The sequence below is a fragment of the Malania oleifera genome, chromosome 11, assembly GCF_029873635.1.
Source record: "Malania oleifera isolate guangnan ecotype guangnan chromosome 11, ASM2987363v1, whole genome shotgun sequence".
NCBI classification, from domain to species: Eukaryota; Viridiplantae; Streptophyta; class Magnoliopsida; order Santalales; family Ximeniaceae; genus Malania; species Malania oleifera.
The window spans coordinates 47210425-47271372 of NC_080427.1; the positions used below are offsets into that span (position 1 = coordinate 47210425).

General features: G+C 35.5%; 1 protein-coding gene across 1 annotated transcript; it reads left to right on the forward strand.

Annotated features, from left to right (window-relative positions):
- Nucleotides 1-32199: 32199 nt before the first annotated feature.
- LOC131168326 (protein NUCLEAR FUSION DEFECTIVE 4-like) lies at nt 32200-37226 on the forward strand. The gene is made up of 3 exons (XM_058127662.1): nt 32200-33167; nt 35268-36199; nt 36290-37226. Exons 1-3 carry the CDS (start codon nt 32832-32834, stop codon nt 36795-36797), a joined length of 1776 nt encoding a protein of 591 aa, XP_057983645.1. The 5' UTR covers nt 32200-32831; the 3' UTR covers nt 36798-37226.
- The last annotated feature ends 23722 nt before the right edge of the window (nt 37227-60948 follow it).

Consider the following 60948-nt stretch of genomic DNA (forward strand, 5'->3'; position numbering starts at 1 on the left):
CTGCTTACCTCAACCCATATCTGGATGGGGAGCCTAACCTCTTCAAGGGCCTAGGTGGTCGACCGTACCACGTATATCTGAATAGGTGGTTGCACTCATAAAGTAACATAGTATCTGTAGAAACGGTATCGTGCTTTGTAGCTGCAAGTCCAACAAGGTCTGATATCGTATAATATATTTCTATATACATGTTTGTCTGATTTACCATGATTCTGAAGTACTGAAATAACCATGATACTGCATATCGTACTGAAATCTGAATAATCATAACATGGAACTGCATATTCGTAATACTGGAATTCGTGTTATCATGGTATTGAAATTCATAAGATCATGGTACTGAAATATCGTAAAATTATGGTATTGGAATTCGTATAATCATGGTATTGAAATGCGTAATCATAATACTGAAATTTATAAAATCATGAAACTAAATTCATAAACATATCCCCATACCATATACATAATCATAAGCCACACCATACTAAAATACATAATTTTTGTAAATAAATAAACTGCGTAATATTCAGAACTTTCCTAACATAGCATATTTCCCTTACCTTATCTCTGAAAAGCCCCTACTGTACTCTAACCTGATACCTACAGGGCCTCCTACAAAACACCCTAAAACCAATATTTTCCAGAACTAAACATTAGTATTTCTCTGCCTGTAACGTTTCCTCTAACTGCCAGGAAGCCAAAAATTAGCTAAAAGACCTTACCCTGAATTTGGGATGATTTCCAAATCCGATTTCACGACGATTTGCTCCGGTAGATGTGTAGAGAACTTCACCAGGAGCGTCATGGTAGCTTCGGATCTTCGATCCGGCGACTGGTGGGGCCGAAAATGAAGAGAGAAGGGAGAGAGAGTCATAGGAGAGAGAGAGAGAGGAGAGAGGAGAGAGGAGAGAGAAAGCGGTGAGAGAAATGAATAAAATCCTGTCTTTCCACTATTTATATAGCCAGGCTCGTTGATGAGATACATCACCTCGTCGACGAATTCTTTATTAAATTCATCGACGAAGCCCTGTGTTTGTCGATGAAATTCAGGCTATCCCAAAATCCCTCTCGGTACTTTCTCGTCGACGAAGCCCTGTGTTCGTCGACGAAATTCTGAAGACCTTCATCGATGAAACCCTATGTTCATTGACGAAGCTTGGCAATTTCTGAAATCTTCATTATTTAATATTATCTCTAAAATGCAATGTCGTCGACGAACGCAAAGTTTACGACCTCCTTCTGTTTCTGTATCTATTTACTCTCCCCCTTATTATTAAAGTGCTATTATTCTTCGGGTCACTACACTTATAACTCCTTGCAATGGAGCTATCTTCAAAAATACGTGATCACTCACATTGAACTCCAAATTCCTGCAGTGATTGTCGGCATAACTCTTCTATCGACTCTGAGCTGCACTAATTCTTTCCCTGATAAGCCAAACCTTGTCATATGCCTGTTGCACTATCTCTGGACCCACAACTCGCTGCTCACCCATCTCGTCCCAATACAAAGGAGATCGGAATCTCCTACTGTATAAAGCCTCAAACGGTGCCATGCCAATACTAGACTGGTAACTGTTATTATATGCGAACTCTACCAGCAGCATGAACTGAGTCCAACTACCCCCAAAGTCTAATACACACGCTCGGAGCATATCTTCTAGTATCTATATCGTCCTCTCAGTCTGCCCGTCTGACTGAGGATGGAATGTTGCGCTAAAAGATAGCTGAGACCCTAAAGCTTCCTGCAGGCTTCTCCAGAACAGTGACGTGAAACGCGGGTCTCGATCTGACACTATGGATACTGGCACTCTATGAGATCGAACTATCTCCTGGACATAAACCTCTACCAATCGATTGAGGGAATAGTTGATCTTGATGGGGATAAAATGGGCGAACTTAGTCAACCGGTCTATTATCACCCAAATCACATTCTGGCCATGTGATGTTAACGGCAGCCTTGAGACAAAATCCATAGATATATGATCTCACTTCCACTCTGGGACAAATAGCGGATGCAACTGACCCACTGGCCTCTAGTGCTCAGCTTTTACCTGCTGGCAAGTCAAGCACTGGGCTACATACTCGGCAGCCTCCTTCTTCATACCACTCCACTAGTAAAACTCTCGCAGATCCCTGTACATTTTCATACTGCCGGGATGGATTGTATACAAAGATCTGTTAGCCTCCTCTAAAATAGTCCTCCTTATGTCAGCATCAACAGGAACACACAGTTTGGAACGGAACCGCAAAGCTCTGTCATCTGAAATGCAGAATTCCTCTCCCTGACCACTCTGCACTCTGTCCACTACCTCTACCAATTCTAGATTTCCTTTCTGGGTGGCTTTAATTCTTTCCTGCAGAGTAGACTGTGCCACTAAGATGGCGATACATACTGGAGTATTACTCTCTATCAATTCAATTCCGAGTCTCTCTAGATCCATCATGATTGGACGCTGGATCTCCATAGCTGCCAACGCTGATACCCCAGACTTCTTGCTCAGTGCATCAGCTACCACGTTTTCTTTCCCTAGGTAGTAACTGATAGTACAGTTAAAATCCTTAATCAACTCTAACCACCTTCTCTGCCTCAAATTCAATTCCTTCTTGGTGAAGAAATATTTTAAGCTTTTGTGGTCGAAGAAAATCTCACACTGCTCACTATACAGGTAATGCCTCCAAATTTTCAATGCGTGTAATACTGCAGTCAACTCAAGATCGTGGGTAGTATAGTTCTTTTCATATTCTTTCAACTGTCTGGACGCATATGCCACCACCCTGCCATGCTGCATCAGTACACAACCAAGTCTCTTTAAGGACACATCACTATAGATAGTATAACCCTCACCCCAGACGGGATGATCAATACAGGCACTATGACTAACTTCTACTTCAGTTCCTGAAAACTCTGCTCACAGCTGTCGTCCCATTCAAATCTGACATTCTTCCTAGTCAGTCATGTCAGAGGCCCTGATAAAGCTGAGAATCCCTTAACAAAATGACATTAATATCTAGCTAATGCCAAGAAACTCCTGATCTCCTGGATGTTCCTTGGTCTAGCCCAATTCACTACTGCCTCAATCTTATTGGGATCTACAGAAATTTCGTCTCCTGAGATAACATGCCCCAAAAACACAACTTTCTAGAGTCAGAATTCACATTTACTGAATTTTGCCTACAGCTTCTTCTCCTTAAGCATCTGCAAGACCTGCCTCAAATGTATCTCGTGCTCCTCATGGCTCCTCGAATAGACCAGTGCATCATCAATTAAAACAACCACAAAATGATCTAAATATGGATGAAAAATCCTATTCATCAAATCCATAAATATCACAGGAGCATTTGTCAGACCAAATGGCATAACAAGGAACTCATAATGTCCATATCTGGTCCTGAAAGCCGTCTTCGATACATCTTTTGCTCTCACTTTTACTTGATGGTATCCTGACCTGAGATCGATCTTGGAATACACTCGTGTACCCTGGAGTTGGTCAAACAAATCATTGATACGGGGTAGAGGATACTTGTTCTTGATAGTCACTTTATTAATCTCCCCGTAGTCTATGCACATCCTTATAGACCCATCCTTCTTTTTCAAGAAAAGTACTGGAGCTCCCCACGGAGATGCACTAGGTCGTATGAAGCCCTTATCAAATAAATCTTGCAACTGATTTTTAGTTCTACTAACTCTGCTGGCGCCATTCAGTATGGTGCTATAGAGATCAGCGTTGTACCTAGAAGTAAATCAATGGGAAAATCTACCTCTCGATCAGGTGGCAAACTTAGTAATTCATCTGGGAACACATCTGCAAACTCCTTTACCACTAGCATACTGGTGAGCTTCACTTCATTCCCTGTTGCTTCCTTTACGAAGGCCACAAACCCCTAACAACCACTCAAAAGTAGTCGCCTCGTTTGAATAGCTAAGCTCATCTTAGGTAAAGATTGCACTCGTGACCCTGTAAATCTGAATTCTGGTTTCCTTGGAGGTTTGAATATCACTTCTCTTGTACGGCAGTCAATAATAGCAGAATTAGCTGTTAGCCAATCCATGCCGAAGATGATGTCAAACCCATGCATATCCAGCACCACCAAATCAACAGATAAAACTCTTCCTTGTACATCAACTGGGCAACCCTAGAGCATCCTACTACATCTCATCGCTGACCCAATCGGTGTAGCCACTAACAGTTCAACATCTAATGATTGCATTTTCGCCCCACATAATTTAACACACCACAAGGATACAAACGAATGTGTGGCACCAGAATCAAAAAGTGCAATAACTTTAAATGAAAACATGTTAACCGTACTTGTCACCACGTCACCGGCCGCCTCAGCATTGTCCGGCATCAAAGAGAAAACCCTAGTTGGGGCCATATTCCTTTGCTGGCCTCCACGTGGCGCCTGCTAGCCTCCTCGAGCAGGTCTAGGAGCAGGAGCAGCACCAATTTGAACCTAGCAATCCCTCATCATATGCCCTGTCTCCCCACATCGATAGCAAACACCTCACCCAACACAACACTCCCCTAAGTGCCTCTTCCCATAAGTCGGGCAAACTAGAGGTGGTTGTACACCCTAAAACTTGCGATTCCCAGTCTCCTCTCTCCGATCTCTATAATAGCCACCCCTCTTCCACGAACCACGTTCGACCCCCTGGTGGGAACCAGAAGGAGTGGACCTCTTCTTCTGTCTCTGCTCCTCGGCCTCCATCCGATCACCAATTTCTGCTATAGTGGCTCGGTCAACCAGTTTGGCGAAGTCCTGTAACTTCAGTATCGATACTTGCCTGTATATTTCTTTTCTCACGCCTCTTTCAAACTGTCGTACCTTCTTCACCTCATTTGGAATGATGTATGGGGCGAAGCGAGATAGCTCGATGGACCTTTCCGTGTACTGCTGTACTAACAGTTGTCCCTGCTTCAAATTCAGGAACTCCTCAATATTAGCCTCCATGGACGAGGCTAGAAAATACCTGTCGAAGAATGTCTCCTTAAACCAATCCCACGTCATCTCCACAGGTACTGTCCTCTGCCGCTTTAATAATCTCACCGCTGACCACCATCTCTCGGCCTCTCTAGTCAGCTTATAAGTAGAAAACAACACCCTTTGCTCCTCTGAACATTGCAGTACTGCAAATACTTTCTCTATTTCCCGCACCCAGTTTTCAGCGATGACAGGGTCTATCCCTCTTGAGAAAGCTGGAGGACTCATTTTAATAAACTTCTCAATCGAGCTACCGTGGCCTACAAACAGACCACCCTGCTCCCTCGAACTTCTGGCAATCTCAGCCATGACTTACTATGCTACGCTACATAAGACTGCATCAGAATCACTACCTGCAGCGCCTGAGGGTCCAGCACCCTCACTCCTACTAGCGTGGGCACTATTACCACCACGGTCCATCCTAAAAAACAAATAACTTAACTCAGAACCCCCTTCTCTATACATATCATCCAACTCATATAATATATTCTCCTAATTAATTCATCTCTCATGATCTTAATTCAAGGTTCAATCCTGTAACCTAGATACCCAATTCAGCGATAGTTTACCATGACTTTCCTAAAATCGTCACCCCAGGAAAATCACATAAACCACCACAGAAGTCCTGCATCTAGACTACAAAACCAGATCTCAAATTCGCTTATCCTATACTCAGGTATTATTACTGTTGCACTCTAGAGTCTACAGAACCAAGTCTCCTAGGTTCTGATACCAAACTGTAACGACCTCAAAATCTAAATATAAAATGTAACATAATAAATAGAAAAATCAACCCGAATCCGTGGGTAACGGGGACACCTATCAATCATAGTGGAAACCTAAGCAACAGTAAGTATAAAATCTCAATCATCCAACCATAAAACATAATACCAGAGTTTACTACGTCATCAAATACTGTATTTATATACATCCTCCAAAACATCAAAATAACCCTAGGATCATATAACAAAAATAATCCTGATCCTAATACAAAATCTTACCCTCCTAGTGGGGTAACTTAATAAGTTTAATAGCGGCCACGACCCGTCGATCTCTCAAGATCTCCTGAAAAATCATTTAATGTTCGGGGGTGAGACACTTATTGGTAAGGGAAAATAAACTAAATACAGCAGTGTGGCAATATGAGTAAATAATGTAGTTATATATATGCAATATATTTCACATATCTATAAACACTCGTCATAATATAATGAATCATCATATACTTTCATATTTTTCTAGTAACTCATATCATTCATAAATCGTCTATTATATCTGATAATACTGAAAACATACCTAGGATGAATAGTTAGCTAATGTCATGTATTACCCACCATGACGGGTTGTGTAGCTCGAAGACGGGACCCGACAATGGCTGGCCAACCACTACCTAGTCAAAAATGTCTGTAAGTACGATGGACCCACCGCACACTGGTTTGGACTGCCAGGTGGACGTCTACAACTCTACACTGAAAGTCACATCGACTATCCATCTCCCACCCCCTCGTGGGGTGGTTAGCACAAGTCTGAACATATATATCTAATCTATATAGCTACGGTACTAAGCTTATGAAACTGAACTAAACTGACATCCGGATTCTGATAACATATAATACATGATATTATAGCAGCCTCGTGTCGATCATTTCATAAATACGGCCTCGCGCCAAACATTTCATAAATACACGACCTCGCACCACAATCATTTCATATATACATGGCCTCACGCCGAAATCATTCAAAAATAAGCCCTCGCGTCGAAATCATACATAAATACGGCCTCGTGCCTAATATTTCATACATATCATTCTAAAAATAAATCAATTATCAAGTATTTCAAAATCATCATACACTGCATTATTACGTAATTCCTGAAAACATGTTTTTCGTAAAATTGTCGTAACGTAATACATTTCATGAAAAATAATACTCATGCCACACAATGCTGAATTAAATCATACGTTCCATCTAAAATTTTAATTCCCTTATACAATAGTATTTTCCCAAATATACATTTACTCCATAATATCCGTATATAATACATGTTTTTTTGAAAATAATTTATTCATACGTAATAATAATTTGCATGGAAAATATCTGCTTTAGTTTATTCCCTTACGTGGCTACTGAGAAAGCCCCTATAGATTCTTGTCTAACACCCGTATGATTTCCTACTCAATACCCTGAAAATAAAAACTCTCTGTACTAAATTTCAGTATTTTCACGTGTATATCATTTTCTATAACTATCGTAAGACCAAATTTGGCTTAAAAAACCTTACCTCAATTCAGGAATGATTTTCAACTTGCTTTCACCAACGATCCGCTCTAGTAGATTTGGAAAGAACTTCCTTAGGAGCATTATGGTGGCTTCAAATCGTCGAACTAGCGAAAATCCGACCCAAAATCGAAGAGGCAAGAGAGAGAAACCGTAGGGAGAGAGAGAGAGTGAGATTTTTTCTTAATTTTGAAGTTTAATCCAGGTTTTTAATATTTATAGGAATGGATTCGTCGACGAGCTACGTCACCTCGTCGACGAGTCCTTCAATAATTTCATCGACGAAACTCACTCTTCGTCGATGAAATTCAGACTGCTCAAAACCTCTCTCGGTATTTCCTCATCGATGAAACTTGGCTTTGTCGACAAGGCCCTCTTATTCCCTCGTCGACAAATCCCCTGTGTTCGTCGACTAGGCCTCTGATAATTTCCCTTCCTCTTTATTATTTCAATACCATTTTTATTCGGGCTGTCACATATAACCTCATTTCTTGAAGCATCTTGTTTTGTAGTACCTTCAAATACTAACCTTGCAAGTGATCCCACTCCTTTCCCCACTCATAATGAACCTGAAAATCCAAAATTGCCTTTACCTCCACCTTTACTCATACCTAAGAACCGTGATGAAATTGAATAGATCTTGGATGACAAGACAACGTTCACACTAGCAGGATCATACCAGAAATTCTTGGTCAAGTGGAGAGGTAAACCACTTTCTGAGCGAAGCTGGATTCTGAAAGAAGACCTCCTTCTTCTTAACCCAGAATTATACTCTGAGTACTTCACTTCTCATTCTTTAGAGAAGAATTCTCTTGGACCCAAGAGAGATGATGGGGATTAGCAGCCCTTACCCTTGTCCTTCGCAGACATGGTGACACGTCGAAGGCCATTTGATGTCCACATTGGTTTATAACTCTTGCAGGTATATATGGTGTAGCTTGAAGATTTTTAACATGAGGAGACCCGAGTTGACATACTATTGCAAGTTTGAGTTCAAGGCCCATGAGCGCCCTACACAACTCAATGGGCCCCACACGATTTTGGTCTTCCTTTTGGAATATGTTTAAATTTCAAATTTGAATTGTAATAATAGAAGACAACTAAGCTTGACTTGTGTGCTTATGAGTTGGAGTTCCTTATTTTTTTTAGTGAGTATTAATTGTATTAGGTTAATAGTTGTTAAAATTTGTTGAGATTTGTCATTGAAAGTTGTTGAGAGTTGTTGAGTATTTAATGTTTCGTCTCCCAAGCAATTGATTACGAGCCAAAATTGCGTAATTGGGCATCTTAATCCGGGCTTTATGGCTTATATTTTTAATTAATTGTCCAATTATGTCCAATATTTTAATAAAGTGCCTTATTTATCATTTTTGAGTTTTATTGCATAATTAATGAATTTTTGGTACTTTTTTATCGCAGGAAAATTCCCGTGAACCAAAACCATCACCTATTCGTAATTCGAGCATAACTTTTCCGTTCAATCTCTGATTGAGACGATTCAAATTTTTGGAGAAAGATGAAAGAATTATCTACAACTTATATGTTTTGAGTTTCACGAGAAACAGGCTCCATGAGGGTCAAAAAGGACCGTGTTCGTAGAGATTAAAAATGAAAAAAATGAAAAAAAATAATTATAAGGACACTTGGTGTGACCCAGCCATACATAGCCGGGTCGGGTTGGGATAGCCGGGTCTAGATTTCCCTTTCTCCCCCTTATATTTATTAATTTTTTTTTCTTCTTTCTCCCCTGGTTCGGTGGTGCCTCTGCGCATCTCCCTTCCCTTTTCCTTTCTCTTCTTCAAATCCCTTCTTCCTAACTCTTTTTTCTCTCGATCTCTCTCTTTCTCTAACTTTTCTCTCTTCCCCTGTTTCCTTCCCTATTTCTACCCTCAAGCTCTTCCATTCCCTCTGTCCTCTCTCTCCCTCAGTTCTATTCCCACACATTCCAGCCTCTCTCCAGCAGCTGTTCAACACACGAGCCTCCCAAGCACAGCAGCTCCCTCTCCAGGCCCCTCCGGCCAGCCATTGCTGCATCCCCACACCGAAGGCAACTCGAGGCCATTCACCAGTCTAGCCATGCTACTCCGGCCACCCTGCACAACACCAGCAGCAATCCTCTGTTTCTCTTTCCCTTTCTCTCTTATTTTTTCTTTGTTTTTATTTTAGTTGAATGTTGATGCTATTTTATTTTGAGGTTTATTAAAAGTTTAACTTTTAAATGTTATTTAAGGTGTTTCATATTTACTGTAGTGTTCACTCTCTCTCTCCTTTGTTTCTTTCTTTTCTTTTCTCTTTTATTAAGTAAAGTTATTTTTATTATTGAAAAAAAAATAGATTTTGGATGTTAGTTAAATTGTTTTAATATTATTGAGTTTCAACTAGTTATTTGATTTTTTTTTTTTTTGGGAAAATTTAGTAGTGAATTGAATCTGATTGAGTTTCCATTGTGTATTTTTAATTCCATGATTAATGTTACAATGTTTAGTCAAAGCGTGTTTTGATGTTTCCTTGAGTAGATTAGGGTTTCCACTCTTACTTTTTAATTCGAAGCATGTTAGTTTTAAGACTTTAATTTGTATTTTTGTTTAAGTCTCCACAATCTTGAAAATCCCCAAATCTGAACTGAATTCAGTGCATTTTTATTTTCGATTAGAAGAATATGAAATTTGAGATTAAAACGCATTCCCTGAGGAGACGATCTAGCCCTTGGACTGAGTATTACACGACGTAACTCCTATACTTGGGATAACTTCCGAATTGCTCATTTTTCGTGTGAATCGGCTATGCCTATATATAGCCTTCTTATTTTAAGAACAAGATATAAAGTTGAAGTTGAATATAGAAAAAACATTTCTTTACTTGAACTTGTATAACTTTTCCCTCTCCATGTGCGTAATAACTCGAAAAAAAAATTATTAAAAAAATTAATTAATTAAAAAAAATTAAAATTAAGAGTAATTATTGATTAGTTAATTAATTGAACATTATTAAATTAATTAATTAAATAAAAAAATAAGAGGAATAAAAAAATTAAATTAAATTAAAATTATTTATTATTAATCAATTAATTAATTAAGTATTGTTAAATTTTATTTTTTGAATAAATAATATGATATATATATATATATATATAATATAATATAATATAATATCATTAGATAAAGTAAGTAAAAAAAAAAAGAACAAAAAAAGGATAAGGAAGCCTAGCTTCCTGCGAATTTCAGAGGGAGAGAGAGCTTTTGCGCTCTCTCTCAGTCATCTACTCTCCGTCTCCGTCTCTCTCTTTCTCTCCAATTTTGTTGGCTTAAGGAGCGTCAATCGGGAAACGGAACGTGTCGTTGGATTTCCAACTCCACCACCGACATTTCTATTGTAGCGAATTTGTCGTGGAAGCTGCATAGGTACCATTCCTAGGATAAGACAATTTTTTCTAATTTCTCAATTTCTCGTTAAATTTGCGATTAAATCGATGATCAGGCACAACCATAGGGTCCTAGTCATGATCGTCGTCATTTTGGCCGGAGTAAATTTACAATTGAGATTTTCTAGGCCTCACTCCAAAGCAAAAATGGGATTTGAGAAATTTAAAACATTGGTTATATTTGAGGGTATAACCATTTATTTGAAATTTATGACCCTAGGAAATATTAAAATATTATTTTATTTATGGTTGATTTAATGGAACTAGGATTTTAATTTTATGGTCCGAATGAGCGCCGCAGGCATTTTTCGGGATCCTGCTGGCATAGTTCAAGAAACCAAGTAAGGGAAAAAATATATATCAAGTCAATTTTTTTATAAATTTAATGGAAAATGAATTGTGTTATATATACGTGTATATGTTTCAGTATAAGTTTAAAATGCCAAGCATTTAAATTATATTTTTTCGAGTTTAGGACTATTTATTAGATACGTAGATGCGAAAATGAACTGATGAAAGTGGAAAATGTTTTTAGGATAATTATATAAGAAATGAAAGGTATTTTCAGTATATAAACCTTAAATGTTGGTTGACTTATTTTACAGGTAGTGTATGAATTTTATTGCTAAATTGTGTGGCATGAGTAAATGTACGTTTTGTGTAAATATATGTTAAATGTATGAGATGCAAGTTAAGTAAGTAATGTATTAGTAATGAAATATGATATGAACTATGCTGCTTGTGTGTGTTAATGCAACCATGTAAATTGCTGAAAGATGTTGGGTAAAACAGCTGAAAGATGCTGAGTAAATATATAACAGTTGAAAAATGTTAGGTAAAACAGCTGAAAGATGTTGGGTGAAACAGTTGAAAGATGTTGGATAAAACAGCTGAAAGATGCTGGGTAAATGTATGACAGTTGAAAAATATTGAGTAAAACAGTTGAAAGATGTTCAGTAAAACAGCTGAAAGATGCTGAGTAAAACAGCTGAAAGATGTTGAGTATGTAATGAAATGAAATGAAAGTGGAAATGAATGAAACGAAAATGAAATGTGAAATGTGAACAACATAAAATGGGAAAGAGTCACTTAAAGTGAAATGAAATGGAATGTTAAAGTTATGAACATGAACATATGTGAATGGTTGAGTAATGATAGAAAGAACAATGTGTTATGATACTAGAAGTATCTATGCTTGTAGAACATGTTACGATTGGGCGGGACATACTCTTCGCTTGAGGGCTTACTGAGAAAGACGAGTGCTCTAGCAACTTCAGATGTAGTAGTAACTGCATAACGTACTAGGGCAGAGGTAACCTACTTGTATAGGCGGATAGATTTCCTTATTTTTAGGGCCTTTGTCGGTAAGCTATTGTTGAACTGTGTGAGTACGAGATCAATCTAATACTTGAGGACTTACTAAGTAAGGTGAGTGCCCTGATATGTTTTAGTTGTGACCTTCGGGTTGCCAAATGTATCAGAGTAGAGGGGTGCTACTTGTATGGGCGGGTAATCACCCCTATCCTTGGGTAATCTCACGGGTTAAATCTTTTGCATGTGATTGGTTAGGTTCAAAGAATGATTTCAGAAATTATGTTAACGATTTTCAAATGTTAAATATTATGTTGTTATATAAACTCATGTTAGCCACACACTGTTTTAATATACTGTTTATTCCCTTACTAAGATGTGTCTCACCCGAATATGAATTCATCTTTTTCAGGACCTCTTCGAAATCGAGCTTAGAGAGCTCGAGGTTTTGTAACATTTTTGGGAAGTAGAAAGAGAATATGATATATTTTTATGTTAATTTTTAGATATATAAATTTATGTTTTTTTGTTCTATGTTTTGAGTTTTCTAAAATAGGAATGGTTGTGAATACTGGATGTTTTTTGGAATATTTATATATGTTGAATACATGTGAATGATTAATTTATTATGGTTGGTAGATAGGGAAAGTAAACTATGGTATTATATTTGAGGAGCTTATATTTATGTTTTCCGCTGCATACATGATTTTAGTATGTGGATTATTAGGTAGATAAATGGATTAGTAGCATTCTAGACCCACTTAGGGGGTCGAGGCGATACAGATGGTATCAGAGCAATGTCCAGCTGGAAGTGTGATTAATTTCACATCGTCTAAGTTGTGTTTCGTAAGCTTGGGAGCAAAAATCCCTTGATGGTCTTCTATGTTTTTCTGAAGAAGTAGCTAACTTCAGAAAATCATGGTAAATTCATCGATGGTGATGTTTCCGAGCAGAGAAATAAGAACTTGGAATTTGAACTCGAAGGTTAGGTTTATTGATTTGTAGAGGAAAATCTTTGAAGGAGAATAATTTAAGTGACGAGATTTAATGGTTTGTGGTCAAGTTAGGTGTTTTATATTTAAATTGGAGTATATAGAAATGTGTGGTATATGGTTGGTTAGTTGGTTTCAGAGGTTATGGTATCAGGGGTGTAAGGTGTGTTGAGTTATGAATTCCTGAAATGAGGAAATGATTGATTAGTTGGTAAAAATTTCGAGGACGAAATTCTTTAAAGGAGGGAAGAATGTAATAATCCAAAAATTAATTAATTAAAAAAATTAAAATTAAGAGTAATTTTTGATTAGTTAATTAATTAAATATTATTAAATTAATTAATTAAATAAACAAGTAAAAGGAATAAAAAAATTAAATTAAATTAAAATTATTTATTATTAATCAATTAATTAATTAAGTATTGTTAAATTTGATTTGTTGAATAAATAATATGATATATATATATATATATATAATATAATATCATTAGATAAAGTAAGTAAAAAAAAAAAAAAGGTAAGGAAGCTTGGCTTCCTGCGAATTTGAGAGAGAGAGAGAGCTTCTGCGCTCTCTCTTAGTCGTCCACTATCCGTCTCCGTCTCTCTCTTTCTCTTCAATTTTGTTAGTTTAACAAACGCCAATCGGGAAACGGAAGGTGTCGTTAGATTCCTAAGTCTGCCACCGACTTTTCTACTAGAGTGGATTTTTCGTGGGAGCAGTGTAAGCACGATTCCTGGGGTAAGATAATTTTTTCCTAATTTCTCAATTTCTCGTTAAATTTACGATTAAATCGACGATCAGGCACCACCATGGGGTCCTAATCGTGATCGTCGTCATTTTGGTCGGAGTAAATTTTCAATTAAAATTTTCTAGACCCCACTTCAAAACGAGAGTGAGATTTGAGAAACTTGGTAAATTGGTTATATTTGATGGTATAACCATTTGTTTGAAATTTATGATCCTAGGAAATATTAAAATATTATTTTATTTAGGGTTGATATAATGGAATCAAGATTTTAATTTCAAGATCCGGGTGAGTGCTGCAGGCATTTTTCGGGATCCTGCCGGCGTAGTTCAAGAAACTAGGTAAGGGAAAAAATATATATTAAATCAGAATTTTTATGAATTTAATGGAAAATAAATTGTGTTATATATGCGTGTATATGTTTCAGTATGAGTTTAAAATGTCAACCATTTAAACTATGTTTTTCCGAGTTTATGGCTGTTTATTAGATACGTATATGCGAAAATGAACTGATGAAAGTGAAAAATATTTTCAGGATAATTATGTAAAAATGAAAGGTATTTTCAGTATATAAACATTAAATGTTGGTTGAGGCAGTGTATGAATTTTATTACTAAATTGTGTGACATGAGTAAATGTACGTTCTGTGCAAATATATGTTAAATGTATGAGATGCAGGTTAAGTAAGTAATGCATTAGTAATGAAATATGATATGAACTATGTTGTTTGTGTGTGTTAATGCAACCATATAAACAGTTGAAAGATGTTAGGTAAAACAGCTGAAAGATGTTGGACATGTAATGAAATAAAATGGAAATGAAAATAAATGAAATGAAAATGAAATGTGAAATATGAACAATGTAAATGGGAAAGAGTTACTTAAAGTGAAATGAAATGGAATGTTAAAGTTATGAACATGAACATATGTGAATGGTTAAGTAATGACAGAAAGAATAATGTATTATGATACTAGAAGTATCTATGCTTGTAGAACATGTTACGATTGGGCAGGGCGTACTTTTCACCTGAGGGTTTGCTGAGAAAGGCGAGTGCGTTAGTAACTTCAGATGTAACGGTAGCTACATAACGTATTAGGGCAAAAAAAACCTACTTGTATGTGCGGGTAGATTTTCCTATCCTTAGGACCTTAGCCGGTAAACTATTGTTGAACTGTGTGAGTATAAGATCAATCTAATACTTGAGGGCTTATTGAGTAAGGTAAGTACCCTGATATGTTTTAGTTATGACCTTCGGGTTGCCAAATATATCAGAACAGATGGGTGCTACTTGTATAGGTGGGTAATTACCCCTATCCTTGGGTAATCTCGTGAGTTAAATCTTTTGCATGTAATTGGTTAGGTTCAGAGAATGATTTTAAAAATTATTTTAATGATTTTCAAATGTTAAATATTATGTTGTTATATAAACTCATGTTAGCCACACATTGTTTTAATATATTGTTTATTCTCTTACTAAGATGTGTCTCACCCGAATATGAATTCATCTTTTTCAAGATCTCTTTGAAATCGAGCTTAGAGAGCTCGAGGTTTTGTAACATTTTTGGGAAGTAGAAAGAGAAAAAAGTATATTTTTATGTTAATTTTAGATGTATAAATTTATGTTTTTTTGTTCTATGTTTTGAGTTTTCTGAGATAGGAATGGTTGTAAATACTGGATGTTTTGGTGATATTTATATATGTTGAATACAGATGGATGATTAATTAATAATGGTTGGTAGATAGGGATAGTAAACTCTGGTATTATATTTGAGGAAATTATATTTATGTTATTCGTTGCGTACATGATTTTAGTATGTGGATTATTAGGTAAATGAATAGATTAGTAGCAGCACTCTGGACCCACTTAGGGGGTCGGGGCATTACAGAGTGAGTGAGTAGTGTGAGGCTACGATGTTCTCTCTGGAGATCAAGTGATGGGAGACCACTAAACTATCCAATGACTCCATCAAATACTGTCATGGCCCCCATCAACACCATACAGCTAGCATCTTTATACACCCACACGACGATCGTCATCTACACTTCATTACTGTATTTATCTTGTGATTCAAAGCTTGTACAAAAGACCTACGGTGTGATCTAACTACGTGTGGAATAACGTCAAGTCATCCAAATCAATCCCTTGGTAACTTCAGTACTTGTGTTTGAACCCTTTGCTATATCTTGTGAACCTTTACTAGTAGATTAAAATCACATCTTTGAATAACTCATTTGTTCCATAGATTACAATATTAATACTTGTTGGTTAAAATCAATTATATGAATATTAGTTTGCTAACATAAAACTTTTATTCTTGAATTTTTGAAATAACAACTTTTCAACATAAAACTTGATTCATTTGTGAAAGAACCAATTGAGACTTAATTGTTGGACAAATCATACACCTTTTCAAAATCCTTAAACATGTGAAATAAAACATGATTTATTATGTTTATATTTAAATTATTAAGTTAAAGTGTTTAATTATATGTGTTTGTGTGAGGATAGAATCATAGTTCATAGATCGACCATTCTCGTCCTACATTATAAAGCCATCGGGATTGAGCATGGATCATAGAAAATTTTCCATCTAGTGAGCACTACCCATGAAAGGGCATATATGAATACCTGTTGGGTAGAAAATGACTTCGCTAAAAGGTAAAACACTTTACAAAAGTTACATGCTCAATGAGCAACTGTTCCAAGAAAATAAAAGAGAGGAAAGGCTTGAAATGACTTAAATGGAGCTGTTAGGCAGAGAAAGAGGCTCGACAGAGAGGAGGAGGCTCAGAGCTTGAGGACGTGACTTGGGAGGGCCTTGGTATTTCCTTCAGTAGCTTGGAATTGCACGGCTCATCGATCTCTCTCACGGCTCGAACTGAGCCAAAACACGCATGCAACTCGAAAGGTCAACGCTCGACGCTGATTAAGCCGATCTCCCCCTCGCGTGGTCCAGGTTGAGCCGGAATCCTGCGTGCAGCTCGCTCGAAATGTCAGTGTGCAGCTTGGATTGAGCCGAAAATCGTGTTGAACAGCTTGGAGATTTGGCACATGGACTCGGGATCAAATTCCAAACGGCTCAGACTGAGCTGAAAGCCCTTCAACGGCCTTGTGAGCCACTAACCCTCCAATTAGCATGAGTTGGATCAAAACTCCAATAGCTCGGATTGAGCTGAGGCCATTAAGGTTAGCTCGGAATCAGTCACCTGGTTTAGGTGAAAATTTCTGACCCTTGATTTTCCCAAATAAACACAAGACCACACTAGTTTAAACAAAGTTGTCAGCAATCAGCATAAAGAAAATTCTCGAGCCTTCGAATTAAAAATTCTTTTACTCAAGAGTAAGTGTGGGGGACAATTGATATGATATAAAACTACGAAGCAAATTAATAAAGTGCAAATCAAGGTTTTGTAATTAACCGCCAATTATAACTATTGAAAATCAAGGAGAAACCTCTATTATTGAATAAATAGTGAATAAATGATGAATTTAATAGAGGTATACCACAAATACTATAAAATGGGCATTCAGGAAGAGGTAAGAATCTCATTCTCGCAATCCACATCCATTCTTCCTTATTGTGGCAATCAAACATCACTCCTGATTCCTGACTTAAGCATTCGAGTGATCACTCGGAATACACCCCGAGTCCTATAAGCTATTTTTGTTTGATTCTTTTTAGGTGATCGTGGTCGAAGATTTATCCTCACGTGCCATTTAATTTTTGGCATCAACAAGTTACAATTGTATAGTGATTCTACTTCTTAGACCACTTAAATATTAATGTAAGAAAAAGTGAAAAAAAAAAAAAATTGCATGCGTAAACAACACATAAAAATTACAATGTAATGATTTTATCATTTGGAACTATTTATAGGAAAGCAATTTTTAAGAGAAAAAAGTATTTATTTGAAAAGGTGTTTATCTAAAAATAATGCAAGATTACTTATTAGTCAAATAGGTACTTTTCTAAAAATATAAAAGATAAAAAATTCTTATTTTTCTTTGAAAAATTAGTTTGAAAAGACACTTTTTGAATGAGGTACTTATTTAAATACAAACCAAATTTTTTATTGACATAAATACTTATAAAAAATATTTTTTAAAAAAATATTATTTTTTAGGATATTCCAAACAAATTGTCTTGTAGTCATTAATTAAAACCCACAAATTAATCAAGTAAAATTTAATTTCTATCACAATTAGATTTTATTTCCATAAAAAAACATTGAAATAGTAAAGTAAAGTTATTTCATTCTAGGGGTGAACATAATTTGGTTTTAACCGAATTAACTGACCGAATTCAGTTAATTGGCAGAACCAACCGATTGCACACTCCTAATGCATTTTACATAATTTTCACATTAAATGTAAGTTTTTCTTTAAAAAGAAAATATTAAAAAAAGAGAGAGAAGAAATCTATAATTATTAAATAGACCAGAAGAAACCGGGAGGAACACATGTTACATACGATATGGATGCTGACAAAGTCATGTTTGGCACGAGGAAAGAAAAGCTTTAATTAAAATTTAAAGTGGTCATACGTGGATTTATCTGCCCTAGGAATATGAATATGAATATGGATGCTGACGAAGTCATGTTTGGCATGAGGCTTTTTTCTTTTGGCCTTTCTATATTGATGGAGAAAGGACAGCTTTAATCAAAATTTAAAGTGGTCATATGTGGATTTATCTGTCCTATATAGATTTTCTAGCTGTATGAGACCTCCAATGAAGCCTTAATTATCAATCTTACCCCTTAATTATTTTTTAAAAAAATTATATTAAATTTAAATAAAGTCATCACAGATTAAATTTGCTTGAACAATTTAAGCACAATCGAGTTAAGTGAGGGAACAAAGAACAAAACTTATGCTATTTTCTTTTTTAAAAAAATTGAATCAACTTATGCAAGTGTTTTAGTTATTGTCATTATGAACATCTCAACGACTAAAAGTTTGAGACTTTAATTAGGAAATTTAATACAAATATAACCAAAAAAAAAGACTGAACTCAAATTAAATATAAACACGATTCACAATTAAGACGAAACATATATATGTCGCTCTCTTTAAGGAGATTTAAGCTCTCTGCAATTATTGACTTAACTTACGAACCAATGCAATAGAACTTCACTTTACTTGTATATCCTAAAATACAATAACCCCATTTGAATTGTATATCTCTCTTTGAAAGAGTCCAAAACTCTATAAGAAACATCTTTTATTAAATTGTCAAACTCTTTAGATTTGGATGATATGATAGTATAATGAGAGGGATGTGAAGAGTACTTTTCGTAGAGATTATGTTGTGAAAAATCAATACTATAGGGATTTCATTTATAGACACAACAAACCTTTCATTATTCATACACTTTGTAAATACAATAAATCTAAAATAAATAGATACACATTATGCTTGAGTGTGCTTGAGGTGTATTGTTTATTTTTACATTATGCATATTGTTAGGGGGAGTCTTTTCAGGTGATACTCATTTTGTTCTGGTGCATTTGTCATCATCAAAAAGAAAGATTGTTGACTTTGTGAGTCTGATCCTTATTTTGATGTTGACAAAACACATGTTTCTTATGTGTGTATTTATCATGTGAACAAATCTATTAATTTATCACACATAAGGAAACGACGATGGAAGCTTGCAGGACTTAAAGCTTATACGATCAAACGCATTTCATGAAATCAAAAGAGTAAAAAGACGAAGAAGACATTTATTTCTTATTGTAATTGCATCTATTTTTATTATTTGATTTGTAATAATGTATACATCTACATGATATAGTTATTTGCTCAAACAGGACCCTATATTAACCATGGGACAAATTTAAGTTGTGGACAAATTCAGTCGACCGAACTTTGACAATGTAAATTGCCTCAGTCGAATGAACTGGGTGAAAATCAACTTTTTGATTTCACTCGGTCGATCGAATCATTTTTGAATTGAACATATATTCCTCAGTCGATCAAACTCACACATGTCTACCCCTCAACAACTCATTCGATCGAACTTCCAGTTCATTTTTTATTAAGTCGACCGAACCATAAGAATAACATGCCGAAGTTCAGATATAGTCGACCAAACCTCGAAGGGTTCAAAAATCGCTCTGGGTCAGTCGACCGAACCTTTAGTTCGAAAGTATCTTGGTCAACCGAACTTAAAATATAGTCGACTGAAACCTCTCAGGTTGGAATTTTTAAAGTAGCAAAATGTCATTAATTTTTAATTAAACTTTTCCAAAATACCGAGCATGTCCCCAACGGTCATAATTTTCATAAAATCTATAAATACCTCATCATAACTCTAGATTAGCAATTTTGATTAATTTCAAATTCTTTCTAAACCCTTTATTAATCAAGGTTCCCCTAAATCAATTTTTATTGATAAAATTATTTCTTTGAGGCATTTTTTTTATTAAATCTCTTCCACTCTCTTTCTGTTTATTTATTTCAAAATTTATTTTGAAGGAGAGCATATTTATCTTGGTCATTTATTTTATATTCATTTACATTTACTCTCATTTGCATTTTCATTTATTAAAATCATTTTTGAGAGTAACCTTAAGATTTCTTCCTGTTAGTTTTCTTAATAAACATTTTTGGAAAAAATCTTTTATTGTACAAATATTTTTCTTGAACTTAAATTTCAAATTCTCTAAACATTTTTATTAGCGAAAATCTTTGTTGAAGAACATAATAATCATTTTAATATTTTCATATGTTTTATCTGTACACTAATTATTTATATAAGCACCATTTACTCTACTGAGCTTAACTCATATCATATTAGAGTTCGTGTATTTAAGCTTTTAATGTTGTATATCTCTGCTTGTTTTTAGAAGCATTTTTATATGTAAAAAATGGTTTATTGTACCGGTTGGGTTCATCTCATTAATTGAACTGGTGAGTCTTAGCCCCGTAAGTGAAACAAGTTGGGTTCAGCCTAAAATTTGAATTAGGGAGTCTTCGCTCCGTAAGGGAGACTAGTTGGGCTCAGCCTGAAATTTAAGCTGGGGTTTACCTTGTCTCGTATGGAAAGGTTGTAACGACTTCTACTCCACCCGTTTATGTGAGTAAGGATACTGTAATCCTTGGGGGGTATGCCCAAGGCGGGGACGTAGGTTGGTTTGGCCGAACCTCGATAACAAATATTGTGTCACTCTTTCTCTATCTTATTTAATTACTGTACTTTAACTTCCGCACGTGTATATTTGTTTATTCATAGTTCTAATTATTTGCATGCACATTTTTATTTAAATGAGATATGTTGCATGTGTATGTTCACACTTATAGCTTATACATTTTACATACACGACCATAATTACAATGGAATATAATATGTGGTGAATAGACGAAACGTTTAAATTAGCTGAAAAGTTTTTAAAACTCAATTCACCTCTCTCTTGGATTCACACCAATTCCAACAGACAACTTGTCCTCAAAGACTCTCGAGAATTGGAAACACCTCTCCTTATTTAACGTAGGAATATGGGACGAATTTCGTCCCTAAAATTGGGGATGACTTTGACGTAGTCGTTCCCTATATTTTTGGGGACGAAGGAATTGGCGACGACAATGGGGACAACTTTTTCGTCTCCAAAATTAGGGACGACTTTGACACAGTCGTTCCCTGTATTTTTGGGAACGAAAGAATTGAGGATGATAATGGGGACAACTTTTTCGTCTCCTAAAATTTTGGGGACAACTTTTTTTACTTTTGGGGACAATTATGGTTGTTCCTATATATCTATTTTCTTGTAGTGCATATCCTCGCTATTTAGACTTTTCATTTCACAAAAAAACTAAAAAAAATCAAGGCCAGAAATTAATTATAATCTTAAAGTTAGATATAAGCAAGACTAATGTTAAAATTGAATGGAATTATTGAAATACAACAATGTAGAAATTAGTTATAGTGAAAGACAACCTATCACATTTTGAAAAATAAATAAAACAAATATAAAATATAGTCAAAGAAAAAAAAAACAAGAGACAATGTTAAATTTTTTTTTTTCTTGCTTGATGCACATGTTTTGTTGGGTGTATTGTAATATATGTTTTGTTATGTCCCGATGTTAATATTAAACATCAAACATATTATTTTCCCGCCTTGACCATTCTAATACAACATAACTTCTTCTTTAATTATTGTCATATTTTTCTTTCAAAAAAGAATGATCTACTAATTACATAATGTGATTTGATATAAGTAAAGGTCATGGTCTTGCTGATATAATTTCAATGTCATGATAGGGTTTTCTTTCTTGTGATTCTAATACTATCAATATTTTATTTCATCACATCACCATCAAATGTTGAGAAGATGAACCGCCCAAACAAAGTATAGTTCATACAAAAGCCTCCTTTACTATTGTGTGATGTCACCTTCAATATTTTCCACATGTGTGAAAGACACTCTAAAGCTATTTGATTAGACTATTTGACTTTAGGGATTTAAAAAAAAAAAAATTATTTTCATAGTCATGTTTACCCTTTTTTGCCTTTTTTCTTATTTTATGCAACACTTTTTTTTTAATACTAAAAATAATGAAAATAAGAAGATATGTTCTTCCCTCAATATTTACAAAAAAAGGAGTTCAGAAGAAAGGTATACGCATTTCAAAATTTCACAATACTAATGCTGCATTCGAGAGCATAGATTTCGAATCTTAAATTTGAGTTTAAGTGAAATTGAATTAGTTTCAATACTATCTTGAAATACATTTTATTCAAATCCAATACAAATCCAAATTAAAAGCTATCCAAACATAGGATAAGGGTGTGTTTAGATCAAGAATTTCACTTGAAGAAAGAAAATGAGAGGAAAAGAAAGTAGGGAGGAAAATTATTTTTTATTTTATTTTCTTTCTATATTAAATATTATTAAAAATGAAAGTTTGTTTTTATATGATTAAAAATGTGAAAATATTAAATATTAATGATGAGTAGAATCAAAATTTCGTTAATAGATTTGGTATATTTTTATTTTTATTTTTTACTTTCCTTGATAATCAATTATGAAAATGCGAATTGTTTAATATTTTCCTCTCATTTTCTTAATATTTTTTGAGTTCCAAACGAGACCTAAAAGAAGTATGTAGAACTTTTAAAAGGATTGCTGAGATAGTCCCATGTTTTTGCCGAATCTAAAAATTGATTTGCACGATTTTTACAATATGAGAGATTGTCGGTAGATTTTATTTTTCTAGCTAAATCTCAACAAAACCAATGTTTTCTTGATAAATCTTTGAGAGATTTATATCTTTTGCCTTGAATATTGCTTTGATGATGAATTCTTTTCTTTCTACAGCATAAGAAGTGTATAGGATTGTCCTCTATCAACATGACACGTGTCTATCAATGAGGTGTTCGGTCATAAATCATATCATCATTGTTATACTATTTTAATATTTATTTTGAGAAAATACTATTGATTCTTTGAAAAAAAAGACTAAATGCATCATATTTTCTATAATACAATAAAATAATGAATTTGTTACGTTTTTTTGACCTTTTATTTTAATAAAAAAAATTAAAAATAAAAGTAAAAATCAAGAAATAAAATTATGATCATTTCTTCAATTATTACACGCATGTAAGAAAAAAAAAATCTGTATCAAGATAAAAGGAAAAGAATTATATTTTATCAGTGCAGACAAAATCAAAAGCCCAAAGCAAGAATGTAATGATGAGCAAAAAAAATGCAGAGAATGTTTTCTTGGAACCTATGTAAGACCCAATGAAATTAATGTTGTCATTCTTAAAATTGAATGCTCAACCCCACACACAAAAAAAAAAAAAAATTGTTATACTTGTAGTCTAATGACATAAAGTTCTTCCCCTTTTTTTTTTTTTTTATATTTACATATAGAACATGATGCAATTTCAATCGTGATACCGTTTTCATTCCCGGGCATTAGAATTTTATTTACGATCTGTTTCAATCAAAGATTTTGATTGGGAAAAGAAAATGAGAGAAAAAGAAAAGAAAGAAACTCATTTTTTTAATAATATTTTCTCTCTATACCAACTACTAGTAAAAATGAAAAATTATTTTAGTACGGTTAAAATTAAGAAAAAGTTAAATGTAAATTATGTGTAAAATCGTATTTGTATTCATTGATTTGGTATATTTTTTTACTTTCTTTCTTCCTTTCTTGACCGCCAAACATGAAAAAAAAAGAATTTTTTTCTTTTCATATTTTCCTTTCCTTTTTCTCAAAAGTTTCAAATTCCAAGCAGGACCTTACTGGATAAAAATAAACTATCTTAATTTTTCAAATTTTTATATAGAAAACATAAGAATATTAGAATATTTTTCAATTTTGATTACAAAATTTTTATTTTATTTTATTTTTTCTGAAAATTGATATGAGAGAAAACATCCTTATATTATTTAAATTTTTTTCACAATTTTTTTTAAATGGAGTGCCACTTTTGAAAAAAAAAAAAACCAGAAATAAAATATATTTTTCACAATCAAACGATATATTTTTATTTTTATATTTTCTAACAAATTAAATAATTTTCATATATTTTTTTTTCAAAAAATGGGTGAACCAAGGACAAAAACCATTTTTTAATTATTGTATATTTTTCATACAAGTAGCAAATTTGGTAGTTAAGATGAGAGTTTGAAGAATTTTTTTTTCTTTCTAAAATTAGAAATAAATTAGAATTTTTTTTTCATACTTCCTAGCATTATAATACGGGTCATACTCTTTAATTTTTTTTTTTCTCTTAACTAAAATGTTAATAACTCGTAAAAAATAAAAAATGTTATTAATGTTACAAGTTCTTATTTTAATATATAAATTCTCAATATTATGTAGTTCTTACTTTCTTTAAATTCATCGGAATTTTAATAATTAACAAGTCATAACAAAATTACATACAAAGAAATATAAATTTTCTTGTAACTTGTACGTATCTATTTTTGTGAAAAAAACGCCTCTTCCAATAATGCGCAGCGGAATAAACATTGTAAATGATCAAACAATACCATATGCAACAATCTAAAATGGTGAAATACATAATTATTCCACAACCATAGTAATATAAAGAGAGTAATAATAAAGGCATCGACATCAGAAATTACATGGTTTGGCAAAACTTACATCCACGGGAACAATCGACAAGAGATTTCATTATTAAAATCAACGATACACACTCAATGATCTTCTCTCACCTCTCTGTTACTCTCTTACATGTTAAAATACACCCAGAAGAACATATATAACAAGCCATCGGAGATTTCCCTTCGAATCCCCAACTGTCACATCGTTCAAATTCAAAATTCAAATAACTTCTCGTAGCCTAGGCGCACTAGTCAACGAGTACGGAGGATTCGTCAACGAGACAAAGAAGCCCACTCGTTGAAGAATCTATCATCTCGTTGACGAGTCTTTAACTTTGAAATTTTCTGGCTCTCAGTATCTACTCGTCGATGAGCACAGGGCACTTGTCGATGAGTCTTTTGCTGCTAGCACAAGAAGACTTCTCTCACATGTTTTTCTTCCTTTGTTTGTGATCCCACTAAGTATAAGAGCCACTATAATGACCTACTTATAAACTCATATAATATAATTAAAATAAACAAAATAGTCAACTCAAACCCGTGGATAATAGGAACACTTGTCATTCACAGCGGAAGCCTAAGCAACAGTAAATATAAATCACATTCTCAAAACCATAAAATATATAATACCAGAGTCTACTATAATCCCATAATATTGTGTTTATATACAATCTCCAAAACATCCAAAATAAATCTAGGACCATACAAAAAAAAATCTCCTGATCCTAGTACAATACTTATCCTCCTAGCGGGGTAACTTAATAAACTCAACGGTGGCCAGGACCCGCCGATCTCTCAGGGTCTCTTACAAAATTAATTAAGTTCGGGGGTGAGACATTTTTTAGTAAGGGAAAATAAACTAAATACAGTTGTGTGACAACATGAACATTTAATAATAATATAGATATACAGTACATTCTTCATATAAGAAAACATTCATCATTTAATAATTGCATAAGCGTATACCTTCATATTTTATAAAGCATACTAATCATAACTGTCTGGTATAACTAATAATACTGAAAACATACCCAAGATGAATAGCTAACTAATGTCATGTATTACCCTCCCATGACGAGTTGTGCAACTCGAAGACGAGACCCGACAATGGCTGGCTGACCACTGTCGAGTCAAAAATGTCTGTAAGTACGATGGGCCCACCACACCCTGGTTCGGACTGTCAGGTGGATGTCTACACTCTACACTGAAAGCCATATCGATTATCCATCTCTCATCCCCTCATGGGGTAGTTAGCACCAATCTGATCATAGATATCTGATCTATAAGCTACGATACCATGCTCCTGAACTGAACTAAACTAACATCCGGGTTCTGATAACATATAATACATGATAATATAGCGTTTAACATAAATAGATTGATAGCATTTCTATAATTTCATAAATATGGCCTCATGCTAAACATTTCATAAATACGGTCTCGTGCCGAACATATCATAAATACGGCCTCTCGCCGACTATTAATCACGGCCTTGCGCCGAATATCTCATACATATCATTCTGAGTAATAAATCAATTATCATGTATTTTAAAATCATAATGTACTGTATTCTTTCATAATCTTTGAAAAACATACTTCATTCATATCATTGTCATATCATGATATTTTTCACGTAAAATAATATTCATGCCACACATTTGTTGTATAAAACCATACATTGTATTCTAAAATCATAGTTTCTGACATCCCATACATACATATACATTTCGACATATTAGCAATATTTTTCCAAATGTGCATTTCCTTCGTAATATACAGATATAATACATGCTTTCCTGAAAATAAATTTACTAATAAATAATAATAATTTGTATGGAAAAATCACTACTTTAGTTTATTCCCTTACCTGTCTATTGAGAAAAGCCCCTATAAACTCGAGTCTCACACCCGTAGGATTTCCTATTTAGCACCCTGAAATTGACAACTCACAGAACTAAATTTCAGTATTTCCATGTGAATATCATTTCCTATAACTACAGTAAGACCAAATTTGGCTTAAAAAGTCTTACCTCAACTTAGGGATGATTTTCAACAGAGTGTCACCAACGATCCGCTCCAGCAAATTTGGAAAAAACTTTCCCAGGAGCGTCGTGGTGGCCTCAGATCGTCGATCCGGCTAGTGACGGAGGTGAAATTGAAGAGAGAGGAGAGAGAAACTGAAGGGAGAGAGAGAGTGAGAGATTTCTTAATTTCTGCGTTAAAAATCTGAGTTTTGCTATTTATAGGACCGGATTCGTCAACGAGACACGTCACCTCGTTGACGAATCCTGTAGAAAGTTCGTTGACAAACCTGCACCTTCGTCGACGAATTTCAGACTTCCCAAAAATCCTCTCTCGGTATCTTCTCGTCGACGAAACTTGGCTTCGTCGACGAGACCCTCTTATACCCTCATTGATGAATCCCTTGTGTTCGTCGACGAGGCCCTGATGAATTCCCTTGGTTAATACTCCCAAAGTGCAATCTCGTCAACGAAGTCAACTGCCTTCTTCTGTTACTGTTTCCATTTCCCTTCCTCTTTATTATTTAAATACCATTATTATTATTCGGGTCGTCATAGCCACACACAAGTATAATAATCTCCACCTTGGCGATTATACGCCCTTTAGGAGAACCCAATAACATGACTGATGTCACGCCCCGAATCCTGAAATGGAACCCAAGGGTGAAAATGTAATCTAACCTGTCCCTGTATCATACAAATCATCGCAGATACAGTACAAAGGATGAGGGTCCGACTCCATGGGGTTCCCAAGCACCCTAAACACATCCAAACACAATCATATACGCAGCGAAAATACCATATATACATATGCAGTACCATACCAGAGTCTATATAAGAGCAGACACAATACTCTATCAAAACATACAAACGGGTGCCCAACACATCCCAAAATGGCAACCCACCAAATTTACAGTCCTAGCACTTACCTAGCGCTAAACGCGATACACCGGCCACTACACTCCCTACACCAGGACACTAGTTTCGGTTACCCGAAGGACCTGTAAAAAATGTACATACAGTAGAGGCGAGACACCTCTCAGTAAGGAAGAACACATGTTATATCGGTGTGTGGCATTTGAGTGTTATCATGATACAACATACACGCAGTTGAATGCAATCCAGTACTAATTTACACAGTGCAAACACACACACACAACACATGATCAGCAATCCTGGTGTCATCACACCCTTCGGCCCAAAGCCGGTCCGCGACATCCGGCGTTGGCCCGGCTAACCCGCGAAGCACGACGCCACCGACACATGGCTAGTCCCCGACTCCCATGGCATCGTACCAGCGCTAACTGGTGGACCACACCCTTCGGCCTGATCTGACGGTATAGGCTCTCACCCTCGGATAGAGAGTCAGACACTCTTGCCTACGTGGCAGGCGATAAACACACACCCTCAGATATAGAGCCGGACACTCTCAGTACTTGGAACAATTTCAGAACCCAGTTCCTACTAGCATTTCAACATATCACACACACATGCATGCTCATATAACCAAACAAACCGCACCCATTTGGTAATATAAATCATGGTTTTCCAAACAAATACAATTTAAACAAAGTCAAGGCACGACCATCTCAATAACACAGTATAAATCACACATATACTCTGTTTTCAACAAAACTAGGGATGCAGCCCATCGCTCCCTTTTTCCCAAAACTATAATAATGAAAAATCCATAGTTTTCCCCATCAGATTCCCCCAAATGAGTAGCTAAAACACACATGGGACCGTGGACCACAGTTCCACCGAGTCCAATTTAAAAAATAACTAATATAAACATAGTTTCCCTTACCTTTTCCCCGAATTGCCAATCCCGAACTCTAAGGTCCCTAAACAGTGAACCGAGTTCCAAAACCTACAATCAACAGTACAGAATATACTCACGACACATTTTCCTACAAAACTACCGAATCAGAATTGAAAACAGAACCTTACCTCAATTTTACGCCGAAACCCAAAAATCTCCGAAACGAGATTCCAATCTGTAGAAATTGTAGAGAATCCTTCCATGATCCTCATGGTAACTTCAGATTTCCGATTCCTTCAACGATCGGCGCAGAAATCTAGAGAGAGAGTAGGGAGAGGTTTCTAAAGAGAGAGAGAAAGAGAGAGAGAGAGAGAGAGAGAGAGAGAGAGAAATCTAAGTTACTTAGTGAAGAAGAAATGAAAATTTCCTTTTATAGCCCTTTGACCCGGTTTAATTTCGTCGATGAAATAGTGTTCTCGTCGACGAATCGGTGGCCTCGTCGATGAATCTGAGATCGCCATTTTTTTCGAGACTCCTCGGCTTCTCCTCGTCGACGAGTCTCTGAATTTCGTTGACGAGAAGAACAAAGGCTTCGTCGACGAAATTTGGCTTCGTCAACGAATTTTCGCTCTTTTACCAAAATGTCCCTCTCTTTAAATATTTAATCCCATTTATCACGGTTCGGGTCGGTTGGGACCATCTAACACTTGGTGAGATGCACGAAATCTAAGCAATACCGCTTGAACTTGCCGATGACAGCTTCAGCTTCTACCATCAACTGCAATACAATTGTAGATACAATACCCAAAGACTTTGCCCTAGGCTTCCAACAAGACCTTCCCACAATAGTAATCACAAAAGCTGCTTCAAATCTTATATCACCAAAACCTCCTGCATAGTCTTCAACAAAACTAACAACTAACGGTTCACTTTGTTGCCTGCTGAAACACTCCATTACACAATTATAGAGGATTTTTGACATATCTCGAACATCACAGAATGTCCTCGAGTACCAAGCGATACACATTCCATATTGATTGAGATGGCAAACGAAGTCTCCCTGCGGTTCCATCCATAAGGCCACCCTGAGATAACACCAATCTCCCTGTAGCCCTGTTCAAAAAACCACCTTAAAATAATACCAATCTCCCTGCAGTTTTGTCCATGCGAATCAACAAACCAAGACCCATCTTGGTTGTACCTAATACATTCATGTCAAAACCTTTCAACAAAGTATCCAACTGATTAGCCTCAGTCAAAATCTTTTAAGCCAATAACATGTTTATTCACACAGAACAGATACATCACTCTACCGTATCCTATCACCCTCTTTCAAACTAGAAGCCTCACCAACTCACACACCTGAGTAGTGGTCTGATAGTACACATGAGCCCATCATGATCCTGCTAGTCTCCCGAGCTGAAAAATTCCCTGCAATATGAACTATGTCACCTCTGCCCTGAGTCTGTAGCTCCACCTGCATCACATACCCATTCATACTGTGATATTGTTGACCCGAGATAGAACTCCCCGCATTTCTGCCCTGAGTCCTTAACTCCACCTGAATAATATGATTGCTGCTACTGCAGTTTTCAAGCATTTGTTTCTCTTCCTTTACCTGAGTATGCTGTATTATGACTTTAGTACCAAAAGTCATGTCCTCGATCACCCCTTTGTTTGCTATAGGATTACTTAGTTTGCACTCACCTTTCTTATAACCCAAAAAGATGTATTGTCTAGACATAACACCAAGCCTAGATCCTCCATCACTAGAATAGTGCACTAGTGGACATCCACTCACAACCGAGTAGTTTACCGCAAAACCTGCCCACAATTCACTTACAATTTTCCCATATAGCGATACCTTTGGCGATTGGTCACTCGAGAAACACGTCATACTCACTGACTTCACCAAGAAGTACCCTACAAGCCCTGCATATAACATGACCTGCTCACAAAACTTCTTGAACGAAACCAGTGTACTCAGCCCCAATGTTTGGCTTGAGAATTTCTCTCTCGGTCCGGTTCTCCACCTCAGCCACTGCATGAAGTACACCAAGACCCTTTGTGATAACTTCACAAAATACATATGTCTATCCCCTAATGCTATCATTATCGGTTCCCAAATATCAGAATACATGTAGTCACCCGTATGCTTTAACCACATATGCCACAGGATACCTGACTCAGATTCAATAGTTGCAACTCCATCTACAACCGTAACACCCTGTAGTGCATAGATATCTCCCGCAACTTTATCTCCTTTCATCATTATCAAGTCACCTTCACGCACTTTCATTTCTCTACATTTAGACTCGTAACAATATCCATTACGGTCTAAAGTTCTCAATGAAATACCATTCTTTCTTAGACCCGATTCATGCTTTACATCACATATGGTTCTTACAACACCATTATACATTTTGATTTTGACATTTCCAATAACAAACATTTTACATAAAATATCATTTTCAATCAAAATACAACCAGTATAAACTGACCTGTAGATGTCAAACCATTTTTTAGGACAAAAGCATCTGGTATCTACGATTCAAGAATTACCCATGAGGCACTCCAAACCCGATGAAACACGTAACATATCTCTATCATTACATTCTGAGTCTTCCTCTACTACACTTGTAGATTTTGACGAACCCTTAGACATATATCGGCATTCCCGTTTTCACCAAACTAATGCCGAAAAATTCTCATCCATGACATGATACACGTCCTTCGCCAAACAAAGAAAAATGATTGCTTTCAATTCATTCCAAGTCGTTGCATCCATGCTATCCGATTGAAATTCTATATAAACCTTTCACCTAACCTTGTTGCATAAAGAGATCCTTCAATTCAGAGACCATACAACACGCTCTGATACCAATTGTTGTGAAAATAACGCATCTTCCAATAATGCGTAACGGAATAAACATTGTAAAAGATCAAACAATATCATATGCAACAATCTAAAACGATGAAATACAGAATTATTCCACAACCATAACAATATAAAAAGAGTAATAATAAAGGTAACGATACCAGAAATTACGTGGTTCGGCAAAGCCTACATCCACGGGAGCAATCAGTAAGAGATTTCACTATAAAAATCAAAGATACACACTCAATGATCTTATTTCATTCTCTCACCCCTCTCTTATTCTCTTACATGTTAAAATATGCCCAGAAGAACATATATAACAAGCCCTCGAAGATTTCCCTCTGAATCCTCAACCATCACATTGTTCAAATTTAAAATTCAAATAACTTCTCGTAGCCTGTATTTGTCGACGAGACAAAGAAGCCCACTTGTCGACGAATCTATCATCTCTTCGATGAGTCTTTAACTCTGAAATTTTATGACTCTCGGTACCTATTCCTCGACGAGTACAAGACACTCGTCGACGAGTCTTCTGCTGCTAGCACAAGAAGACTTTTCTCAAATGTTTTCTTTCCTCTATTTTGGATCTCACTAAATATAAGATCCACACACAAATATAACATCTATCAATGTGACATAAAATATAAACAAATTATTAAATGTAATCCAAATCTGTATTGATCTAAGATCTAAGGAGAACAACTTAACTATTTGTATGCATATGGCAATCAAATTAAAACTATTTCCATAAATGAAAACAAATAGATATTATTTTTTGTGTTCTTTATTATTATTATTTTTTCTGTTCTCGTTGTCTTGGCAGCACAGCACTCTTCAATGTCCATAATTATCCAGAAAGATGACAAATGCGAAGCAGGAAAAGCGCTAATGGCCATAGCCAATTCTCCTTTTAGGAGTCATAAGGACGAAGCATTGGCACGTACGCAGGCCCTGCGGTCACTCAATCGTCTTCATCATTTCTTCCGCGACAAACATTAAAAAAATCCGCGATTCCGATATTATCACACAGACATTTCTGTAAATTCCACTAAACATCGAGTCCCTTTTCAACTTTTCTTCCGCATTTCTGCAAACCTCCGATCACGGTCTGAACCCACCATCCGGCTGCCTCCCCCAGAACCAGCTAATTTCTATTCTCGGACAGAGAAATCCAAAACGAAATACACCCAGAGCAGAGATCTCTGGAGCCATTTGATTGATTGAGCATAAGGATTGAGGAACACATACCCAGTACCGAAGACGGAGATAGAGATCGCCATACCCATTGGATTGTTTGAAGAAAAAGATTGAGAAACGCAGACCCATTACAGAGGGCGGAGATTGGGGGGATGGGTCGGGTGAAGGAGGGGATGAGGGCGTTCGTGAACAACAGATGGCTGGTGTTTGTGGCGGCGATGTGGATACAGTCGTGTGCGGGAATTGGGTATTTGTTTGGGAGCATATCGCCGGTAATTAAGAGCTCGTTGGGATACAATCAGAGGCAGATTGCGAGATTGGGTGTGGCTAAGGATCTGGGTGACAGTGTTGGGTTCTTGGCGGGGAGTTTGTGCGAGGTGTTGCCGTTGTGGGGTGCTCTGCTCGTCGGTGCTTTGCAGAACTTCGTTGGGTACGGTTGGGTTTGGCTAATCGTCACCGGCCGAGCTCCGGCTTTGCCGTTGTGGGCTGTGAGTGTCAATTAGACCCTCTCTCTCTCTCTCTCTCAATTGATTTAGCTTGAAGATTTTCATGGCTTCTGCTCTTACCTTGGTTAATATGGGTTTGATTGTTTTTCGTGTGTTTCTAAATCTTTGGGGAGCTGATTTTATGGTGGAATTTGCTTATATTAAGATTTGGAGCTCCGTAGTTCTCCATTACCTTATTTTTTTTTGTGAATAAAGGGGAACCAGAGTAGGAAGTATTCCATGAACTCTCTCTGAGTCAGAATTTGTTTATCAGCCACATGGTTGATCGCTTGATCATTTGCTTTAATTGATTTAGCTTGAATATTTTCATGGCTTCAATTCTTATCTTGCTTCAAATTGATATTTTGTTTTTCTTTTTTCTCTTTATTTATGGTCCTTGTAAGAGCTGTTTGTGAGGGCGAAATTTGCCAAGAATTCTTTTTTGGAATAGTGTTGAATTTGAATGATGAGGATCCAATAAGGAAGCATGCCATGAAATGGGATTTGGGTCTTCTGTAATTGGGATATTTAAATTTTTTATTTTTATTTTTTTGGACTTTCTTCAAAAATGTGTTATGAGAACTTTTTCTTTTTTCTTTTTTCTTTTTGGATCGTTTGGATCAATGATTTTCATGGGAAAAGGAAAGGAAAATAGGTAGGAAATTCATTTTCCGTTATATTTTTTCTTTATACCAAATAATACTAAAAATGAGAATTTGTTCTAATATAATTAACAATTAAGAAAAATTAAATGTTTTTGATGCCTAAAATTGAAATTTTATTCATTGATTTGTTATATTTTTTGTTTTCTTTCTTACTTTCCTTGATAACTAAACGCAAAAAAAAAATGAATTCCTTCATATTAATCTTTCCTTTCCCTCACATTTTCCAAGTTCCAAATGGAGCCTTTAATTTGTAGGAAAAAGTAAGCTGCTATTTGAACTGCAATTTGTCTCTCAAATGCTTATAGCCGTCATTGTCTTATTTGCTATCCAACATAATTTCATGCTTATGCCACATGGGGTTTGAGCATAACAGTGCATTTAGATTGAACTTTTAAGAAATAAATCATTGTTCTTTCTTTTCTAGTGGTAGGTTGTAAGCTTCCTGCTGGAGTATAATTAACCTTAGATTTTGTTTTCAAGGTAATTATACCTACATGATTTGTGTTATGAAGATGCCTACAAAATAAAGGTTTTTGGTAAACAATGATTAATTTTCTATACTTTTTTCTATGAAATTGAGAAATTGCCTCTCATTTTAAGCTCGAAATAGAGAAAAAAATTTATTTGGTAATTACATAAATATTTTGGATTTGATGATTAAACTAGCAAAGAATGTTCCGGTGTGCAGCTCTCTGTCATTTTCATCAAACTTAATCAGTGTGCTTTATTGCAACTTGCTTCAAACTGCACCTCTTTTCTTAGAAGATTTTAAGTTTTTCTTTGGCTTTGCTAGTCGTTTAACATATGTTTGGGAAGACGCACCTTGTGCAAACCAGTGAGTTCTAGCCTAGCACTGTTACGCAAGGTTCAGACTATTTAGCTCCTGTTTGGAACATCTTAAAAAATAAGTACTTTTGTCAATAAGTAGCATCTGTAGCATCTGGTTCACACTCCTTTTGTCCACAATTGGACACTGAATGCTGGAATAGTGATGGTGAATAGCAGAGTTCGTCAAGAACTCAAGATATGATGTCTCATTGTGTATTGCCTTCAAAATTCAGCAAACCATGCTTGACCACCATCATTATTTTGATATTTGAGGTTTAATACTTATAAATGATTCTTAAGAGTTTTATACCAAATATACTACTTCATATTGTTCTGTCTGGATATTTGTACGGGGTTCTTTCAGTAGCCAAAAAAATTTTGAAGGGAAGATTTTAGAAGCTTATAGCAACTTGGGGTGAAGAATTGTGTTTCACACACACAATGACGCAAACACCCTCAATGAAACACATAACAAATATGCTTGCGATGTGTTTCATTTTCTGAAGGTCTAACATGTCAATCTTGATATTTGTTTCAGAGGATAAGGATTACTGTCTAATGATCTATCTTTTGTTTCGTCTTAAAATTATTTTCCATTATTGGCATGCAGATGTGCATCCTTATATTCGTAGGAAACAATGGTGAGACCTACTTCAATACAGTGGCTTTGGTTTCCTGCGTGCAAAATTTCCCCAAAAGTCGTGGTCCTGTGGTGGGAATACTAAAGGGATTTGCCGGGTTGGGTGGGGCAATTCTGACTCAGATATATGCAGTTATGCACACCCCAGATCATGCATCGCTTATATTCATGGTTGCTGTTGGTCCAGCAATGGTAGTTATTGCTCTAATGTTCATTGTCAGGCCTGTGGGAGGTCACAGACAAGTTCGCCCATCTGACGACTTAAGTTTCTCATTTATCTATAGTGTGTGCCTTCTCTTAGCTGCTTATTTGATGGGTGTTATGCTTCTTGAAGATCTAGTTGATTTGAGCCACACAGTGATTACAATTTTCACTGGCATTTTGTTTGTACTCCTATTTATTCCCATCGTGATTCCCTTGGCTTTGAGTTTTGGTTCAGAGCCAAGAGGCCCAGCAGAAGAGGCTCTTCTACCTGAACCACAGAAACAAGACCCTGGCAAATCCGAACGGGATACAAGCGAGGTCATATTCAGTGAAGTGGAAGATGAGAAACCTAAGGAAGTTGACTTGCTTCCAGCATCAGAGAGGCAAAAACGCATTGCTCAGTTGCAAGCAAAGCTATTCCAGGCTGCTGCTGAAGGAGCAGTGAGGGTCAAGAGAAGGAAGGGACCGCGTAGAGGGGAAGACTTTACCTTGATGCAAGCTTTAATCAAAGCAGACTTTTGGCTCATATTTTTCTCGCTCCTTTTGGGTTCTGGATCTGGTTTGACAGTGATTGATAATCTGGGTCAGATGAGCCAGTCTTTAGGGTATGATAATACACATATATTTGTTTCAATGATCAGCATTTGGAACTTTCTCGGTCGGATTGGTGGGGGTTATTTTTCTGAAGTTATCGTGAGGTACAAATCTGTTTTGTTTCCTCCCTGAACTTTATTTTGATATTGTTCCTTCATTTTTCCCTAATCCAATCTGGTGATACTTCTGAACAGGGACTATGCTTATCCCAGACCAGTGGCCATGGCTGTGGCCCAAGTTATAATGGCAGTTGGGCACGTTTTCTTCGCTATGGGTTGGCCTGGGGCAATGCACATTGGCACTCTATTGATTGGACTTGGATATGGAGCACATTGGGCAATTGTTCCAGCTGCTGCCTCCGAATTGTTCGGCTTGAAAAAGTTCGGTGCTTTATATAATTTCCTCACCCTAGCAAATCCTGCAGGATCACTGGTCTTCTCTGGTCTCCTAGCTAGCAGTATATATGACCACGAAGCAGAGAAACAAGCTCGGCAGCACCACCACCCTCACCAGAACTTAAGTTCCGTTTTCTCTGGAATGCTCAGTGTGGAAAAATCCTTGAAGTGTGAGGGTTCCGTATGCTTCTTCCTGACCTCCATGATAATGTCAGGACTCTGCATTGTTGCTGTTGTTTTGAGCATGATTCTGGTACATCGGACAAAGATCGTCTATGCCAATCTCTATGGAAAGTCTCGAACTTGATCCATGGTAAGAAAACTTTTATGGGTCTCAACAGCCAGGTTGCATTCGAGGCATCATCATCATCGGTGTGCTTTGCACGAAATTGGGGAGAAACAACTTCATTCTATAGAGCATCTGTTTCAGTATTTATTGTGGGTGGTGGCAGAGGCAAGCATGAAAACTTATGCTTCTGTCCCAACTGTGAGAACCGAAAGCCAGGGAAACGCTTCTAGTCATTGCTATTTCCTTCTGGTGCAATTGGGTGCTGTCATACTGTGAGTGATGTGAAATTTTTTCTCTTTTGGCCGTTCAGGTGGTTTATTTATTTTTCTTCTTCTTTCTTTGGTTTTGTATTGTCTGCTTAATTGAGTGGGTGTTTTGATCATTGAAGTCATTTTCAAACATTATGTGGTGAATCATGAATATGAAGGGTTGTTCTTGTTCTTTAAATCATATTTTGGGTGAAAATGTTAATCTTTAATTATGAATGTGAGGGGATTTGCTTATTCCTTTATCCTTGTGAGTTGGTTTGAATCAAGGATTTTACTTGGAGAAAGAAGATTAAAGGAAAATAAGAAGGAAATTTATTTACTAACTATATTTTTTCTCTATATCAAATATCATTTAAAATGAAAAATTAATCTTAGAAATTAAGAAAAATCAAATATTAAGGTCGTGCAAAATTAAAATTTTGTTGATTCATTTGGTTTATTTTTTATTTTTTTTCTCACTTTCCTTGATAACTAAATATGAAAGTTAGAATTTTTCTTATTTTCCTTTCATTTTCTCAATATATTTTAAGTTCCGAATTTAAATTTACACAAATTAAATTGAATAGATACATTTTCATAATTTAAAAGGAACATTTGTTTAAATATACATAAATATAAGGTCTGAATTTCATACTACCAAACACAAAAATAATTTTTAGAGATTTTATAAGGAGGTAAAAAGAAAGTGAAGGCATTTATTTTTTTAAAGTTAATTTTTTTTTTAAATAGATAAAAAAAATAATAAGATTTTGGAGAGTAAAAGGGTCATAGTCATTGTGGAATGTTATGAATTATTTTAATAAAAAATTTAGATATTTTAATAATTATTAGTCCTAGCTGTGAAAATTAAATCACAAATTTATGTGAAGGTTTAAAATACTAATAATCTTTTTTTATCATTACGAGCAGTTACTAAAACTATTAAATAAAGCATAAGCTCTTTTGTCATATTACTATACTAATAAAAACCCATGCAATTTTTTTTTTCTAATGAAACTTCAATTTTATTAATAACCCTTACTTATGGTGGAAGAATACTGTGGTTACAAGCAGAACACATGAGATTTATATATAAACTATAAAAACCATCACAGACATCAAAACCAATAATAAAAAAAACTAGTACAATAATCCAAATAAACTAATCTAAACATGTTTATATGGAATCAAAACCAAACAAAACAAATAAAAACAAAAACCAAAAGAAAACCAAAATATTGTCAATTAAAGACGAAGACTTGGAATACTCAACTTATCCATACGAATGAGACCTCTTATTTTATTTGGCAGCACATCACCTGCAAAATATTTCCTCGTGTTGCCTCCCTCGCTTTGACGAGGCAAGAAATCCGCCACCTGATTACCTTCTCTAAATTGGCATTTTACAAAAAAATGTAAACCTCATAACTCCTCTAATAATTCCCAAAAGTCTCATAAGTACCAGGAGGAACAAAATCCATATGTGAGCCATCCCACCACCAATTTCGAGTCAATTTCAATACAAATATTCTGATATCCCAACTCTTTATAGAGTCCAAAACTACTAGTAAGAACCCGCAACTCCACTCTATTGTTAGTACTTGGCTCAAAATTTTCAAAGAAAGCGGTCTTAATATTACCAGATGAGTCGCGGATGATACCACCACTACCACATGAACTCAAATTTCTCTACAAGAGCCATCAATTTTTAGCTTCAACCAACCTACTGGTGGCTTTTCCTAGACTACTTTGTGAGGATTTATAAACTTCGACATTTTCGTTTTCACCTGGAACTCTTCCAATAAATTCTTATCTATAGGGGGTAGAAAACCCTTCATGCCTTCTGTAATTTTTGCAAGCCAAAACCTCACAGATAACCAAACTGCATTCCCCGACTCATACTTATCTTCCATGCGGGTTTTACAATGTCTGAGCCATAGTCTTCAAGGAATTACAGTAGGTAACAAATTGATAATCGTACCTTTTTGAGTTGATTTTTTGGCACATTTGAACCATCTACTAATTTTCACCATATATGGTTCAACATCAAAATTTAAAATTTCTAAGATAGACGTTGCTCTCTTTCATACCATACCTATGATGGATCCCATACTCAGAACATGATTGAGAGACTCCTCTTTTTTTATTCACGCGGCAATTGCAACAAGATACCATATCTAATCCTAATTTCCGCACTTTGTCATCTATAGGTAGACATTGGAACATGACTTTCCATATACACAACGATACTTTATTAGGGAGTAGTTTGTGCCAGACCCACTGTAACGACCTCAAATTCTTAATATAAAATGTAGCATAATAAATAGAAACGTCAACCCGAACCCGTGGGTAGCGGGGATAACCTGACATCAACAGCGGAAACCTAAGCAGTAGTAAAAATAAAATCTCGATCATCTAACCATAAAACATAATACCAGAGTTTATTACATCATCAAAATACTGTATTTATATACAATCTCCAAAACTTCAAACTAACTCTAGGATCATACAACAAAAATAATCCCGATCCTAGTACAAAATCTTACCCTTCTAGTGGGATATCTCACTAAGCTCAACGGCGGCCATGACCCGCTGGTCTCTCAGGGTCTCCTGAAAAATTAATTAAGTTCGGGGGTGAGACACATCTTAGTAAGGGAAAATAAATTAAAAACAGCTGTGTGGTAACATGAACATTTAAGGCAATTATACATATACAGTACATTTCATATTTCTATAAATATTCGTCATATCATACTGAATAATTATATATTTTCATATTTGCTAATAATTCTATCGTACATAAAATATCTGTTATAATTGGTAATACTAAAAACATATCCAGGATGAATAGCTAGCCGATGTCATGTATTACCCCCCATGACGGGTTGTGCAGCCCGAAGGCGGGACCCGACAATGGCTGGCCAACCACTATCGAGTCAAAAATGTCTGTAAGAACGATGGGCCCACCACACCCTGGTCCGGACTGCCAGGTGGACGTCCACACTTTACTGAAAGCCACATCGACTATCCATCTCCCACCCCATTGTGGGGTGGTTAGCACTAATATAATCATAGATATTTGATCTATAAGTTACGGTACCGTGCTCCTGAACTAAACTAAACTAACATCTGGGTTTTGATAACATATAATACATGATATTATAACATCTTTCATAATTTCATAAATATGGCCTTGCACCAAACATTTCATAAATACGGCCTCATGCCGATCGTTTCATAAATACGGTCTCGCGCCGAAATCATACATAAATACGTCATTTTGAAAATAATCATTTTATCTGTATTTGTCAGAATCATAATGTACTTTATATTTTCATAATTTCTCAAACCATACTGCATTCATATCAACATCATATCATAATATTTTTCCACGTAAAATAATATTCATGCCACACATTTGCTGTATAAAACCATACATTGTATTCTAAAAATCATGATTTTTGGCATCTTATACATATATACACGTTTCAACATAATAGCAGTATTTTTTCCAAATGTGCATTTATTCCATAATATTCAAATATCGTACATATTTTCAGGAAATCAATTTGCTCCTAAATAATAGTAATTTGCCTGAAAAAAAACTACTTCAATTTATTTCCTTACCTGGTTACTGAGAAAGCCCCTTAAAATATTCTGGTCTAACACCCGTAGGATTTCTTGATGAATACCCTGAAAATGAAAATTCCCAGCATTAAACTTCAGTATTTTCGCTTGCATATCATTTCCTATAACTACCACAAGACTAAATTTGGCTTAAAAAGTCTTACCTCAACTCAGGGATGATTTCCAACTTGCTTTCACCAATGATCCGCTTCGGCAGATTTGGAGAGAACTTTCCTAGGAGCGTCGTGGTGGCTTCAGATTGTCGATCCAACATAAATTTGGCCCGAAATTGAAGAAAGAAGGAGAGGGAGCCGAAGGAAGAGAGAGAGAGGGTGAGAGATTGCTTAGTTTGGAAGTTAAAATTTGGATTTTTGATATTTATAGGGCTGGATTCGTCAACGAGCCGTCGACGAGCCACGTCATCTCTTCGACGAGTCCTTCAATAACTTTGTCGACGAAATCCACTCCTCGTCGACGAAATTCAATTTGCTCAAAAACCTCTCTCAGTATTTCCTCGTCGACGAAATTTGGCTTCGTCAGCGAGATCCTCTTATGTCCTCGTCGACGAATCCCCTATGTTTGTCGATGAGGCCTCTGATAATTACCCTTTCTCTTTATTATTTTAAATATCATTTTTATTCGGGTTGTCACACCCACCTCATCCATGGACATTGCTCCCCTTAATTATTATCACCTCCTATGCCGAGGCAATTGAAAAATTTTCATTTATGGAATGCTTTCAAATAAACACATCAGCCCCCACTTTGTACTTTATAGACGACAACAAAATCTTATCCGTTTTGGGGACCCCTACAAATTTTTTCAGCATATAGGTATCCCATTTCTCAGACTCCTAGCAATCTTGAATCTTTAACTTAGGATGATGGATCGTGTGAGAACACTCAGCAAGGAGACCACTGCTCAAGCACTTATCAAACCAAAAAGAAGTTTTTCCTTCTCTAACCTTCACATAAACATTCTCATATACCTCTGGAAAAACCTTTAAGATTGTCTTCCAAAATCAAGAGCCCGCAAAAGTAGAATTGGTTGAAGTCATATGACCTGATTTAACATACTTAACCTTAAAGAAACGAGTCCAAAGATTATCTAACATCATAAGTCTCCATGCAAACTTCATATGAAAATATCTTTGAACGTTATTAAGGTCCCTTAACCCAACACCCCCTTCATCTAAGGGTTTACAAACCTTTGACCAAGCACACCATTTCATTTTTGCCCTACCATTATTCTCCCCCTAGAGAAAAGAAGAGAGAATGAAATTTATGTTTCTAATCACCATCAAAGGAACTGAAAGAACCATTAGCGTATGAATCACCATACATGATAAAACATGTCAAATAAGGATGAGACGACCTTCCTAAGACAACAACCTCATCTTCCAACTTGCCACCTTATTTCAAATTATTGAGACCAACGGTTCAAGCATTCTAACAGTAAGGTGTCCACAAATCAAAGGTGCCCAAGCCCAAGGTACATCGCTGGAAATTTTCTTTCCGCAAAACCTGTCAAACAAAATAGCCCCCTTCTTCTGGAAGTGTTAACCTTGTTGGACAATAAGAGAGCTGATTTTTCTTTGTTGATTAATTGGGCAGACCAACTTTCATACAAATCCAACGTCTTCAAGAGCATCTTCAAAATCTTCTTTTTCGGTTAGTAAAAACAAGCAAGTTATCTGCATATAATAAATGAGAGATTAAAGGAGCTCCCCTCGGATGATAAAATTTTCCAATCCTACCTTCCTCAAATTATTTTTTTTAATAGTAATGCTATGTACGAGAGCAACTTTAAAAAAAATAAAAAAAAATAAAGTAAGAACATTTGACTATGAAGTTTAAGTCAATTAAATTTAAGTTATCAATAATTTGAAAATAAAAACTCATAGAATTAACATTAATTGCTTAATTTAAAAAGCATGAACTTTGGGAACAACTGTTTTTAAAAAATAAAATAAAATCAAGTATGAAATTTAAGTCATATAACTAAATGTAAGTTAATGGTTGAACATACTTCTCTAGTAAAATCGACTCATAAGACCTACTTATAATTTTGTAATTTATTTCTTAAATCGATAATATAACAATTGATTGGATATTTTCGATTTAACAATTGATTGGATATTTTTCATGATTTTTGTAAAAAAAAAACCCCCAAAAAGAGATATAAAAGATTAGTAGAATGATTTCAAAAAAAAAAAAGAAATTTTAATTAATTAATTAACTAATTAATTAATCGGATTTAAAAAGAAAAGAAAAGAAAAGAAAATTTAATTAAATTTTTTTATTTTTTTATTAATAAAATATATTATTATTAATATTAATTAAAGATATTATTATTATTATTATTATTATTTATTATTATTACATCCTGAAGCTTCCAGCTTCAGGATTTCTTCTTCTTCTTCTTCTTTATTTATTTATTTTTCTTCAACCTCTAACCTCACTCTCTCTCTACTCACGTTCTCTCTCCCTCTCTCCTCGATTTCGTGACGAATTTTCGTCCGATCGAAAATCTGAAAATACCACTGGACTCCATTCGCCGTTGCCGTCATTTCTACCAGAGCGGATCGGTGGTAGGAGCGGCGTAAGCGTATTCCCTGGGGTAAGCCATTTTTCCCTTTTTCTTTAATTTCTTACAAAATATAAGCCTAATTGACGAACGGACACTACCACGAGAATTTAGGGATGATTCTCTATAAGTCTAGTGGGACGGAATTCTCGTGGGGGTGTCGGGCCAAAATCCCAAATTTAGGGTGCAGAGGTTATTAAAGGGTTTATTTTTAATTAGTTAACATTAATTTAGAAATACTAAAATATTAAGCATCTGGGACTGAAGTAGGATTTCTAGAATTTAGGACCCGGGTGAGCGCCGCGGGTGTAAATTTGGAACCCGTAGGTAAAATTTAGAAAATTAAGTGGGGATGTTAAATAATAGTTTAAATATTAATTTGAGGTATATGGAGCCTAGGGAAGGCTAGATGGGTATTATTTTGGAGAAATAGGTTAATTAATCTAAGGAAAATGTAAATTGCAGAGGTTAAATTTCATGCGCCAAGGGCGTAGGATTTGGGTCCTAGTGAATTTCTCAATAGCCAGGTAAGAGAATAAACTAAAACAGTTATTTTCAATGCAAATTATTATTAATTATGAGTAAATTTTTTTTCAGAAAAACATATGCTATATTGTTTATTATGAATGAAATGTGCGATTGAGAAAATACTGTTATGATGATTAAAATATATATGTATGCATGAGATGCCGGAAAATCACGATTTTAGAATATGAAGTATGACTTTTAACAGCATATGTGTGGCATGAATATTATTTTATGTGAAATATATTATGATGTGAAAGATTTTACGAACAAAACATGATTTCAGGTATTATGAAAAGATGAGTTATGTTGTGATGAATTTGACGAATATATGATAAATGATTTATTTTCAGAATATATATATATCTGAAACGATTTTGGCGTGAGGCCATGTATTTATGTTATTAACAAGAGGTCGTATTTATGTTATCGGTACGAGACTGTATTTATGATATCGGCGCGAGGCCATATTTACTATATTTTCGACACGAGGCCGTAATGATGTTATATATGTGATCATGTAGTTTAGTTCAGTTTAGGGGCTCGGTACCATAGCTATATGTAGATAAGATATCTACGCTCAGATTAGTGCTAACCATTCCACGAGGGGATGGGAGATGGATAGTCGATGTGGCTTTCAGTAGAGTGTGGACGTCCACCTGGCAGTCCGGACCAGGGTGTGGTGGGCCCATCGTACTTACAGACATATTTGATTCGGCAGTGGTCGGCTAGCCATTGTTGGGTCCCACCTTCGGGCTGCATAACCCGTCATAGGGGGTAATACATGACACCAGCTAGCTATTCATCCTGGGTTTGTTTTCAGTACTACAGTTATAACAGATGATTTTATGTATGTTATGATTTATTAACAGATGTGAAAATATATGTTTACCCAGTACGATATGATGATGTTTATAGAATTATGAAATGTACTGTATACGTATAAATGCATTAAATATTCATGTTACCACACAGCTGTATTTAGTTTATTTTCCCTTACTGAGAAGTGTCTCACCCCCAAACTTAATTAATTTTTCAGGAACCCCTGAGAGACCGGCGGGTCAAGGCCGCCGTTGAGCTAGTGAGATTACCTTGTGAGAAGGGTAAGATTTTGTAATAGGGTCAGAGTTATTTTGTGTTTGATCCTAGAGATATTTTGATGTATATGAGGTTGTATATAATAATAGTATTTTGATGTTATAGAAAGCTCTGGTATTATGTTTTATGATTGGATGTTTGAGATTTTATGTTTACTGCTACTAGGTTTTCCGCTATGTTTGACAGGTGTCCCCGCTACCCACGGGTTTGGGTTGACCATTTGATCTATTATGTGACATTTTATATTAAGAAATTGAGGGACGTTACAATTTTTATTAATATATATAACAATAAATTTGGTAATCATTAACAATAGGGGTTTTGTTTTTTGGTAATTAGTAGAGGAGCACAAGGTTGATTTTAATAAGTTTCAAAATTACTATCTAAATTTAACTTATGAGTCAAACTACGAAATATTGATATTTTGAAAATATTGGCAAAATTAGTGTACATATGTCCATAATTTGATATTTTATCTATACATAAGTATAGCATGGTAAATACCTCTTATGGTTATATATATATATATATATATATATACAATTTAAAATAAAATAAAAAAATTTATCGAATATCTTATAAATACATAGAAATATTCCATTTATTGAAAAAAAAATTTACAATGACAATATTTGTTTCCCAATCAACATGTGTATTAACGATAACATATATTCATATACTGATTAAGTGATTAGTACATCCAAACTTCATCATAAATTTATTTATTTTAACCTCTAAAACTAATTAAATTATTATTTTTGCAACAACTCATGTTAATTTATTTATTGGCTTATTTTTATTAATTGATATTATTATCATATGTTATTTTATATATATATATATATATATATATATATATGTAATTGTTAATAATTATTGAATTTATTATTTATTTTTAATTTAACGCTTTCTATCAAATGTCATTGGGTATTAGTATTATTTTTATTTCCTTTTAGTATCATGTTAATTAAGAAGTGATATCTAGCATGTCTTTTTTATTTTTTATTGATGATAATCTATTTCTTCTTACTGAGAGGTGTTTCACCCCATGATTATCCAATATTTTTTAGATGCCATGTAGAGTATAACAGTGGTCAGAGTAGCGCAGTGGAAGCGTGGGTGGGATAGAAGGTTTTATTTAAAATAGATATTTAATTAAATTAGGTTTTTGATGTATTTAGACTATTCTTTTAGGGAAATGTAAATTGTGATGTTGAAAATGATATTATTGTTGTATTGGGATAATTAGTACTTTGGTAATTTGAATTTGAGGTCTTCCGCTGTCTGTATCAGTGATTATTATAATTTTGAAATATTCAGGTTATTACAAGTGGTATTAGAGAAATTGAACGAAAATTTTCGAGTCCTCATAGTTGGTATCAGAGCTATGGATAAAGATTATTTAGACTCTAGGAATGATTATTACCAGAGTATAGGTATGAAGTAGGATGAGGATAGGAATGGGTAGGCTAGGTGTTGTAAGAGTGATCGGGTATATGATGCATAGTGGAGTAAAATACAACAAATAAATTGAAATTTTGGAGTTTTATCTCGTAGCCAAAAGCAAAAATTCATCGAGGGTTTTCTATGACTTTTCTGAAACAGTAGACGGTTTCAGAAGAGTCACGGTAAACCATTGACATTTCTCTACCGGAATGTTGTACTATGATCTTATCTTGTGTAAATAGTCACTGCAAGGAATAAGCTACCATTTGCAATACTAAAATATTTGAAATAGAATTTTGTGCATTTTTGGAATGTGCGCACTTATGCACATTAGATTATACTCGTAGTTCTCTATGGTTCCTTATGATTTAGTGGATCTGAGAGCAATTGAAAGAATGTTAGTGGTTATCCTCACATTTAGATGCTTAGAAATCCTAGGGGTTCTTTAATGGTGAAGTTCTTGGGGATACTGGTTATCCTAAGGTTTTATGAAAAGTTATAGTTCTTTGGTGTATGTTATTCTCTCTCATGTTTCTTGTGCTTAAAGAAAATATTCAATCTTTCCATATTTCCATAACTCAGCCACGGGTCTTTGGATCATTTCCTAAGGAAAGTATAGGGTCAAAATTCAATTCTAGTTTGCAATAAAAATGTCACAGAAGTAAATGTAGGTTTTGTTCGAGTAAAGGAGGAATAGAAGATACTTTTACCGCCCATGAGTTAAGAATCCAATGAATTTAGAATTTCAAAGAGTGAGGATCTTCTTTTTAATTAGTTAAAGAAAACGAGGCAAAAATAGTGGGATAAATTTAAATTAAATAGGGCCACTCACAGAAGGCTATGGAAATAATTAATTCAGGTGAGTGTGGGAAGATCTTGTAATAAGAAAGCATATTACTAGTCCATAGAAATGCGTGCAACACCCAAGGGGAATATCAACATGTAAAAGAGACTATGATGCATAAGATTTCTTAAGACTCGTCCCATGATCAGTCAGGCCAGTTATCTCAGATTTGGAAGTTATAATTCTTGCATCTGTTTAATAAGATAATCAAGTATATTAAGTTGATAAGCTAAGGAAAAATTTGACTGGAAACCATTAAACTTCTTTAATGTATGGAATTAGAATTCAAATAAACAAGCATACATATATATAGTATGGAAGCAAAACTTCTACAAAATAATGTCAAATTGAAAGAGAGCACTTCAATTTGCAAGTGGAAAAGTTTAGATGGGGTGTTTTGATTGCTTGGAGAAGAAAACCCAAATTTGCAGTTAATAGAGTTAGATTCCCTTATTTGGTGGTTAGATGGATTTGGCAATGTTCGCCTTAGCTTTTGAAAATTTTAAAAATGTACTCATTACAAAAAGTTAGCGAGATAAAGACTTGGATGGGGACAAAAGAAAATTAGAATGGTAAGCTTGTAGAGTTGAGTTTACAAATGAATAGCAAAGGTTCTTGCAAGAGTTGCTGGCGATTGTGGGTTTAGAGAAAACATGTGTAGTTGTTGGTTAATTTGCAAACGGTCATCCCAAGGTTGAAGAAGGTCCTATCTAGTTATTTAAATTTAGTGAACGGTGGGAGGCAAAGTGGAAATTTTGGTGGTTTTGAATGAGTATTGTTCTATAGGCCGAAACATTGTTAATTAAAAGAGAAGTCTTCCTTTCAGTTATTCAAAGAGAGGTCAACCAGTGAGACAAGGGTAGTTGAGGATGTTGCTACTGAAATTGCTACCCACAACATGTTGAGTTTGTAGAAGAAGAGAAATAGTTGTGGTCTTTGTTATTCATCTTTTGCATTTTAAAATTTGAGATTGAATTCTTTCTAATAATGGAAAAATAATGCAGTTTGTTACGAAGAAATTATTATTAACTTTCTAATGTTAACGGTATATTCAGTTATTTATTTATGTTGATTTCATTAGGGGCAAATCTTTGGAATTCTAGAATACTATTGCTTAGAAAGCAAGATTTTAGGTTATTTAGGAAATTGATATTTTGTTTAATTGGTTTGCTTAATTCAATTTCCTTATCTTCCAAGCATAAGTCCATGAAGGCCCGCATACATTAGTTTTAAGGGATTGTAATGAAGAATTAAATTTATTGGATAATGATCCGGTATCATTGCATGTAGGAAAGTTTCTTTGTCTTACAGTTATGTTTTCGTACCAGGGGTTTCCAAAATATTTAGTGTGGTGATGCAAGATAACGAAGGCTTTAGATACCTTAGTTTTGGTAAGTTTTCTTTTCTTATATCCTTAAATCTAATGTTACAAAATGAAGCAACTATCATGAGGGTCATGGGGTGCACCATTTCCTTATGTTTTAGATGTTGAATTGGGAGTCGATGATAAGGTCTTGGTTAAGAGTTATTTTGTAGATAAACCAATTGTATTGGGGAAGCCTATAAATGTGGATAGAATATGTAGACATGCATTTTAAATATTGGTGGGAATGACTTCCTAGTCAACTATTTAACATGGATATTGTGGATTATGATGTAATCCTATAAATGGAGTGGTTATCTATTTATTATACACTTAGTTGATTGGTTCCAAAAGGAAGTAGTACTCGGAGATCCAAATGGAGTGACGGTTTCCTTCCAACTAACAAGCTCTTATGTTTGATATCTTGAGTGCTTGTGAAAGGATGGAATTTAGGCACATGTCTGGGGTTTGTAACAGCAATGAAAGAAAATACACAAGTTAATGAAACCCAAACTTCTTTACCCATAGGTGATGAATTTCTAGATATTTTTCCAAATGATTTATCGAGGCTACCTCCAAAAGGAGATTGAATTTAATATTGATTTGGTGCTAGGACCAGAGCCTATATCGACTGTTTTATATAGAATGACATTAGCTGAACTAACGCAACCTAAAGTGCAACTAGAAGATCTCCTCGACAAGGAATTTATTCAATATAGTGTATCACCATGGGTTGCACCCGTGTTATTTGTTAAGAAATATAAGGGGTCCTTGAGGCTATGCAATGATTATTAAAAGTTGAATTGGGTTACATTAAGAATTGGTATCGACTTCCAAGAATCGGTGGACTATTTGATCAATTGGAAAAATCCCAATATTTCTAAAAATTGGCTTACAATCAAATTATCACCAATTGAGATTTGAGAATTAAACATTCCAAAGATGGAATTTAGTACACGGTATGATCACTATAAGTTTCATGTGTTACCATTTGGGGTTACCAATGCACCTTACATTTTTATGGATATGATAAATCAAGTTATTCAATCATACTTAGATCAATTTATTATAGTTTTTATGGATGGTTTTTTATATATTTAAAGACTCAAGAAGAGCATGAACAACATTTGTGATTAATTTTACAAACATTATGAGAGTATTAGTTATATGCTAAATGGGAAATGTGAGTTCTAAACAACTAGTGCAAAATTTTTGGGTCATGTTGCCAGCGGAGATGCCGTGATATGATAGTCGGCATAGATGCCGAGATCAATTTTAATATGACAATTTATTCAAAAACTATGAAATGACAACTTTTATTCAAAAAAATGTAAAAGCCAGATTTTATTTTAGAAATATGAAAATGTTATCTACGAACAGAAATATATTATGTAAAATGTATTATATAGTAATAGAACCCGGATGGTTACGAATGTTAAGAGCACGGTACTGTTGCTAGCTAGCTAGATTGGAGAGCAGGATGTTCATTCGGAGAGCAGGATACCCGCTGTGCGCCGACCCATCAAAGGTTGACAGAGAGTAGGATGGGTGGACTAGATTGGTGTATAGTCTGACAGTGCAACCACACTATTTAGGAAGTATGGGTCGGAGGTTGATTAGCCCGAAGTGTAGGCAATGAGCATGATACCCTCTGTGCACTAACCTGTTAGAGGTTTGACGGAGAGTAGGATGGGCAGGCCAGGAATGGGTGGGCAATCGTGCGTAGATATGTCATGTTTAACTTAACCTGGTAAGCCAACTAGCATTAAGCCCAGCCTACGGGTCGCACAACCCGAATCATGGGGGGTGAACTCATGATATGCAGTTAAACATCCAGGGTATAAGGTTTCATGATCGGTAGGTACACATAACCTAGCATAGAACCTCAAGGCCCCATCATCTACCATACTGAAATCCTCATTAGAACCATCCTATAATTTCTCTATAAGCTCTACCAGCTCTGCATCACTCCTCTGTGCTGTTTTAATTCTTTCCTATAGAGTCGGTTGCAACACTAGGTTAGCAATAAATGCCTGATGATCACCCTCTATGAGTTCTATCCCCAATCTCTCCAAATCCATCTGAATCGGATGCTGGATCTCCACTGCAGATACTGATGCACCCATTGACTTCCGGCTCAAGGCATCGACCACCACATTAGCCTTTCCCGGATGGTAATTGATGGTGCAGTCGTAATCCTTTATCAATTCCAACCACCTCCTCTGCCTCATGTTCAATTCTTTCTGTGTGAAAAAGTATTTCAAACTCTTGTGATCAGTAAAAATTTCACACCTACCCCCATAAAGATAATGTCTTCAAATTTTTAGTGTGTATACCACTGCTGCTAATTCAAGATAATGGGTAGGGTAATTCTTCTCATATTCTTTCAACTGTAGTGAGGCATATGCAATCAATCTCCCTTACTGCATCAAAACACAACCAAGCCCTTTATGTGATGCATCACTGTATATCACGAAATCCTCTTTGTAATGACTTTATTTTTTTTCTTATGTCATTTTTTTTTCATATATAAACTGTAAAATTTCACTGCTCTAATACCTTTTAATATAAACCATAACATCATCATGGACCAGGTAGGGACCATAGAACCTGTATAAAACAATTTATATTGCAACGCACACCTATATAGTTTAAGATACAACTATGTTAACTGAACTTCCTACTTATTCATACTGCTAATACTATAATATATCTGTTGTTTACTGTAAATCTACATACATATAAACAACTGTGATAATACCATGGAAAACTGTACGTCATGATTTAACCCCTCATGACAAGGTTGTGCGGCCCGTAGGTGGGACTTAACACTGGTTGGCTGACTAGGATAAGTCAACTGAATTCCGAAAGTCAGATCGACCTCCTCAACCCTAACTGACAGGGAGCCTGTCCACAACATAGGCACGATCGACTACTGAAAAATTCACATACTATTTGAGTTATGTGGTTGCACTCTAAACTGAAATAGCAACGGTACTGTGCTCTGCTGACTGAATATTTCATTAGGGTTTGATACTATATAATACTGGTATTTATAATTATCTTACTGTTTTTACCATGATTTTGGAGTAACCATAATACTGTAAAACTGATTTGAATAATCTTAATATCTGAATAACTGACTGAATATCTAAATATCTGTATATCGAAATATCTGACTAAATATCTGAATATCATGGTTCTGAAGTCATGGTAACCTGAAAATGTTATAAATCATGTTTCTGAATATTCTATAAATTGTTTATCTATATGTATACTAGGAATTTATAATTTTGTAGAACATATATATATATATATATATATATTTCATGATATTTTGAGAATTGTATAAATTATGTACTGAATAAATACAAACTCATGCCACACACCAAATAAAACTCATGTATTAAAAATATGTGTAAATCTATATTATGAGATATTCAAAATCACACCCTGTACTCATATTCAAATATTATAAATGATACTGATAAAAATTCAAGAATTTTCTAGCATAGCATATTTCCCTTACCTAGGCCTATCCAACAATCTACTCCAACAGACTTAAAGAGAATCTTCCCAGGAGTAGCGTGGCAGCTTTCGATCATCGAACTGGCGTGAATCAAGGTCAGATTTGTAGAGAGAAGTAGGAGAAAATGAAATGAGAGAGAGAGAGAGAGAGAGAGAGAGAGAGAGAGAGAGAGAGAGAGAGAGAGAGAGAGAGAGAGAGAGAGAGAGGGAACATGCAAATCCTCGCAAAAAATGATTTCTTAACCTTATATAGAATGCTTGTCCACGTGGCCTTGTCAACGAGCCACGTCACCTCGTTGACGAGTCAATGAAGGAGGTTCGTTGACGAGCACTTAACTCTCATTGACGAGTTTCAGACCCTAGAAACAGCCCTCTCGGTAAGTTTTCATTGACGAGGCATGCGTCCACGTCGATCAGTCCAAGAATCCGATTCATCGATGAGACCCTGCTGAGTCCCCCTTCTTCTTTTTTTCTTTTTTTTTTTTCAAATTCCCTTTTCTTTCCTTTCTCTTATTATTTAATTGCTATAAATTCTCTAGGTCTTTGCACTCTTCACCTGAAGGAATTTTCAATGCTGGTGCAGTGATGAGCCGCTACTTCAACTCCTGGAAACTCTGCTTACAATCATCAGACCACTCAAATTTCACCTCTTTCCTCGTCAATCTAGTCAACGGATTCGACAATTTAGAAAAACCATCTACAAACCTGCGGTAGTATTTGCCCAATCCTAGGAAACTTATGATTTTCTGTACATTCTTTGGTCACACCCAATCTACTACCACCTCAACCTTACTCGGTTCTACTGAGATACCACCCTTGGAGATCATATGTCCAAGGAAGGTGACCTGCTCTAGTCAGAACTCACACTTTTTGAATTTCGCAAACAGTTTCCTTTTCCTTAGTACCTGAAGTACTATCCTTAGATATTCCTCATGCTCCTCTGGGCTCTTTGAATACACCAGTATATCGTCAGTGAATACCACCACGAACTGATCTAAATACTGGTGGAATACCCAATTCATCAAATCCATAAACATTGTAGGAGCATTTGTCAAACCAAATGGCATAACCAAAAATTTGTAATGGCCATACTGAGTTCTGAATGTCGTCTTTGAAACATCCTCTCCTTTGACCTTTACCTGATGATACCCAGATCGTAAATCTATCTTCGAAAAAATCTGTGTCCCCTATAGTTGATCAAACAAATCATCGATGCAGGAAAGTGGATACCTATTTTTAATAGTCACTTTATTAATTTCACGGTAGTCGATGCACATTCTCATTGGCCCATCTTTCTTTCTTTTTTCATAAGCTTTTTCTTCCATTTCCAAAATCATTCATTCGTATCCTAAGTTTACCAGCGAAGTTCTTGAGAATAGGGAAGCTTACCCGCCCATACAAGTAGCTTCCCTCTGTCTTAATATCGTTTGCGGAATAACCCGATCAACTCGAGTTCAGTTACAGCTGATACTTATCAGAGCACTCACCTTATTCAGTAAGCTCTCAGACAATGTGTTTTACTTCGTTTTAATAATTTATTAACTCACACCATTTCATTTCTCATTTTATCTCTCATTTCCATTCTTATTTCATTTTCATTTTCATTTCATTTCCTTTTCATTTCCATTTTCATATCAAACTCATGAGTGTCACCATAACAGATACATCTGTGTCTGTACTCATGGCTACCTTGAGGATATTCGCTACGCCATGCTTCACCCCATGGTCGAGGTCCCACTCTATATTCTATGTCATACTTCCCCCCATAGTTAAGGTTGTGCGGCCCGAAGGCTAGACCTAACCACAATTGACCGACTCTGTTAGGTCAAATATCATCATATATCTTATATCTGTAGTATAAATGGTCGGTAAAAAGCCCTGATCCGGACTTAGGGGCACAACTCTACTATACAGCTCAGTCGACTGTCACGCCACACGCTCCACTAGTCTGTGTAGTTGCACTAACACCACTAGCAACGGTACCGTGCTGTCAATATCACAACCCATCATTAGGGTTTCCACATCCATCCATCAGGGTTATCACTGCCACATACCAGCAATCATTATGTGGTATTACCATTTCATCAATCACATGTCTATATTATCCTTTCAAATTTTCACATTTAATTTCTCAAATTTTAATACTCATATTGCAAAATTAACGGTGCAATATTCACATTTCACATATTCAAATTTTCCATTATCATATTTCTCATATTCACATTTCTTATTTTCATATTGCAGAATTAACATTGCAATATTTTCATTTCACATATTCACATTTCCCATATCAGTATTGCAGAATTTTACATTTCAATATTCACATTTCTCATAATCATATTTCTCATATTCACATTTCAAATCTCATTACATAATTAACATTGCAATGTTCACATTTTCAGTATTCATAACTCATTTCATCTCATAAATACATATACATATTTCATTTCATGAAATTCACATTTCTCAATAAAACCTTTCTATATCATTTATTCATCATTAATGTTGCATTCTAGAGTCTACAGAACCTAGCATCCTAGGCTCTGATACCAAACTGTAACGACCTGCTTAACTTACCATATAATTATCACATTTAACACCCTGATACCACTAAATCATCATATAATAAAGTCAACCTGAACCTGTGGGTAACGGGAACACACTTGTCATACATAGCGGAAATCTAAGCAGTAGTAAATATAAATTCCATTCACCAAACCATAAGATACATAATAGCAGAGTTACCTACATTCCACCATATACTGTTTCAATATACAAATCCCAAAACATCAAAAGCATATCTAGGATCTTACCCATGGACCTATTGACCCTAGTTCAAAAAACTCACCCTCATAGCGGGGTAGTAATACTGCCTCAACGGAGGGCTCGGTCCGCCTGTCTTTCGGGGTTCCCTGAAACAGTTTAAGCTGGGGTGAGACATCTCTCAGTAAGGAAAATAAACTAAATACAGTTGTGTGGTAACATGAATATTTAGGTGCTATTATAGACAAACAGTACATTTCACATATTTGGAAATTGATAATATCATAACTGATTAAACATATTATTTCATAAATATACTATTTCATACTGCATATCACTAATCATAAAATCCTCTAATATAACTAGTAATTCTGAAATTTACCCAGGATGTATAACTAACTGATGTCATGTATTACCCTCCATGACGGGTTGTGCAGCCTGAAGGTGGGACCCGACAATGGCTGGTCGACCACTGCCAAGTCAAAAATGGTTGTAAGTACAAAGAGCCCGCCACACCCTGGTTCGAATTGCTGGGGGACGTCTACAACTCTACACTGAAAGCCACATTGACTATCCATCTCCCACCCCCTTTACTAGCAGGGGTGGTTAGCACAAGTCTGAATTGAACTGGTCTATTTAGTTACGGTATCGTGCTCCTGAAACTGAACTACCATCCGGGTTCTGATAACATATTACATCATAAATAGATTGATAGCGTTTTATGATTTCTGTAATAACATAAATAAATATAACCTTGTGCAGATTACATTCATAACTGCGGCCTTGCGTCAAATACATACATAATCCACGGCCTTGCGCCGGCTATCAATCACGACCTTGCGCTGAACATAACATACATACTGATTTTTATAAATGTATTATTTATCATGTATTCTAAAATCATAATGTACTGCACTATCCTATTATTTCTGAAAATCACTGAAACATGCTTTATCTGTAAAATTGACTTAACATAATACAATGTGTGTAAAATTAATATTCATGCCACACAATACTAAATAAAATCATACATTCTGTTCTGAAACTGTAATTCCTGACATTTCATACTTAAAATATACATTCCTGTATAATAGCAGTATTTTCCCAAATATACATTTTCTCAATAATACTCATACATAATACATGCATTCTGAACATAAAACTGATAATAAATAATAATAATTTTCATGAAAAATTACTGTTTTAGTTTATCCCCTTACCTAACTACTGAAAAAGCCCTTGTAGTGCTTAGTCATATACCCGCAGGGTTCCTTGTTTAACACCCTGAAAACAATATTTCCCAGAACAAAACTTTAGTATTCCTTCGAGTACTACATTTTCTACAACTTTAGGAAAGGAAAATATTGAGGTAAAAGCCTTAACCTTGAATTTGGAATGAAATCCAAGTTAACCTCACTAGCGATCCACTCCAGCAGATTTGAAGAGAACTCTCCCAGAAGTGTCGTGGTGGCCTTGGATCATCGAACCGGCGAGAATCCGACCCCAAATCTTAGAGAGAAGGGGAGAGGGACGAACAGGAGAAAGAGAGAGGAGGGTTTGCGCATGAAAATTCTACAGAAAATTCGAGTTTAGGCTATTTATATATTGGCCTTCATCGATGAGACACGTCACTTTGTCGACAAGGTCATGAAGGAAATTCGTCGATGAACACTTATTCCTCGTCGAAAATTCAGATTTGAAAAATAGCCTCGCGGTATCTTCTCATCGATGAGACACATCCTCGTCGACGATCCCCTTAAGTGTGCTCGTCGACAAACGTCCTGTGTTCGTCGACGAGTGGCCTTCCGTGTCTTGTCGACGAAGTTCAGGTGTCGTCGACGATGAAGTACTGAGAGGAAATTTAGGAATAAGATTCATCAACGAACCCCTTCCTTTGTTTACGAACGCCGGTTCATCGACGAATTATGTCGGGTCAACGGTCTATAAAAGGATTTTCAGTTACTTCATTGTTAAGAAATAAAATATCTCTCTCTCTCTCTAACTTGCACCCCTCACTCTCTCTCTCTATGATCCTTCTCCATTCGGCACCAAATTCGACGATCGGAAGTTACCACAAGGATCTAGGGGAGATTCTCTACAAGTCTAGCAGAGCAAATTTTTGAACAGGGTCTTTCCAGGCTTCACCCCAAAGTTGAGGTAAGGGTAGAAATGAGTTTGTTTATCTAGAATTTAATTGTTTAAATGGGGTATATGGGCCTGGGGATGTTTAATGGTTGTTAATCTAGGGTTTGAGTTGTTTAAACTGAGGAAATGTGTTTTCAGGGTTTTGGAACCCATGTTGCCGTGGGTGGGCTGTAGGAGTGCTGTAGGATTTTTCTCTCAATAAACAGGTAAGGAACTTAAGTTAAGTTAGAAGTTTTTATTAAAGTTGGATCAAATAAAATGCTATATATGTATATTTATGTTTTCAATTGTTATTTCGAAAACTAACCGTTCAAAATGGTCTTTTCAAACCTAGAATATATGATATGGTATTTTCAGTAAAAATGAAAGGTGGAAAGTTCGATTTGATGTTATAAATGTAATATATTGTATACGGAAAATTGTGTGGCAGATGGATAATTTTGTGGGGTTATTGTATAACTGAGGTTATGAAATTGGTTATGAAATACTGGAAATGCTTGTGAAATACTGAAATATTTGTGAAGTACTTGAACTGTTTGTGAAAATGCAGGAAATTTTATATGATGGCCGTGAGGGTCGGGATTATGTTTAGTGGCTATGAGCCTTGTTTCATATGATGGCCGAGTTTTGCATGATGGCCATGAGGGCTGAGTTTTATATGATGGCCGCGAGGGCTAAGTTTTATAACATGACAGGTTTTATACGAAATGGGTTGAAATACAGTTTTTATTACTTGAATTGCATGATATGCTTTAGGAACCCTGAGGACCAATTATGTTATGAGCACGGTACCATTACTAGAGATTGAGTATTTGGCCATGTGCACCCACACTGTTCGCGAGGAGGTGTAGGGTGGTCTCAGCCGATTAGCCTCAGTAGAGGGGGTACCTTCCGTGGAAGTTCGAACTTTCTGGCTGTGGTAGGGCAATCGAATTCTCGAAAGCAAGTTGCGGATGCCTCCGTAGTCGTAGTAGCTGCAGACGTATGTTTTGACTTAGTTTGGGTTGATATCCCCCATGGCTAAGTCCGGCCTTCGGGCCGCACAACTCGTGCCATGGGAGAAGTAAATGGCATTAGTCCCAGGGAGTGTCTTTTATGCATATCTGTAGATTTATGTAAATGATATTATTTATTTACTGAATTGTTTATATCATGAAAATGAGATAAGTATTTCCAGCAATAAAAAGTGAGTACATTGTATAAATGCGTGCTGACCACACACTGATATTAACTTAATCTTCCTTACTAAAAAGTGTCTCGCCCCATTATACAAATTATTTTTTCAGGACCATCTCGAGGTTGGGTTTAGCATACTTTGGGGCAGGTTGATAGCCAGTTAGATTTTTGTGAGTGTCAATAAGAACTCTGTTGTATATGCGTTGGGTTTGAAGCCCTGACTATGTGATATGGTTGTATAAACTGAGATGGCTTTTGTTTTGTATTATGGATTATAGTATGGATTTTTGGAAACCTTTATGTATAAAGGAAATTTAGAACTCTAGTAATGTATGGTTGGAGAATGTTCATTATTTTCGCTGCATTTATTTGATGATTATGGTATCAGGTACTCAAATATCACTAAAGTAGCACCCCGGGCCCACGTGGCAGGTCGAGGCGTTACACATCTACTAATAACACATTATCAATAATAAGGGAAGGTTCCTTACCAACCTTACCTACTCCAATGATTCTACCTTTTGCGTTGTCAGCGAAGGTGACGAATCCTCCATCCTTAGGTGTGATGGACGCGAACTTGGCTTTATCCCCGGTCATGTGTCAAGAGCATCCACTATCCATATACTATTTATCATTTGAAGAGGATGATCTCAAGCACACATGCAATGAACATTCAATTGACTAATTTTGGTACCCATATTTTCTTGGGTCCATGGGGGTTTTCTAGACATTCTTGATTTTAACATCTTTGTTCTTAAAAGGGCAGTCAAATTTTATGTGACCTAACCTCTTACATTTAAAACATGCAGTATATCTATAAGAGTGTTTAGTTGGAACATAAGATTTTAACTCTCTCACAAAGTATCCCATGAAAATATGTTTTTGTTTGACGTTTTCCTTTCCATTAAAACCAAGACCTTCCTTATTTAAGGAATTTCTTTGAGCTCCAAGAAGCCTTTCAAAAATATTTTGACCCTCTATGAATTTAGAAATAATTTTAGACTTATCTTCCAAATTTCTTTCTAACTCCTCAACTTTCAAATCCTTTTCTTTTGTCAAAGATGCATGAGATTCATTTTGTCTTTCCAACAACTTTGAAAATTCCTTTCAAATCATAATTTTTCTTAGTCATTTTCTCAAGTATTTTAAGAGTATACAGATATTCCTGTTGCAATTCATCATACGAAATCATGCTATCATCATTTTCAGAATCACTAGAATAATATGATGAAGCTGAGCAAAATGATTGTACCTCATGGTCTTCATGGGCCATTAGACACAAATTTGCAATCTGGTCGTCGCTAGATTTAGAGTCTAAACTGCTAGTACTGTGAGTGTCCCATCCAACCTTTAATGCCTTCTTCTTTTTTTTAGACATCTTCTTTAGCTGACGACAGTCCAGCTTGATGTGCCCAACTTCTCTACAGTTATAGCATGTTGGAGGATCATACTTTTGCTTCCTTCTGCTTGACTCTCCTTTTTTTGTTTTTGAGTTTTGGAATTTTCTGGTATACTTTCTGTTCTTTTTCAGGAACTTTCCGAACTTCTTAGATAGAAGAGCCATATTGTCTTTTGATTCTGAACAACTCCCTCCACTAGAATTGCTAGAGGATGCTTTGAGGGCTGTTACTTTCTTAGTTTTCTTCTTCTCACTCAGTCATTCATTTATTGTTAATTCGTACGTGATGAGTGACCCGATCAACTCATCTAGTGTCATTTCTTTTAGGTTCTGTCCTTCTGCTATGGCTGTAGCCTTTGCCTCCTAGATTGGTGGTAGACCCCTAAGAATTTTCCTGATCATTTCATAACTAGGGTAAGTCTTACCAAGAGCATGCAATGAATTTGTGATGTGGGTGAACTTGGTGTACATAGATTGGATTAACTCACTAGAAGACATTTTAAATGCTTTGTATTCACTTGTTAGCATGTTTATTCTACTGTATTTTACATCTTTAATGCCTTCATATGTGACTTCTAGCTTATCCCATCTTTCCTTAGCAATTGTACACACCATAACCTTATTAAATTCATTTACATCTAAAGCACAGTATAATAGATTCATTGCAGTAGCATTTATTTGAAGAGCTTTCATGTCCTCGTCTGTATATTCAACTTCAATCTTAGGTATACTTTCTTTCTCTACAATTTTCATAGGAATATGATTTCCTCTGGAAACAACTTTCCATACTTTCCAATTAGCATTTTGAAGAAAGATTTGCATTCTTTGTTTCCAATATGTGTAGTTAACACCACAAAAAATGGATGGTCATGTGGATGAGTGTCCCTCGCCAAATGGGGTTACACCGATGTGTGACATCGTGATCTTTTACAAAAAAAAAAAAAACGTTTAAGTTTAGTGTAACCTCGCTTTGATACCAAATGTGAATTTATGTGTAATCCCAAGAGGGGGTGAACTTGGTATTTTAAAATTTAGGTCTCTTAAGTCCTAATTTTGAAAAAAAAAAAAAAATTACAACCACACACGCACAAACTAGATGACAAGCAGTTCGGTATTTCTCAACTTGTCAATTTAATGTGTGACTTTATCAAGCAAACAAAATTACTCAATTACTTAACATACACAACAAACAGAAAATTGAGTGCAAGCAGAAATTAAAAGACTTAAGAGAAGAAAGATGCAAACACGGTTTTTACAAGGTTCAGTCAACCTAGCCTACATCCTCGCCTTGGGTAAACTACCCAAGGATTCTACTATACTGCTCCTTAACTTGGGACGGAACTTCCCGTTACAATCCGCTGCTTATTAGAGGCACAACTTCCTCCTTACAACTTGCTGCTTACAAGAGGCGTAACTTCCTC

Coding starts and splice junctions, on each gene's coding strand:
- LOC131168326 (XM_058127662.1), top strand. CDS start 32,832: ATGGGTCGGGTGAAGGAGGGGATGAGGGCGTTCGTGAACAACAGATGG. Junction 33,168..35,267: donor CGGCTTTGCCGTTGTGGGCT/GTGAGTGTCAAT, acceptor ATTGGCATGCAG/ATGTGCATCCTTATATTCGT. Junction 36,200..36,289: donor TTTTCTGAAGTTATCGTGAG/GTACAAATCTGT, acceptor ACTTCTGAACAG/GGACTATGCTTATCCCAGAC.